This window comes from Mustelus asterias, chromosome 5 (genome assembly GCF_964213995.1).
Source record: "Mustelus asterias chromosome 5, sMusAst1.hap1.1, whole genome shotgun sequence".
In the NCBI taxonomy this organism is placed as follows: Eukaryota; Metazoa; Chordata; class Chondrichthyes; order Carcharhiniformes; family Triakidae; genus Mustelus; species Mustelus asterias.
Window position 1 is genome coordinate 43,401,101 of NC_135805.1, and position 72,089 is coordinate 43,473,189.

Sequence of the window (72,089 nt, forward strand, 5' to 3'; positions counted from 1 at the left end):
CTGCAAATACCTGGCTTATTCCTGCTGCCCTTCTCGAATAAAAATGCTACATTAGCTATCCTCCAGCCACCTGGCACTTCACCTGTGACTGGCGAAGATTTAAATATCTCCAACAAGGCCCCCACAATATCCTCCCTTGCCTCTCATAGTAGCCTGGGGTACATCTCCCACATGCCCACTAAAGCATCTAATACCGCCTCCTTATCAATCTTAACGTGCTCTAGAACTTCTCCAGCTACAATATCTTTCTCCTTAGTAAATACAGATGAAAAATATTCCTTTAAGACGTTGCCTATATCTGGTGTGTCCATGCACAGATTACCCCTTTGGTCCCTAATGGGCCCCCTTCTTTCCCTGGTCATCCTCTTACTCTTAATATACTTAGAAAATTTCTTGGGGTTTTACTTAATCTTATCTGCCAATTATATTTTGTGGCCCCTCTTTGCCCTTGTTTTAACTGAACTGTTAAAGAACCGTCACGAGCTATTATAGAAAATAATCCAAATTGTTAATGAAATGCTGGCCTTTATGTCGATAAAACAAGAATACAAGATGTAAAAGTCTTGGTTCAGTCACATGGATCCCTGGTTAGACCATGCCCGGAGTAGTGTGAGCAATTCTGGACACCACATCTGAGGAAGGATATATTGGCCTTGTATTGAAAGTGTAGGGCAGATTTATCAGAATGATTCCTGAACATCAAGTGTTAAATTATGAGGGAGATTACATTAATTCCCCCCTCATAATTTACACTAAGGTTGCATTTACTAAAACTTTAAAGTTTATGGGGTGATTTGATTAAGATTTTTAATATAGTGAAGGGAACAGATAGGATAAAAAGAGAGAGACTAGTTCTGGAAATCTAGGACGAGGGATGAAGATAGAGACAAATCTTTCAGAAGTGAAATTAGAAAACACTTCGAAACTCAAAGAAGTTTGGAACTTTTTTCCAACAACAGCAATTGATGCTTGATCAATTGCTAAATTTAAATCTGAGACTTTTGTTAACCCAAGGTACTGAGGGGTATGAAGAAAGGTCATATATAGAGTTAGGTCACATATCATCTGATTGAATGATAGGACAGGTTTGAGAGGCTGAATGGTCTATTCCTGTTATAATGTTCCCTTGTATCCCATCTCTTTTACCAATACCCTTCCCCCCTGTCCACTGCCCCATCCACAATCATACATGAATCGCAGAAAGTCGGTATGCAGGTGCAGCATGTAATAAAAAAGGCAAATGGGATGTTGGCATTTATTGCAAGAGGACTGGAGTATAAAAGTAGAGAAGTGTTGTTGCAATTGTATAGAGTGTTGGTGAGACCACATCTGGAGTACTGTGTCCAGTTTTGGTCTCCTTATTTGAGGAAGGATGTGGTGGCATTGGAGGCAGTTCAGGGGAGGTTCACCAGATTGATTCCAGCAGGAGTTGATGTATGAGGAGAGATTAAACAGTTTGGGCCTATACTCGCTGGAGTTTAGTGGGATGAGAGGGGACCTGATTAAGGTACATAAAATATTAATTGATAGAGTAAATCTAGATTATGTACGGGATTTTCCGACTGCGCTCGCCCCAAGACCGGAAAAACCTGCCCGAGGTCCACGAAGGGTCATCCAGACTCGAAACATTGGCTCTGTTCTCTCTCCACAGATTCTATCAGACCTGCTGAGATTTTCCAGCATTTTCTGTCTTCGTATCAACAGACCTTTACATGGTCCTGTCCCGTCCAGTACGATTCCCCTGGCGGGTGCGACAGGAAAATTTCGCCCCAGATGTTTCTTCTTTTGGGGCAATCTCGAACAAGTGGTCACAGGTAAAGGTTGAAAGGTGGTAGATTTAAAACTGAGATGAGGAGGAACTACTTCTCGCAGAGGGTGGTGAATTTACAGAACTCGCTGCCCCAAATTCCTCAAAAATGTAAAATTGCCGGCTCCAGTGCACCCCTCCCTGACAAGCTCAATACATTCTATGCCAGTTTTGAGCAAGAGGTCAGCGAGAGCATGCCCTCCACCCTAGAAGCCCTGGATGAAACTGTATCTGGGGTCACCATTGCAATGTCAGAGCAGCTTTCTCAAAGGCCAACCCATGGAAAGCAATTAGCCCAGATGGTGTATCTGGATGAGCACTCAGACTTGCGTGGATCAGCTGGCGGGGGTATTCACAGACATCTTCAAACTCTCTTTACAACAATCTGAGGGCCCTATCTGCTTCAAGAAGACGATCATCATCCCGGTACCGAAGAAAAACCAAGCAGCGTGCCTTAATGATTATCGGCCGGTGGCTCTGACATCCATCATTATGAAGTGCTTCGAAAGGCTAGTCATGGCACGAATCAATTCCAGCCTCCGGACTACCTGGATCCACTACAGTTTGCCTACCGCCACAACAGGTCCACAGCAGATGCCATCTCCCTGGCCCTGCACTCAACCCTGGAACACCTAGATAACAAGGACACCCATGTCAGACTCCTATTTATTGACTACAGCTCAGCCTTCAACACTATTATTCCCATGAAACTCATCTCCAAACTCCGTGGCCTGGGCCTCGGCACCTCCCTCTGCAACTGGATCCTGGACTTCCTAACTCACAGACCACAATCAGTAAGGATAGGCAACAACACCTCCTCTACGATCATCCTCAACACTGGTGCCCCACAAGGCTGTGTTCTCAGCCCCCTACTTTACTCCCTATACACCTATGACTGCGTGGCCAAATTCTCCTCCAATTCGATTTTCAAGTTTGCTGACGACACCACCATTGTAGGACAGAACTTAAACAATGACGAAACAGAGTACAGGAATGAAATAGAGAACCTGGTGAACTGGTGCAGCGACAATAATCTCCCTCAAAGTCAACAAAAAGGAGATTGTCATTGACTTCAGGAAGCGTAGAGGAGAACATGCCCCTGTCTACATCAATGGGGATGAAGTAGAAGGGGTCGAGAGCTTCAAGATTTTAGGTGTCCAGATCACCAACAACTCGTCCTGATTCCCCCCACGCCGACACTATAGTTACAAAAGCCCACCAATGCCTCTACTTTCTCAGAAGACGAAGGAAATTTGGAATGTCAGCTACAACTCTCACCAATGTTAACAGATGCACCATAGAAAGCATTCTTTCTGGTTGTATCACAGCTTGGTATGGGTCCTGCTCTGCCCAAGACCGCAAGGAACTACAAAAGGTTGTGAATGTAGCCCAATCCATCATGTAAACCAGCCTCCCATCCATTGACTCTGTCTACACTTCCCGCTGCCTCGGCAAAGCAGCCAGCATAATTAAGAACCCCACGCACCCCGGACATTCTCTCTTCCACCTTCTTCCGTCAGGAAAAAGATACAAAAGTCTGAGGTCACGTACCAACTGACTCAAGAACAGCTTCTTCCCTGCTACTGTCAGACTTTTGAATGGACTTACCCTGCATTAAGTTGATCTTTCTCTACACCCTAGCTATGACGGTAACACTACATTCTGCACTCTCTCATTTCCTTCTCTATGAATGGTAGGCTTTGTCTGTATAGCACGCAAGAAACAATATTTTTACTGGATGCGAATACATGTGACAATAATAAATCAAATCAAAATCAACCATAGAGTGGTGGAGTCTGAATCGCTGAATTGTTTCAAGAAGGAGATAGACATATTTCTAATAAAAAGGGAATGAAGGGACATGGGGAACAGGTGGGGAGGTGAATTTGAGAGCTGATTGAATGGCAGAGCAGGCTCGAAGGGCTGAATTTGCCTACTTCTGTCCCTACATTGAGGTTCCTGTCCAATGGGGCGTTTTGAACAAGTGGGCCTGGTGTGTAACAAACATTCAAAACCGTATACAACGGTTTTCTTTCCCTGCTGAAAGTTACCTTTCATCAAGTTATGACATTTCTTTGGAGTTCCCACATTTTATCTTGTTAATATTATAGTGGGAGATTTGGAGAACTCCAGTGGCATTTCAGGACAAAGCTGTTCTTATTGAGACATTCGACTGGTTGGTTGAATCTCAGGCATCCTTCTTATTTCACTGTTGTAAAGCACATTATTCATTGAGACAGAAAAGGCTGGAAGTGCACTCTGACATACCCAATCCTGCCTCCTACTTGTTTCAGTGTTGGTGCTGTGCTGCACTGTGAGCCTTTGCTTCTCATTTAGGCTCCTCGATAACACTTAAAGTCCAATTAGCATTTTAAACTAAAGGAAAGCTAAGGTTTCAGGTGGGACTCAGACTTTTTCAAAACTACACCCATTACCACTATTGATTAATCTGACTTGTAGTTGCGGAATTTTCTGACTTTGTTTTGAGTTTTCAGCATTCTTGCTTCTTAGCTCATTTTTGTGAAACTGTTCTTACGAGAGTCACGGCAGTCACTGTAACTAGACCTAACATTTAAAGGGTCACTCAAGCTTTCTGCACATTTGAGCGTTAACGTTTAATAAGTTAATTGTTAGTAGTTTAAAATAGGCTGCCACATCTGTGATTTAGGAACGTGCATAACTGTTTGTGTAAGAGGCCAGAGCTGGGATAAGAACAAAAAGCAAGACTGAGGCCAAGCAACATTGGCTCAAAAATGTACATTGCAGCCATTCCGATTTATTCCTTTTGAAATGTTAAGTGCCTCTAAGAGCATATACATTCATCTCTTGAATAGTTAATTACTTACACTTGGGTCATTTGCAAAGATTTGGTTATAGAACAACTTCCAACTTTAAGATTGTGACAATCTCTATACCGCATAATGTCTGGAGCACAACGTTGCGTTTGCTGCCTTGGTTCTGAAGTGTGATTGATTATTTACACCAAAAGACACAATATTCCTATCATGGTCTGCTTCCTTCGTGATGATGATGGACTCTTGAGGCTCTTTTAAATGCGAAGCTCGAGCCAAGTTCCGGAATGTTCTTACCTATTTTTGTGCACCTGGTCTGCAGCTGCTCTGGGCCCTTGCTGCTCTCGGAGGTGTACTGACGGTGTGTCACCACGCACCTGATTACTGACGTTAAAGGCCTGTGGCTCTATTAAATAAAAACAAATGCACTGAAGTCAAGATACTGAGGTCAAATACACTGGAGTAAAATTATGTGGGGTAGACAATGAACTAACTGGCTCTCATTTATTGTGATAGATCTGCCCACCCCTGCTATTTATAAACCACGCAATTTAGTCTCTTTCTATTCATAACAGGTTAAGGTTTGCAGTCAACCTTTGCAGTATTCACACATTTTGATTTGATTGGGGCTGCCTCATATTGTTAGACGGCAGAATAACTCTGTGTTTGCCCAGAATTTCCTCCAAAATCTGACTTTTGCTAATTTGAACCCATGTCCCTTATCCTATTTACATTTTGTTTGAAGTATTTTTCTGTGTTTACTTTTTCCATATTGACATCTACTTTGGACATAAAGCCCTCAGCCCAACTCCAGCCTTTGCCTATAACCTTCCAAGTGAAGCAGGAGCAAACCTACTTAAATTGAAAGGAGAGGAAACATCTCTGCTAAATATTCACCTCAAGTAAAATGCTGCCCTCATTTCTTAACATTGGAAGGGTACTTTGTGATGCAATAAAATTACCAGATGTGCTGGTACTGCAGACACAGCTGGAGGAAATCTGCGGCCAATTTCAGTTCATGAGAATGGTAAAGAGACAAGATAAACAGATCCGATTACACGAGATTGATACTTCTCCTCAAAAGGTGCCATGGAAATAAATCTTTAATTGATGTGAATAAAATGTAACGGCCCGATCATTGACAATATTCCATGAAGCCAATTGTCATCTAAAGACGCGCGACAGGAAAACATTAGGCCTAATCCCAATAATATTTTCTGTGTTATAAATCATCAGACCCAGACATTACCAACTGTGCAAACAAATGATCCAGTTCGCTCACAGCCCATTAACCTTTTCACTGACATAGTCATAAACTGCAACTTGAATGAAATACTTACAATGATGGCATATAACTGCACTTGAAGCACATTGAGGGTTCCCAGTGTCTCCCTTTTGCTTCCCACACACTTAGTTCTCAGTTGATTCTCACATATCTTTGGTACACTGTGAACAAAGTGCTCTTAAACTGATTGAACTTTCAAATTATTAATAGAAGCAGATACGATAATTTCCGTCTGGATTTTATGCATGAACAGACAATGGGCCAGTTATCGAGTAGTCAGGAGAAGTGGCTGCACACATTGGGATCAGTACTTTCACTAAGCCCTCAGTCTTTTGATGATAGGTTTCTGATTGAATGGACTCAACATCATTCTCTTGTGAACTTCCCCCTCAGACAAAGCAATTACCTTTGAACAATGACCCGTGGTTTGAAGTGGTGACACATTCAAAGATTACTTCATTGGAAGCCGGTGTTAGTGTGTTCTTATTACTTTCTCTAATGGACATCTCAAAGCACCAAAACTGTAGTGACTGTGAAAAAAACAGGATGATGACATTAAAAGTTCCAGAAACTGAAGACTGTTGTTAGGATTAAATTAGCCGAGCAAATGCAACACAGACACTTTGACAACTGCTGGCTGGTTTTGGTCTTTCTCTGGTTGCCAACCTTTAGTTATTTTTAATTTGTTCTGTTTTTTACTTAGAGCAGAGCAGATGAAAGGAGCAGTGTCAGAAAACTACCACAATCCTTTTCCCAATATAATTGCTTACTCTCAATTTGATGGAAGCAATGTCATACCATATTCAGACAATGTGCATACACCAACAAAGTTGTTTTTAGTTCTTTCACGGGACGTGGGCATCGCTGGCAAGGCCAGCATTTGTTGCCATCTCTAGCTGCTCTTGAGCAGATGGTGATAAACTGTTTCTTGAACTGTTGCAGTCCATGTGATGTAGGTACACACAAGGTGTCTAATGCCGTTGTATATCGTGTATTCAGTAGGTCTCATGGAGAGGCTCTAAATGGTTGAACATTAAGGAGACAATCTTATCGGCTCATCCTTCTGGTTGATTGGAGTGGCGAGCCAGTAAGATCTCTCAATGTTACCGGCTCTGTTTTGCCGGCAGAATCGGAAAAAGATCAGTGCGATTCTCTGCCGTTTTCATGCTCATTCGGCACTTATAATTATTTTGGTAAGATCGCCCCCCCAAGTGTTTATTGATAACACATTACTACGTACATATATGCAGGATATAGCCCAAACTCTGAGCTAACTCCATGCTTGCGTCCACACAGGTCTTTGTCCAGTTCACAACTGACAGTAGTCTCAGGTTGTGTGTCTCTTTACGTCACACTGTGGATGGTACTGTTTCCTAGTACCACATGAATCCTTGCCATGCCAGATACTCTTATACTACACCTCCCCAAGTCTTTCCCCACTCCCCTTTCCCCGCATCTTTGACTTTATAAATAGATTGTCTGGAGGCTTGACAATTCTTCTAGATTTTGTTCTGATCACAGGCAAAGAGAGTGGCAGGCTGAGTTGATTTGGGCAGCCTTTGATGATTTGGAGTTTGAGTAGTAGTCTGTGTTTCTGGCACTTGGTTATCTTCTTCTGATATGCTTTTTGCGCTCTTTGAAGTTGAACTTCTCTGTGTCAACTCACCATGTGGGCTGTTTGGAGACCACTGGCTTGTCCCATTCTGTCTGGAGGGAGTGTTCACTCTGCTCATTTGTGGTTCGAATCAGATTTTTCTTTATCAGTGTGGTCCACTCTGATCTTTGCGGGAGTTGAAGGTGTCACTCTCTGTTTGGATGTTCCCCATCATTGGACTCATATTGCAATTTGGCTTTTATTGCAACACTGTGTTCTTGCACGGGGCTCTGTGCCTGGTGTGTTCTGGTGAGTAGATGGTCACCAGTTCCTTGTTCCAGCATCATCTTGCAGCTTTGCATGTTGGCTGAAGGTTGCAGTGTTTGTGCCGTGGTGTTTATACATAGTGTGATAGCAACTGTTGCAGCCTCGGGTTGGGGCTCATTCTTTTGTTGCTGGCTGTTTTCCTGTCTGTCTTCCACTTGAGGTATAGTGGTACTTATCTGAAGGTTTGGCTGGTCTGACCAAAAAGGTGCTTCTGTCGCCTGCAAAGAAATTGGATAAACCGGCCGTGAACAGTGGAGACAATTCAGAGTTGAAGACCCAGTCAAGACTCTCTTTACTGGTGGGCCTCTCGGGAATGTACAGTTCTAAGTAGTTGACGATAGAGTATGTTTTGGCATCTTCTTCCATTTTAAGAAGGTGAAGGGCAACATCTTTGCTCAAAAGAGAAAAAGATTGATTTTGGATGACATCCTTTGAATATCTGCTTGTCGCCATAGCTTAGTTATTCAAGGATCATACCCATGACCTGAAGTCACATTCCATCAGGCCTGTAGAGTGATGAACGATTGTAGAGTTGTTCGTAACCAAAGGTCTCTCACCCACGGCTCCTTATCTGAGATGATCAAAGTGCTGACTCCCACATCCAATTTGAGGTGACCGTTTACTGAGATCTCCACATTCCAAAATGGGAATCCAAGATCCTTGACCTCACCCAAGAGGCATGAAATGGGTCTCTTCCTGGGGCGGTACCTCAATCTCATGGATTGTCCTGGGATCCTCTGCCTGTCTGGGTGTCTTAGCTTTGCATAGCTTTCCGAAGTGTCCCAGGGATTTGCAGTTGAAACACTGTATTTGATTTGATTTGATTTATTATTGTCACATGTATTAGTGAAAAGTATTGTTTCTTGCGCGCTATACAGACAAAGCATACCGTTCATAGAGAAGGAAAGGAGAGAGTGCAGAATGTAGTGTTACAGTCATAGCTAGGGCGTAGAGAAAGATTAACTTAATGCAAGGTAAGTCTATTCAAAAGTCTGACAGCAGCAGGGAAGAAGCTGTTCTTGAGTCGGTTGGTGCGTGACCTCAGACTTTTGTATCTTTTTCCCAAAGGAAGAAGGTGGAAGAGAGAATGTCTGGGGTGTGTGGGGTTCTTAATTATGCTGGCTGCTTTGCTGAGGCAGTGGGAAGTGTAGACAGAGGGCCTGATTTTACCAAAACTTTGCGCCCGTTTTTGGGTGCGAAATCACGGTAAAGTTGGGTGTCGGGCCTTTAATGCGATCTGCCCCCGAATCCAAGCAGATCGCGCTTTTACCGACACCCGATTCGGGCGCGGGCCAAATCCCACTTTACCGTCTTCTGGCCCGATCCGCGTCCGCGCTGTTACCGACCTCCGAAGAGCGGGGTCAGAGACTGCAACGGCTCCCTGACCCAGGCCATCCTCTGGTCGGGGCGGGAAGGGGGTGGGAGGAGGAGAGGGGGTGTGACGTCTCATCCCCTGGGGGGGCGTGGGAGGGGAGGGGGTGTGACCGATCATCCCCTGGGGGGCTGGGAGGGGAGGGGTGTGACCGTTCATCTCCTGGGGAGGAGGCGAGGGGGTGTAATGTCTCATCCTCTGGTCGGGGGGTTCCGCTGCCTTTCTGCGGCCGATCCCTCCTGGCACCATCACTGGTACACTACCAGCCACAGATGACTCTTCCCTGCAGGTGCGAGAGAGCGGGAGAGATGGCTGTGGCTGGTAGTGTAGCAGTGATGGTGCCAGGAGGGATCGGCCGCAGACAGGCAGCGGAACCCCCCGACCAGAGGATGAGACGTCACACCCCCTCTCCTCCCCTCCAGGGGATGATCGGTCACACCCCCTCCCCTCCCAACCCCCCAGGGGATGAGACGTCACGCCCCCTCCCCTCCCACCCCCCCCAGAGGATGAGACGTCACATCCCCTCTCCTCCCCACCCCCCCAGGAGATGATCGGTCACACCCCCTCCCCTCCCAACCCCACCCCTCCATCCCCGACCAGAGGATGAACGTCAGAGAGCCGCTCTCTCCGCTTTCTGCTTTTTATTTCACGCCCGGGCGCGCTGTCAGATTTTTTTCGAACTGCGTATGCGCAGTTCAGAGCTCCGATCGGTCCGGCAGTGCTAAGCCCCGCCCACAGCACGAATCGGACCGGAGCCGGCAAAACGCGTATGTGCGCGCTGGAAAGAGGATTCCAAGCGCGGATCTATTTGACGCCCAGATTCGACACTTAGACTCAAAATGGTAAATTTCCCCCCAGAGTCAATGGATGGGAGGATGGTTTGCGTGATGGATTGGGCTACATTCACGACCTTTTGTAGTTCCTTGCGGTCTTGGGCAGAGCAGGAGCCACACCAAGCTGTGATACAACCACAAAGAATGTTTTCTATGGTGCATCTGTAAAAGTTGGTGAGAGTCGCAGCTGACATTCCAAATTTCCTTCGTCTTCTGAGAAAGTGAAGAGTTTGGTGGGCTTTCCTAACTATAGTATCGGCATGGGGAGGTCAGGCCAGGTTGTTGGTGGTCTGGACACCTAAAAACTTGAAGCTCTCAATCCTTTCTATTTCGTCTCTGTTGATGTAGACAGGGGCATGTTCTCCTTTACGCTTCCTGAAGTCAATGACAATCTACTTCACTTTGTTGACATTGAGGGAGAGATTATTGTCATCGCATCAGTTCACCAGATTCTCTATCTCATTCCTGTACTCTGTCTCATCATTGTTTGAGATCCGACCCATTACGGTGGTGTCGTCAGCAAACTTGAAAATCGAGTTGGAGGGGAATTTGACCACACAGTCATAGGTGTATAAGGAGTATAGTAGGGGGCTGAGAACACAGCCTTGTGGGGCACCGATGTTGAGGATGATCGTGGAGGAGGTGTTGTTGCCTATCCTTCCTGATTGTGGTCTGAGTTAGGAAGTTCAGGATCCAGTGATAGAGGGAGGTGCTGAGGCCCAGGCCACGGAGTTTGGAGATGGGTTTTGTGGGAATAATGGTGTTGAGCTGTAGTCAATAAATAGGAATTTGACATAGGTGTCCTTGTTATCTAGGTGTTCCAGGGTTGAGTGCAGTGCCAAGGAGATGGCGTCTGCTGTGGACCTGTTGTGGTGGGAGGCAAACTGAAGTGGACCCAGGTAGTCCAGGAGGCAGGAATTGCGGGACATTGCTCTCACCTGTGAGGTCATTTGGCTCCACAGCACTGAAAAGGTTGCCCACCCTGTTATGGTCTGTTTGGGTATATCCTTCAGTTGCCTTGAGTCTCTCTGCCCCTTTGCTGTTTCACTAGCTGCTGTGCAGGTTTTTAAGATGGTGCCACAGTAAACACTTTTTCAGAATCTTCTCATGCCTGTCACATTTTTTTGGGATTCCTGAAGTGATGCTGATCACAAGAGGCGGCACGGTGTCACAGTGGTCAGTACTGCTGCCTCATGGCGCCACGGACCCCCTCTCCATGGCCATGGAGGGGTGAGAAGTAAGTCTGTTTTTATTTTTCAGATCAGGGCACCCTTTAAAACTGGCACCGTGTCTTGTCAGGGGCCACGGTTGATGGTGGAGTATTCAGGATTTTTTTTGATTATCTGTCAAAAATATGGGGGAAAAGCTGGCAGCACAGTCAGTGGGCTACACACCGCCTTTCCCGCCTGAGTTGGCATACAGTCCAAAAAAAGAGAAAATTCCACCCTGCGTCTATATTGATAACACTATGTACATATATACAAGTATAGCCTGATCTAAGAGCTAACTCCATGCTTGTTTCTACACAGGTCTCTGGCTAGTCCACAACTGAATCTTCGGGGTGAATTTTCCCGTTCCGCCCGCCAGGGGAATTGGAGCAAGTGAGCGGCAGAATATGGAAAGGTTTTTTTTTATTCGTTCATGGGACATGGGCGTCGCTGGTTGGCCAGCGGTTATTGCCCATCCCTAGTTGCCCTTGGAGGGCAGTTGAGAGTCAACCACAGGTAAGGGTGGCAGATTTCCTTCCCTAAAGGACATTAGTGAATGTCTGCAACATGTGACAAAACCTCCTGTTCCCCAAAAGCGCTCCTCACATCACAGTCCAGTGTCTTAGCCTTATAATCGCAGTAAGCTTATTTCAGCTCCCTTCAACATATATTCAAAATTCACAAATTACAGACCTGCTGACTTCATCCATCCTGAAATACATCACAATTACTCATTGTGGCGACAATTTGATTTTTCTAACTCTGCTACTCCATCTAGAAGTCCATTCCATATCGTAGACACCCCTGTGTGTGTGAAAAAATTCCTGATACTTCCTAAATCTGCCTTTTATTAACTTGAACCTCTATCTCCATGTCCTGTGTCCTATTTAGATTTACTTTGCGGTATGGTGGTGTCGTGGTAACGTCGCCAGGCTAGAAATCCAGAGGCCCAGGTTAATGGTCTGGGGGCACAGGGTCAAATCTCACTTGGTAGCTGGTGGAATTTAAACTTAATTAATAAATCTTGAACACAGTGACCATAAAACTATCATTGATTGTCATTTGGTTTGTTTATATTCTTGGAATCATCGAATCTCTCCAGTGCAGAAGGAGGCCATTCGGTTCATCAAGCCTACCCCAACTGTCTGTCAGAGCATTCATAGAACATAGAACAGTACAGCACAGAACAGGCCCTTCGGCCCACGATGTTGTGCCGAGCTTTATCTGAAACCAAGATCAAGCTATCCCACTCCCTATCATCCTGGTGTGCTCCATGTGCCTATCCAATAACCGCTTAAATGTTCCTAAAGTGTCTGACTCCACTATCACTGCAGGCAGTCCATTCCACACCCCAACCACTCTCTGCGTAAAGAACCTACCTCTGATATCCTTCCTGTATCTCCCACCACGAACCCTATAGTTATGCCCCCTTGTAATAGCTCCATCCACCCGAGGAAATAGTCTTTGAATGTTCACTCTATCTATCCCCTTCATCATTTTATAAACCTCTATTAACTCTCCCCTCAGCCTCCTCCGCTCCAGAGAGAACAGCCCTAGCTCCCGCAACCTTTCCTCATAAGACCTACCCTCCAAACCAGGCAGCATCCTGGTAAATCTCCTCTGCACTCTTTCCAGCGCTTCCACATCCTTCCTATAGTGAGGTGACCAGAACTGCACACAATACTCCAAATGTGGTCTCACCAAGGTCCTGTACAGTTGCAGCATAACCCCACGGCTCTTAAACTCCAACCCCCTGTTAATAAAAGCTAACACACTATAGGCCTTCTTCACAGCTCTATCCACTTGAGTAGCAACCTTTAGAGATCTGTGGATATGAACCCCAAGATCTCTCTGTTCCTCCACAGTCTTCAGGACCCTACCTTTGACCCTGTAATCCACATTTAAATTAGTCCTACCAAAATGAATCACCTCACATTTATCAGGGATAAACTCCATTTGCCATTTTTCAGCCCAGCTTTACATCCTATCTATGTCTCTTTGCAGCCTACAACAGCCCTCCACCTCATCCACTACTCCACCAATCTTGGTGTCATCAGCAAATTTACTGATCCACCCTTCAGCCCCCTCCTCTAAGTCATTAATAAAAATCACAAAGAGCAGAGGACCAAGCACTGATCCCTGCGGCACTCCGCTAGCAACCTGCCTCTAATCCAAAAATTTTCCATCGACCACCACCCTCTGTCTTCGATCAGACAGCCAGTTACCTATCCAATCGGCCAACTTTCCCTCTATCCTACACCTCCTCACTTTCATCATAAGCCGACCATGGGGGGCCTTATCAAACGCCTTACTAAAATCCATGTATATGACATCAACTGCCCTACCTTCATCAACACACTTAGTTACCTCCTCAAAAAATTCTATCAAATTTGTGAGGCACGACTTGCCCTTCACGAATCCATGCTGACTATCCCGGATTAATCCGCATCTTTCTAAATGGTCGTAAATCCCATCTCTAAGGACCTTTTCCATCAATTTACCAACCACCGAAGTAAGACTAACCGGTCTATAATTACCAGGGTCATTTCTATTCCCTTTCTTAAACAGAGGAACAACATTCGCCATTCTCCAGTCCTCTGGCACCATCCCCGTGGACAGCGAGGACCCAAAGATCAAAGCCAAAGGCTCTGCAATCTCATCCCTTGCCTCCCAAAGAATCCTAGGATACATTTCATCAGGCCCAGGGGACTTATCGACCTTCAGTTTATTCAAAACTGCCAGGACATCCTCCCTCCGAACATCTATTTCCTCCAGCCTATTAGCCTGTAACACCTTCTCTTCCTCAAAAACATGGCCCCTCTCCTTGGTGAACATTGAAGAAAAGTATTCATTCATCACCTCGCCTATCTCTACTGACTCCATACACAAGTTCCCACTACTGTCCTTGACCGGCCCTAACCTCACCCTGGTCATTCTTTTATTCCTCACATAAGAGTAAAAAGCCTTGGGGTTTTCCTTGATCCGACCCGCCAAGGACTTCTCGTGTCCCCTCCTAGCTCTCCTAAGCCCCTTTTTCAGCTCATTCCTTGCTAACTTGTAACCCTCAATCGAGCCATCTGAACCTTGTTTCCTCATCCCTACATAAGCTTCCCTCTTCCTTTTCACAAGACATTCCACCTCTTTCGTGAACCATGGTTCCCTCACTCGGCCATTTCCTCCCTGCCTGACAGGGACATACCTATCAAGGACATCCAGTATTTGTTCCTTGAAAAAGTTCCACTTTTCATTAGTTCCTTTCCCTGACAGTTTCTGTTCCCAACCTATGCTCCCTAATTCCTGCCTAATCGCATCATAATTACCTCTCCCCCATTCCTCCCAGGCACTACCCCTATAACCCCACGCATCCACCCTGCTAATCCCTCCCACACATCTTGGGACGCCAAGGGGCAACCTAATAATCAACCAAACCCGCACATTGGACTTTCCTTCTGGGAAGGAAATATGCCATAATTAGCTGGTCTGGCCTACATGTGAGTCCAGATTCACAGCAATGTGATTGACTCCTAACTGCCTCTGAAATGGCTTCGCTAGCCACTCAGCTCAAGGGCAATTAGCGATGGGCAATAAATGCTGGCCCAGCAACATCCGATGGAAGAAAAAGAATCGGTTTACTTTTTCCAAGTTGACATCATACAAATTTCTATTCGTCCAGCATTCGCTATTGGTTAAAAAGGATCAGATTTTCAATCTTTTCTATAAACTGAGAGATTGGGGATCAGTGTCAATGCTTTTCCTTGCACTGATTCCAGAGCCTTCTCATCTTAGCCACGCCTCAATGACATTTCTAAAATCTATTTACGGGATGTGGGTGTCGCTGGGTAAGCCAGCATTTCCTGTAATTCCCTAGTTGCCCTTGAGAAGGTGGTGGTGAGCCGCCTTCTTGAATCGCTACACTCTCTGAGGTGTAGGTACACCCACAATGCCGTTAGGGAGGAAATTCCAGGATTTTGGCCCAGCTACAGTGAAGGAACGGCGATATGTTTCCAAGTCAGGATGGTGAGTGACTTGATGGGGAACCTCCAGTGATGGTCTTCCCAAGTACTGCTTCTCTTGTCCTTCTAGATGGTAGCGGTCATGGGTTTGGAAGGTGCTGCCTAAGGAACCTTGGTGAGTTCCTGCAATGCACTTTGTAGATGGAATACACAGTTGCTACTGTGCGTTGGTGGTGGAGGGAATAAATGTTTACAGATGGGACGTCAATCGAGCGGGCTGCTTTGTCCTTGATGGTATTGAACTTCTTGAATGTTGTTGCAACGGCACTCATTCAGGCAAGTGGAGAGTATTCCATTACACTCCTGAATTGTGCCTTGTAGATGGTGAACAGGCTTTGGGGAGTCAGGAAGTGAGTTACTTTCCCCAGGATTTCTAGCCTCTGACCTGCTCTGGTAGCCACAGTATTAATATAACTAGTTCAGTTTCTGGTCAATGGTAACCCTCAGGATATTGATAGTCGGGGATTTAGCAATGGTAATGCGATTGATGTCAAGGGGCAATGGTTAGATTCTCTCTTGTTGGGGATGTTAATTGCCTGGCATGAATGTTACTTGCCACTTGACAGCCCAAGCCTTGAGATTGTCCAGGTCTTGCTGTATTCAGACATGAACTGCTTCAGTATCTGAGGAGTCACAAATGGTGCTGAACATTGTGCAATCATCGGCGAACATCCCCACTTCTGACCTTATGATGGAAGGAAGGTCATTGATGAAGCAGCTGAAGATGGTTGGGCCGAGGACTGTACCCTGGGGAACTCCTGCAGTGATGTCCTGGAGCTGAGGTGGTTGACCTCCAACAACCGCAGCCATCTTCCTTTTTGCCAGGTAGAATTTCAACCAATGGAAAATTTTCCTCTTGATTCCCATTGACTTCAGTTTTGTTCTTGCTCCTTGATGCCATACTTAGTCAAATGTTGCCTTGATGTCAAGGGCAGTCACGATAACATTACCTCTGGAATTCAGCTCTTTTGCCCATGTTTGAACCAAGGCTGTATTGAGGTCAGGAGCTGAGTGACCCTGGCAGAACCTAAACTGAGCATCAGTGAGTGGGTTATTGCTGAGTAAGTGCCGTTTGATAGTGGTATTGATGTCCCCTTCTATCACTTTACTGATGATCGAGAGTAGACTGAAGGGGCGGTAACTGGTTGGGGTGGATTTGTCTTGCTTTTGTGTACAGAACACACCTGGGCAATTGTCCACATTGCTGGGTAGATGCCAGTGTTGTAGCTGTGCTGAAACAGCTTGGCGAGGGGAGCGCCAAGTTCTGGAGCACAAGTCTTCAGGACTATTGCCAGAATATTGTCAGGGTCCATAGCCTTTGCAGTATCCAGTGCCTTTGGCGGTTTCTTGATATCACGTGGAGTGAATCGAATTGGCTGAAGACCGACATCTGTGATGCTGGAAACCTCCAGAGGATCACCCACTCAGCACTTCTGGCTGAAGATTGTTGCAAATGCTTCAGCCTCATCTTTTGCACAGATGTGCTGGGCTCCTCTATCATTGAGGATTAGGATGTTTGTGGAGCCTCTTCCTCCTGTGAATTGTTTAATTGTCCACCACAATTCACAGCTGGATGTGGCAGAACAGCAGAGCTTAGTTCTGATCCATTGGTTATAGAATACCTTAGCTCTGTCTATTATGTGCTGTTTATGCTGTTTGGCATGCAAGTAGTCCTGTGTTGTAGCTTCACTAGGTTGACACTACATTTTTATCTATGCCTGGTGCTGCTCCTGGCATGCCCTCCTGCACTCTCCATTGAACCAGGGTTGATCTCCTGGTTTGGTGGTGATGGTAGAGTGGGGGAAATGCTGGGCCATGAGGTTACAGATTATGATTGAATACAATTCTGCTGCTGCTGATGGCCCACAGTGCCTCATGGATGCCTACTCTTGAGTTGCTAGATCTGTTCAAACTCTATGCCCGTTAAGATGATGGTAATGCTGCTCAACATGACAGAGGGTATCCTCAATGTGAAGACGGGGATTTTGTCTCCACAAGCACTGTACAATGGTCACTCCTACCAAAACTGTCATGGACAGGTTCATCTGCAGCAGGCAGGTTGGTGAGGATGAGGTCAAGTATGTTTTTTGCCTCTTGTTGGTTCCTCACCATCTGCTGCAGACCCAGTCTAGCAGTTATATCCTTTACGACTTGGCCAACTTGGATTGTGGTGGTGTTACTGAGCCACTCTTGGTGTTAGACATTGAAATCCCCCACCCAGAGCACATTCTGTTTCCTTGCCACCCTCAGTGCTTCTTCCAAGTGGTGTTCAACATGGAGGAGCTGAACGGGGACAATACGTGGTAATCAGCAGGAGGTTTTCTTGCCCATTTTTGACCTGGTGCCACAGGACTTCATGGGGTCCAGAGTCAATGTTGAGGAGCCCGAGGGCAATGCCTTCCCAACTATATAGCACCGTGTTGCCACTTCTGCTGGATCTTTGATGCTGATGGGACAGGACATACACAGGAATAGTGATGGTATTAAAATAAGGGTCATACAGACTTGAGACATTAGCTCTACTCTCTCTCCACAGAGGCGTTCGCGGCTGGCCACGGGGGTGGGGGGTCGGGGCTGGCCATGGGGTCAAATGGGAGATCGGGGCTGGCCATGGGGTGGGGATCGGGGCTGGCCATGGGGTGGGGGGTCAGGGCTGGCTATAGGGTCGTGTGGGAGATCGGGGCTGGCCATGGGTGGGGGGGTCGTGACTGGCCATAGGGGGCTGGCAATTGGGGCTGCTCCAGGGGGGTGGGTCGGGTAGGCCAATGATGCGGAGGGGGACGGTTGGGAAACAATCAGGAAGCTGGCGATGGAGTGGGGTGGGGGGAAGTGTGCATGTGCCGATCTCCCCACAGACAGATCGGTGCACATGCAGTGGCTCACTCAGCACTTTGCTCCTGGTCGCTCCAGTGGAATGAGGCCCCGCCCCCTACTTGCCAGTGTGAATCTCTCTGTGGAGCACAGAGTATCAGAGATTCGTTCCACTAAGTACGCCCAAAAAACGAGTGCGAAAATCTCCCGTTTTCCTGCCTGTTGGGCATTTATAATTGAGTGGCTTGCGAGGCCATTTTAGAGACCAAGGAAATTTGGCATGTCCGCTATGACTCTTACCAACTTTTACAGATGCACCATAGAAAGCATCCTTTCTGGTTGTATCACAGTTTGGTATGGCTCCTGCTCTGTCCAGACTGCAAGGAACTACAAAAGTTTGTGAATGTAGCCCAATCCATCACGCAAACCACCCTCTTATCCATTGACTCTGCCTACACTGCCTGCTGCCTCGGCAAAGCAGCCAGCATAATTAAGGACCCCACGCACCCTGGACATTCTCTCTTCCACCTTCTTCCATAAGGAAAAAGATACAAAAGTCTGAGGTCACGTACCAACCGACTCAAGAACAGCTTCTTCCCTGCTGCCATCAGACTTTTGAATGGACCTACCTCGCATTAAGTTGATCTTTCTCTACACCCTAGCTATGACTGTAACACTACATTCTGCACTCTCTCCTTTCCTTCCCTATGTACAGTATGCTTTGTCTGCATAGCGTGCAAGAAAATACTTTCACTGTATGCTAATACATGTGACAATAATAAATTAAATCAAATCAAATCAAAGAGGGCATTGAAGAGTCAACCACATTGCTGTGGCTCTGGAGTCAAACACTTGCCTGTGTGAGGGAAGAATGCATGTCCCAGAATATTGGGTTGAGGGTGTTGAGGAGGCACTCGCATCTTACAGAAGCTTACCTTTCAATGTAAACTCCAACCTAACATCAGCAAATCATTCATCATAGTATTCAATCACTTCCCAATTCATTGGCAGGATTCACCATGAAATCTGCCGCGTGTTTCGCAGTGGCAGGAGGCAGCCTGCCATTGGCCAGTGGTGTTATCTTATGGCTCCGCCATTTTCAATGGGGTTTCCTGTTGAATGTGCCCATCGCCGGTGTGAAACCTGTGACAGGGTTGCGCCGTCGGCAGGACCGCAAGGTCCCGTGGTGTGAATGGCCAGAAATGTCCAGCTAATGTCTTTTTCCTCCGTTTTACTTACTGAATTTGATATTCTTTTATCTCTGAAAATAGTCAGAGATCTTTTTGTTCACAATGAGAAAGTTTATTTATTATTGTCACAAGTAGACGGCACGGTAGCACAGTGGTTAGCACTGCTGCTTCACAGCTCCAGGGACTTGGGTTCGATTCCCGGCTTGGGTCACTGTCTGTGTGGAGTTTGCACATTCTCCTCGTGTCTGCGTGGGTTTCCTCCAGGTGCTCCGGTTTCCTCCCACAGTCCAAAGATGTGCGGGTTAGGTTGATTGGCCATGCTAAAATTGCCCCTTAGTGTCCTGGGGTGCGTAGATTAGAGGGATTAGTGGGTAAAATATGTAGGGATATGGGGGTAGGGCCTGGGTGGGATTGTGGTCGGTGCAGACTCGATGGGCCGAATGGCCTCTTTCTGTACTATATGGTTTCTATGATTAGTCTCACATTAACACTGCAATGAAGCTACTGTGAAAATCCCCTAGTTGCCACGCTCCGGCGCCTGTTCGGGTACACTGAGGGAGAATTTAGCATGGCCAATGCACCTAACCAGCACATCTTTTGGTCTGTGGGAAGAAACCCGAGCACCAGGAGGAAACCCACCCAGACACGGGGAGAACGTGCAGACAGTGACCCAAGCCGGGAATCAAACCCGGGTCCCTGGCACTGTGAGGCAGCAGTGCTAACCACTGTGCCGCCTGAAAGAACAAAGTAGTGTAGAAACTCCTCACTTAAATTGAGAAACATCCAATTGAAGCTCATCTTCAACATGCCAATTGCTTACTTGATGCCAGACTCTTGTGCTCTTGTCCATCACTTAAGCAAGTTCCTCACAGGTGAACCAAGTTTGAAGGGGCTACACCTTATCCTTCATGAACCAGTCCTGAATTCTGTATCACTTGCAGCGAAGCCGAAGGTCAGGAGAGGTGGACAGCAGGTATATCGCTATGACACCAACAGTGGGAGAACTTGTCCACGCGCCAGCAGACGGAGTGGGTGCCAAGTGGGCATGTGCAACTGTTCATGTAAGACAGCATCAAATACAGCCTATCATTTTATATCATTTCCCAGGGCCACACACCACCCTTTCCCAAAATCATGTCAACTGATGGTTGAGATTACAAAAATTCGGATAAAAGCCCAGACTCATTTGGGAGGAAAGAATTGTGAAATTCCTCTCCAATTACCCCAGTGGCAGTGAAAACTCATCCCGGGACTTAGTTTGGCTCTGAATTCCCTCCATTTCCTGCTTCTTTTAAGCGATGATCATTGACATTGGTCCAGCCCTTGCTGAAGCAATTCTGTGAATTGGTATTAACTGCGTGAGCCAGTAACTTATTCCAGAGATTTACTATTCTCAGGAAAAAAAACACCTCCTGGATAGACAGGGACTTATTAGGGAGAGTCAACATGGCTTTGCGCGTGGTAGGTCATGTTTGACCAATCTATTAGAGTTTTTCGAGGAGGTTACCAGGAAAGTGGATGAAGGGAAGGCGGTGGATGTTGTCTACCTGGATTTCAGCAAGGCCTTTGACAAGGTCCCTCATGGGAGGTTAGTTAGGAAGGTTCAGTCGCTAGGTATACATGGGGAGGTAGTAAATTGGATTAGACACTGGCTCAATGGAAGAAGCCAGAGAGTCGTTGTGGAGGATTGCTTCTCTGAGTGGAGGCCTGTGACTAGTGGTGTGCCGCAGGGATCGATGTTGTTTGTCATCTATATCAATGATCTGGATGATAATGTGGTAAATTGGATCAGCAGGTTTGCCGATGATACAAAGATTGGAGGTGTAGTGGACAGTGAGGAAGGTTTTCAAAGCTTGCAGAGGGATTTGGACCAACTAGAAAAATGGGCTGAAAAATGGCAAATGGAATTTAACGCAGACAAGTGTGAGATATTGCACTTTGGAAGGACAAACCAAAGAAGAACGTACAGGGTAAATGATAGGACTCTGAAGAGTGCAGTTGAACAGAGGGATCTGGGAATACAGGTACAGAATTCCCTAAAAGTGACGTCACAGGTGGATAGGGTCGTAAAGAGTGCCTTTGGTACATTGGCCTTTATAAATCGGAGTATCGAGTATAAAAGTTGGAGTGTTATGGTAAGGTTATATAAGGTATTGGTGAGGCCGAATTTGGAGTATTGTGTACAGTTTTGGTCACCTAGTTACAGGAAGGATGTAAATAAGATTGAAAGAGTGCAGAGAAGGTTCACAAGGATGTTGCCGGGACTTGAGAAGCTGAGTTACAGAGAGAGATTGAATAGGTTGGGACTTTATTCCCTGGAGCGTAGAAGATTGAGGGGAGATTTGATAGAGGTGTATAAGATTTTGATGGGTATAGATAGAGTGAATGCAAGCAGGCTTTTTCCGCTGAGGCTAGGGGAGAAAAAAACCAGAGGGCATGGGTTAAGGGTGAAAGGAGAAAAGTTTAAAGGGAATATTAGGGGGGCTTCTTCACGCAGAGAGTGGTGGGAGTGTGGAATGAGCTGCCGGATAAAGTGGTAAATGCGGGGTCACTTTTAACATTTAAGAAAAACTTGGACGGGCTCATGGAAGAGAGGGGTGTGGAGGGATATGGTCCAAGTGCAGGTCAGTGGGACTAGGCAAAAAATGGTTCGGCACAGACAAGAAGGACCAAAAGGCCTGTTTCTGAGCTGTAATTTTCTATGGTTCTATCTATGGTTCTAACTAACCAACCTAATACAACTCTGACCCCTGCTCCCCGCCGGCCAAGAGAATTGGAACAAATTGTTAACTTGAACTCAATCTATCCCCTTTATCATCAATTGTTAGATTCTAATTTTAGGTTCTGCCTACAAATCTGAAGAAATTGAGCTTGCTTGACCTTGTGATTAAATATATATATTGTTTAGTAAAGAGCGTCCCAGTTTGCAGAAGGACTCCGGTCTCACGCTGAGCTTACTGACCTCAGTCTGGGCTTTCAGTGAGGGTGGCACCACTTCTGGGCCAGGGGGAACAAATAAGGGGCGGCATGGTGGCACAGTGGTTAGCACTGCTGCCTCATGGCGCCAGGGACCCGGGTTCAATTCCGGCCTCGGGTCTATGTGGAGTTTGCACGTTCTTTCCATGTCTGCATGGGTTTCCTCCGGGTGCTCCGGTTTCCTCCCATAGTCCACAGATGTGCGGATTAGATTGATTGGCCATGCTAATTTTCCCCTTAGTGTCAGGGGATTAATAGGGTAAATATGTGGGGTCATGGGAGTAGGGCCTGGTTGGGATTGTTGTCGATGCAGACTCGATGGGCCAAATGGCCTCCTTCTGCATTGTAGGGATTCTATGATTCTATGGTTCTATGATAAGCCCTGGGATTCCTGCTCCTAATCATTATCCAGTGACCATTACAGCAGAGGTCACTTGTAAGTGTGACAAGAGATCAGGAGTGGCCTCGAGGGTGCTGTTAGCTGTCAATTAATTTGCATAGCAAGTCAGTGGGACTAGTTGGAAAGCTTTTCCAAAGGGCTGGCACAGGCACGATGAACTGAACAGCCTCCCTCTGTCACATCTAACTTTATGATTCTATGATTATAAACTTCAATCAGATGCCAGAGATTTACACTTCTCTCCCAGCACTTCTTTCATCCTTGATAAATAAGATAAAACTCTGAATTTCCAAAACCTCAATATCATGTCACTCAGGTGAAGGGATCAAAACTGGACCAATGACAAAGTGAGGTCAGACCAATGTCTTGCACAGGATGAAGTAAGCCTTGCCTTTTAATCAATTGTCCTCTAAATGCTCCCCCACTAATCATTCATGTGCGGTTGCCTCACCTTTCGAGATTTATGCATTAGAATGCCCACGGGTGTGATCTTACCTGCCGGTCACGCCACGCTCCGGTTGCAGCGAGGTCGGGGAATTTGGCGGCCAGCCAAACCTCCGTTCACTGCGGCGGGATGGGAAAATCCTGCCGGAGTGAACGGTGGTAAAGATTCCAGCCCAGATCTTTCTTTTTGCATCTTTATTAACGTTGTTTCCTGAAGGATGTGCGTACATTGAGCGTTCATGCTGGTCACTTGCGTAATACTGCATTTTTCCAAAGTAAAGCTAATTCACTAGTCATGAGTTCAACATGAGCCCCCCACTGCCTAATGCAATAGCTCATCTTCCGCTGTCTCACACAGATCTCAGCATTGTCTGTACCTGTACCTGTACAGCATGAACTGAACACTAGAGGGACTGAATGGGAGTAAAAGATTCTGTGGCAATTAAACTCCAAAAGATTTTCATTCACACTGTTCTGTTGTATTGAAAGAGAATATTCCGCAGAGCCTGAAATAAAAGTATCCTTAAAATTACCCCATCAACTTGACTGTTTATCGGACTTAACAGTGATCTGGTAAATTCATCCTCTCGCCAGCGTGCCAAAGCGGATATGATTCCACATCTCATTCATTTCAGTAGCAAGCAAAACTTCTTTGGATTATATTTCCAGCTGTTTGTGACAGCTGTTTATTGCCACATGAACTCCCAGACGTTCCATTTGTTGAAACAACCCACAACCTCCTCCCTTTCACTGTGATTTATAGTCTGTGATAAAAGGTGGAAGGATTTAACAGCGTGAATTTTTTTTTTGGTTGCAAGCTCTGTAATTTGTGGCTCTGCCCGCCTCCGGGCCAGTTTACCTAGCTTGGTCCAATCGTTGGGGAAGTTGAACTATTGACTAGTCTTGCAAAGCTGAGCTGGTGTGTGGTCACTTCAGTTCAGTGGCGTTCAGAAGTAGGGGCTGTCGGTGGTGCCTCCCAAACAGTGGTGAAGACAGAAGTCTGTATTTGATGGAAGTTTGAAAGGCCCATTGGAGCCTGTCAGCTTTCTGCACTGGAGTGTGCAGTTACCACATGTTTACATAGCTGGGGTTTCTGACATGACAGATTCAGGAAACCTCTTCAATCCAATTCCAGCATTCATTCTATTCATAAATGTGGGACGGGGGCTGATTTTCAACAGGCGCACGTGACGGAGGGACAGTTGGGCAGAGCAGTCGCGCCTCCTGCCTAATCCCCGGCCGCTTGAGAGTCAAAGTGCATTAAAGTTCGATTGCACCGAGTCGCAATCGTTCGATGAGCTCGATCAGTGCCGAAGGGCAGCTCACTCATCCGGGCGGGCAGCGAATGTAGCGTCCCCACAGCAGATGTGAGCCTAGAAGAGGAGAGGTGGGAGGGGGAGATAGTCACTCCAGAGGGGAGTTTGCTCAACAAACGGGGTCGGGATATTGTCGTGGGTCCAGGAGGTCGAGCAAGAACACACGGGTTTCCCAAGCAGCAATCCTGGGATTCCTTTAAGGATCATTGTTCGGGATCATTCAACTGTTAGAAATCTCTTGCCATTCTTGTAAAGAATTTGGTTTAAATTTTAAACATTCTGATCAGGACCTCCTCAAAATGACAAACCGTTCCTCGCATGAAGTGTAACATTATTCGTGTCACCATCACCCCCCACCCCCCCCCCCCCCCCCACCGCTCCCACCATCCTCCCCTTCTCTTGAACTATTTCTTCCCTTTAATTCCTTTTTTGTTTCCGTTTTCCCGGGGAATTGGAATTCATATGAAACAAAAGGCATTGCAATGGAGTCCAATAGGAAAAAGCAAAAAGCACCGACTTTGGAGAACATGCTTAGTCCGTATCATTGCCAGCATTCCCCTGCTTTGGGACATTTTCTTTTAACAGTTCTCACACTGGGGACAGTTCACATTCCGGCAGATGTTTTGTAAGCTGCGGTGCGAAGTTTGGAAAATTCTGTTTTTGTGCTTTTTAACGTTAGTTTTCAAGGAATGTCGGCTTGGGTTCAGTGGCTAGCACACACGCCTCCTGAGTAACAGAATGTTGTGGGTTCAAGTCATGCTCCAGAGAGTTGAGGAAAGCTGACATTTAGGACAGTACGGAGGGACTCACAGATGCCTTTATCCAGATGAAATATTAAAAACTGAGGTTCGCTCAGGTGGATGTCAAAGATCTAATGGCACAATCTGAACTGGTTAGGTGTTAGGTGCATTGACCCGAATAGGCGCTGGAGTGTGGCGACTAGGGGAATTTCACAGTAACTTAATTGCTGTATTAATGTAACCCTACTTGTGACTGATAAATAAATAAAACTTTAATACTTTAAGAGGAGCAGGGGAGTTCTACCCAGTGTCCGGGCCAATATTTATTCCTCAGTCACGTCGTCATTGTCTAATTGCTGTTTGGGAGAGTTTGCTACGCGCACGCTGGCTGCCATTTCAAGCTGCACATTAACCGCGCAATTATATATCACACCTTGCAACCGTGGAAGAAAATTAACAGCATTAGCTTCACGCTGCAACAAATGGATTGAACCCATTTAAGTTCCAAAGAGTTAATTTGCCTTTTTTCAATTCGCTTTTACTATGTCATGAGAAGCTAATTAAAATACAAAAACATGAAACACATTTCTGAGCTAGTTTCAGCCGTAGCGAGGATATTTGGCAGCACTTTCCTGGGAGAGACGGAAATGTGCGTGCGTGTCTCTCTCTCTCTTTCTCTCCCTCCCTCTCTCACAAATACACACACATGTGCACACACACAGGTGCATGCGCACACACACAAACACACATGCACACATACACGCGCACACACAGATGCTCAAGCTAAGTGTTTAAATGAAATATTGGCTGTGGCACCACCGTGACTTTAGCAAACGCTGATTTAGAGGGACACCATCTCCATGAAAAGGGCCAATTTCAATCTAACTTGGAAGCAGAACTCATGGGATTGGATGGAACGCAAGTTTTACACTCGTCCAATATTACACCCATTGACATCAATGAAAACTAAAACTGCAGCATGGGATGGGGAGAGTGGGGGGGGGGGGTGGTGTTGGGGGCGGAGGGCGGGTTGGTAGGGGGGCGCTGATGCCAATGAAAGATGTTAAACGGGCAATATACTCAATACTTTCAGATTCTCAATGGGCACGTTAAATTAAAATTATCTCTAAAGAGTCTGACAATCATTTTGTATGGTTTTATGATATTCACTTTAAAATATTATCACTGGATCTATATACATCACACAAGAAAACATTGCAATGTGAATGGTGTGTAGTTCTACAGTCTTTATGCCAACCAAAGTCCCTCATTGACTTCATTATTGACTATCTTACACTCCTGGTCTCTAGTTTTGGATTCCTCCACATTAGATTTCACCCGTCATTAGTCACTTACATATTTTTCCCAAGTTATTCAGGTAATTTCTGAGTTGCTCTTCTGATCCACTCCCCCATCCAGTTTTGTATCAATTTAATCTGACCACTTCGCAGTGTGTCTCTGAATCTGGGTCATTCACGAAACACCATTAATTTTGCCTTTGTTCTATATTTCTGCTTGACCAATTCAGATGAGTTATGTCCAGGACTTCAGAGGTCAATTGCTATTGTAATGATTGTAATTCTATTTTGCTCAGCAATGTCAACCAGTAATGTAGCGTCAGAGAACATTTTCCACTCTGCTAGGCCCATTGTCTGCCTGAGAACACCATTAACATGTACTCACAACAATACAAAACCAATCATGGCACGTCACAGAAGCACTATGAAACAAGAATTCAACACCAAACCACAAATGGGGATAATAGGACAGATGGCCAATGCTTAAAATCAAAGTGAGGAGATGCCGGCATTGGACTGGAATAAGCACAGTAAGAAGTCTCACAAAACCAGGTTAAAGTCCAACAGGTTTATTTGGCAGCACTAGCTTTCGGAGCCCCAAGCTCCTTCCTCAGGTGAGTAAGGACTTGTGTTCACAAACAGGGCATATAAAGACACAAACTTAATTTATAAGATAAATTTAGCAAGAGCTCAGTTTTTCATCTAAGATTGCAAGGCAAGACATATTTCAGAAAGTCTTCTGAAAGACGCAAGTGCATGCCTTCGTTGTACCAACAAGAGACGGTTTCCCAGACCTGATCATCTAAGCTGTACCATATGGTAACTATGAGCTGGATTTGACTCAGACCATAAGACCATAAGAAATAGGAACAGGAGTAGGCCATTTGGCCCCTCGAGCCTGCTCCATCATTCAGTAGGATCATGGCTGATCCAACATTTTTCAGGTCCATTTTCCTGCCCTTTCCCCATAACCCTTGATTCGCTTAGTGATCGAAAATCTATCGACCTCAGTCTTAAATATACACAAGGACTCTGACCCCACAGTTCTCTGTGACAAGGATTTCCAAAAACTCACAACCCACTGAGAGAAGAAATTCCTCCTCATCTCGCTCTTAAATTGGTGCCCCTTTCTTCTGAGACGATGCCCCCTGGTCTTAGAGTCTCCCATGAGGGGAAACATCCTTTCAGCATTTACCCTGTCAAGCAGCTTAAGAATCCTATATGTTTAAATGAGATCACCTCTCATTCTTCTAAATCCAAATGAGTAGAGTCCCAACCTGCTTAACCTTTCCTCATAAGACAATCCCTCCATACCATAAAGTTACAAAAATGAATGAAGACAAAATACTGTGGATGCTGGAATCTGAAACAAAAACAGAAAATGTAGAAGAAACTCAGCGGGTCTGACATCATCTGTGGAGAGAGAATAGAGCCAATAGAATCGCTACAGTGCAGAAGGAGGCCATTCGGCCCATCATGTCTGCACCGACCACGATCCCACCCAGATCCTATTCCCATAACCCATCGCATTTACCCTCCGAGTCCCGAAGACACTAGGGTCAATTTAACCTGGCCAATCAACCTAACCCACGTATCTTTGGACTGTGGGAGGAAACCGGAGCACCCGGAGGAAACCCACATAGACATAGGGAGAACGTGCAAACTCCACACAGACAGTCACCCGAGGTCCCTGGTGATGTGAGGCTGCAGTGCTAACCACTGTGCCATTGTGCTGCCTCGAGTCTGGATAAGCTTTGACAAAAGGTGTGCGTACGTGTGTTTGTAACATTATAGCAAGGTTGAAGGAATAATGAATAAGCGAATCATTTTCTTGTGTTTGTATTAAGATTTTTTTCAACCTTTTTGTCTACTGTAATGCAATTTATTCTTCTTGTTTAATAAATGTTTTATTCTTTGTGTTAAAGCTTCATCAACAGACTCCTGTGAATATGTTCAGTAACATTTCTCAAAGGTTTCAAAAAATGACAGGATCCATCTAGGCAGGTTTCATTCTGGGACCTGACTTGTCCAGCTTTAACATCAGCTGGGACGATAACAAGAAGGAAGGTTGGGAAGGGCTGTGGGCTTGGGCAAGGAACTTCTGTGACGTTAGTGTGCCTTTAAGAAATGTGTTTTTTTTAAATCATGTTCTCTGCAGTTTGTAAGCAGGTTTTTTTAATAGTTGCTGAACTGTCTACTAAAACTCCTTTCATTGCTGCTTCAATGGTTTAAATGGGGTTTTGTTTATTTTTACTCTGGGCCTCAGATACTTTCTGGGATTTGTTTAGTGACCCTGCATTGTGAGGGGGAGGAATGATTGACAGGTCAGGTGACAGGAGTTCTTTCATTTTCAGTTTCGACCTGCTGTTTTAGTTTTGAAGGTGTTTCTTTCGCTCTCCCCTTGGTATTGTAAATTCTGCTGGCTAGCTGGAGGCAAGGTTTCTTGCCTTCCTGGCGTGAAAATTCTGTTGTTGGTGGTTTGTTAGTTAGTACCTGCAGTGTGTCTCTCTCCCTGGTATTTTGGGAAGCTGTTCTGACTTCAAGCTTGTCTGTGTGTGTATCAAGAGAACTGCAGCATCCAGCCAAAGGTCTAACTTCCGGCATCACGTGAGCATTCGTATTTTCTGTGTTAAACCTGAGGCAGGTGGATGTTTATAGGAAAGTTTGTTTGATTGGAATATTTCATATATTTGTCAAGGGTTACACAATGTCATTGATTTTTTTTCCTTGTTTGTAATTGGTAAAAGTTATTGCTACATGTTAACTGTATTCTTAAATAAACTTTGTTTGATAAAAGCTCCCTAGTGGGTCAGTTGTATCATACCTGAAGTGAAACATCTCCAGGCGGACTTCATAAAACACTTTGGAGTTTCTGAGCTGAATTATAGCACTTGGGAGGGCAGAAGCCCGGGAGGGGAGAAGTGAGAGAAGGCATGATGACAGGAAAGGGGGATCCAGGAGGGATAACGAAAAAAGGAAGAAAAGAGGTAGAATCAAAAGTGGAGATACATGTGATGGATTTGGGTCTGGAGCGACAGCCAAACTGAACAGGTGAGAACCATGAAAGTGTGGTGAGCTGCTGCTGACATTAGCAGGAACCTAAGCAAAATGTCCCCAATTATCCAGAGCTGCGGTAGAAGGAAAGGTAAATCCACAGAGTTGGCAGAAACACTAAAGAAAGAGTGGGAGGTGCTTTATATGCTGTGAATAGCTGAGCGAAAGCCAAATTAGCTGCAAGCTGTGATGGATACCAGAGGAGCAGGGAAAAATGTTCAATCCATATTGTTTAATTTGTTCTGGAGCAGTTTGAAGAGGAAAGCCATTAATAAAGAATTGCAGGGACCCATTGAAATGGTTTCTATTATTTCCAATTTTTTAAAGCTTAATATGAAACATTAAACAGCAGGCTTGATAATGGAAATTTTTTAAAAAAAAATTTTGACTGTGGGAGAGTCTCAGGCGTCAATCAAATGTTGTTTGAACAAACATACATGGATATGTGAGGGGGAAAACCTTCTGACAAATATTAAGATGCTGTTTGAGCAGCATCAATCGTTGAAACCTGGCAAAGTAATCAAAATATTCATCAATATGTATTACATTTACTCCAGATTAAATTACGAGTTGTTACTGCTTAAATGTTTTATTATATTCCAATAAACATTCCTTTGATTTGATTTGATTTATTATCGTCACATGTATTAGTATACAGTGAAGAGTATTGTTTCTTGTGCACTATACAGACAAAGTGTACCGTTCACAGGGAACAGTAAGAAATCTCACAACACCAGGTTAAAGTCCAACAGGTTTATTTGGTGACACGAGGTTTTGGAGCTGCTTCTTCATCAGGTGAAGGAACAGTGCTCCGAAAGCTCATGCTACCAAATAAACCTGTTGAACTTTAACCTGGTGTTGTGAGACTTCTTACTGCGCCCACCCCAGTCCAATGCTGGCATCTCCACATCATGGTTCACAGAGAAGGAAAGGAGTGAGTGCAGAATGTAGTGTTACAGTCATAGCTAGAGTGTAGAGAAAGATCAACTTAATGCGAGGTGGGCCCATTCAAAAGTCTGATGGCAGCAGGGAAGAAGCTGCTCTTGAATTGGTTGGTATGTGATCTCAGACTTTTGCATCTTTTTCCCGACTGAAGAATGTGGAAGAGAATATGTCCGGGGTGCGTGGGGTCCTTAATTATGCTGGCTACTTTTCATAATTCATGAAGTTAGTTTCATTCTAAAGGTTGCACTTTTTCTTGTAACTGTGATTCTCAATTATGTGGGAGACACTTTCAAATCTTGTCATATGCCATGAGACCCCTTGGATTATTGTCACAGGTTTGCGGACCCCTTGCAATATTTTATATACCCCTCTGCAATAGTGAGTGTGAAGGACAATTCTTTTAAATACATCCAGCAGTAATATGTGAAACATTCATTTTGCGCCATTATCTATTTCCTTACTTATCTATACAGATAGTTGTATAACATCATGGGCAAGTTTCTCTGGCCTCCCCATAGCGTTTTTCTTGCTGGTGGGAGGCAGGTGCGCCATTCGATCGCGGCGGGATTCTCCAGTCCCGCCGCTGTCAATGGGAATTCCCATAGAAGCCACCCCATGCCACCAGGAATCCTGCGGCAGGGGCTGCGCTGACAGCCTATATTAGAATTCTGGCCTATATTAGAAAAATTGTGTACATGTGGAAAAAAGGAAGTGTGAAGTGTTGGGATAAATGCTTTGTTTTGAGCTCCTCAAAGATGAACTGTACAGTGCTGCAAAGCTGACAGCCGAGTGAAATACAACAATAACTCGCATTTAATGATCTATTTGTACCAGACATTGTCTTGGGCAAACGTGAGTCAATTTGATTTCCAATGACTCCAGAAAGTAAAGAATTGGCTCCAAATTTTCAAAACATCATCTTGGATCCAACGTTTTGCAGCCTCTTAGTGCTTTGATTTATGCTAATGGAACACATCTAATTATCTTGGTGGTCTAATGCCTGTGGATCCCAGACATTTGTTTCCATGGGGATGCAAAGGGGCCCCTCAGATTTGCTAGGTAAGTGTTTCCATGGCAGGTTCCAAGGAGGCTCTTCCTGCTATTCTTGCGAAGTTTCTTTTCCCTGGAATGGGTTTTTCAGACCACCTGAATTTAGAATGGTTCCAATCCAAATAGTTCCTAACCCTCCTGTGAGGTATTTCCATACACCTTTGTCTCAGAGCAAGACGGAAGGAGTGCTGGAATGTGAAACAATGTTAACTCCATCCTAATTTAAACCCGTTTCTTTCCGAAACTAACTCCTTGAGGCAAGAGTTTTCGTCTGAACAAAGAACAAGGTAACTAATCCAAATCAGCTGTAGCACCGACACAGCTTCTATCTTTAGTCCCATTTGTGCTACTCATGCTGAGCCCTTGAGCTGTGAATTATAACCAGCACTTTATTAATATCATGTGTCACTGCTGGAATTAATAAATCACAAGCAGATAACCTCGAATAACTTTACACCATTGTAAATGGACAGAAATATCAAACTAATTTATTATCTAGGGCTTGTTTATAAATACACACACACACACACACCCTGTTTAAAGTAGTCTTCAATAGCATAGTTTTGTTAGGAAATAGCTAACTACCGATTTATTTGTTGTGCTTCGATCCCACAGCTCTCTTCCCCCACTGCTTTAACTTGTTTCTCCCCCTCTCTCTGTGCTGTTTCTCTCTCTGAAGCTGCTCTCTCTTCCCCCGCTGTTTTAAGTGGCTTCTCCACCTCCCTCCATGCTGTTTCTCTCTCCAGAATCCACCCGCCCACCTCATCAAACATCACCTGCCAAACCTGTGGTGGAGTCTGCAGCTCCAGAATTGGACTATTCAGCCCCCTCCCTGGAGTAAGTCATCCTCAATCCTGAGGGACCGCCAAAGAAGAATGTTGGTCGTGCAGAATGCTTATTCCGTTATAAAGTAGTTAGTCAGAATTATCCATCTTCACTGTGGACACAGGTAAAGAAGACTTTATACAGAGTTCTTGAGTGGGCCTTTGATTCACAGTTCAACATGCGTGACATTCTGCCCATGTCCACAAACTGCTCAAGAAGATTTGCAACTAACAAGATTCGAATGGGAGCCTTCCATCTCCCTGTAATTCCTTCCCATCTCAATGATGATGTGTGTCCATTGTTTATGTGTTGTATGATGTTTGTTTTTGGCTTCTAAATAAGTTGTATTTCATGTTTATGTTACACGTTGGGGCCAAAAATCTTGAGTTGGAAACGCATCTCCCAGTATTACATACACTTAAAGGGGAAAACCTACAACAATGTAAGTTGTTTGAATTAAGTAGTGGCTTCCAGAAATGTATCTACTATTTAAAAGGGGGCATTCCTGTACATTCGTAGATCTCTATATAAATATACAATATATTTGTATACATAAAAATATCTCCTCTCGATTCAGCATGAGTAGAACACCCAGAATCTATCAATGCAGATTTACTGCAGGAACATTCATTCCAGAATATCTCATAGTGTTTATAATTTGTTATATTATGGGAAGTTCTGCACGAATGAATATATAAAAAGACAATCATGCTACACAGCTTGTTAGAATGACTCTGACTAATGCTGATTTATTCAAGAAGATATTCCTGACAAAATCATGTGTTTCAGTCTTCCAGATTGCCTGGATCCATGACAGTTTGCCTTTTGCTGCAACAGGTCCACAGCAGACACCATCTCCCTGGCCCTACACTCAACCCTGGAACACCTGGATAACAAGGACACTTATGTCAGACTCCTATTTATTGACAACAGCTCAGTGTTCAACACCATTATTTCAACAAAACTCATCTCCAAACTCTGTCATTCCTCCCTCTGCGAGACCGCAATCAGTAAGGATAGGTAATGACACCCCCTCCACGATTATCGTCAGCACCAGTGCACCACAAGGCTGCGTTCTCAACCCCTTACTGTACTTCTTATACACCTATGACTGTGTGGCCAAATTCTGCTCCAACTCCATTTTCAAGTATGCTGATGACACCACTGTATGTTCTCAAACAATGCTGAGACAGAGTACAGGAAAGACATAGAGAATCTGGTGAAATGGTGCTACGATATAATCTTTCCTTCAATGTCAGTAAAATTAAGGAGATAATCATTGACTTCAGGAAATGTGTCTACATCAATGATGCTAAAGTGGAGATAGTCGAGAGCTTCAAGTTGCTAGGTGTTCAGATCACCAACAACCTGTCCTGGTCCCTCCACGCTGATGCTATAGTTAAGAAAGCCAACCAATGCCTCAACTTTCACAGAAAGCTAAGAAAATTTGGCATGTCCACTATGACTCTTACCAATTTTTACAGATGCATCATAGAAAGCACCTATCCGTATGTATCACAGCTTGGTATGGCTCCTGCTCTGACCAAGACCGCAGGAAACTACAAAAGATTGTGAATGTAGCCCAATCCATCGTGCAAACCAGCCTCCCATCCATTGACTCTGTCTACACTTCCCGCTACCTCGGCAAAGCAGCCAGCATAATCAAGGACCCCACTCACCCCGGACATTCTCTCTTCCACCTTCTTCATTCAGGAAAAAGATACAAAAGTCTGAGGTCACGTACCAACCGACTCAAGAGCAGTTTCTTCTCTGCAGCGATCAGACTTTTGAATGGACTTACCCTGCATAAAGTTGATCTCTCTATATAACCTTACTATGATTGTAACACTACATTCCGCACTCTCTCGTTTCCTTCTCTATGAACAGTATGCTTTGTCTGTATAGCGCACAAGAAACAATACTTTAGACTGTATGCTAATACATGCGACAATAACAAATGAAATCAAATCAAATCAAATTACTCCGTTATAAAGTAGTTAGCCAAAATTATCCATCCTCACTGTGGACACAGGTAAAGAAGACTTCATGCAGAATGCTTGAGTGGGCCTTTGATTCACAGTTCAATATGTGTGACATTCTGCCCATGTCCACAAACTGCTCAAAAAGATTTGCAACTAACAAGATTCGAATGGGAGCCTTCCATCTCCCAGTAATTCCTTCCCATCTCAACGATGATGTGTGTCCATTGTTTGTGTTGTATGATGTTTGTTTTTGGCTTCTAAATAAGGTGTATTTCATGTTTATGTTACATGTTGAGGCCAAAAATCTTGAGTTAGGGACACATCTCCCTGGTATTACATACACTTAAAGGGGAAAACCTACAACAATGTAAGTAGTTTAATTTAAGTAGTGGTTTCCAGGAATGTATCTACTACTTAAAAGGGGGCATTTCTGTAGATTCATAGACCTCTATATAAATATATAATGTATATGTATACATAAAAATGTCTCCTCTCAATTCAGCATGAGTAGAACACCCAGAATCTATCAATGCAGATTTACTGCAGGAACATTCATTCTAGAATATGTTGTATTGTTTATAATTTATTGCCCTGGAAAGGTCCATTGACCTTGGGCAGGAGTTTACTGTTTTAGGACGAGTGAGGCAGTAACATCCTGCCCAATGACTCTTTCAGAAACTAATGGCTGGGACATTATAGGCCAACAAACAAAAGCCAGATCCAGACACCACATAAACATCCTTTTATTAAGTCATTGTGGAAGAAGGAGGTCACGTGACTCCAGAGACCACTTTGAAATCTCTACATACAGCAGAGAACGCAGAAGCAGGGCAGTCTGCTGATGTATGTCCAACATTTAAAACCTCTGACAGCAGGACCCCAGGCTGACCAAGCTACCTGCAAGAAGCCTTTCTCGAAGCGTGTTTCTCTGAAATCCACTAACTACCACCTGCCAAGCACATCAGGGGCAGGATTTTAGGGCCTCGCTCGTCCCAAAACTGTAAAATCCCACCCGAAGTCAATGGACCTTCCCATGCTCCGCCCCTCGCCCACTCCGATTCCTGTGGTGGGTGGGTGGTAAAATTCCTGCCCAAGTCTTTGAAACTCAATTTGATCTCACTGAGGCACCATCATCTTAAAGGAATTCTGCACTTTTACTTTCAGCCAGGAACCCGCCTGAACTGGAATCTTTCAGGGAAGGAACAACCTCTGTGGCTCTTTTTACTGTAAGATTATTAAAACTCATCTTTCTTATCCCCTTATTATATACATAGAAACATAGAAAACTACAGCACAAAACAGGCCCTTTGGCCCCACAAGTTGTGTCGAACATATCCCTTACTTTTAGGCCTACCTATAACCCTCCATCCTATTAAGTCCCATGTACTCATCCAGGAGTCTCTTAAAAGACCCTATTGAGTTTGCCTCCACCACCACTGATGGCAGCCGATTCCATTCGCCCACCACCCTCTGAGTGAAAAACTTCCCCCTAACATCTCCCCTGTACCTACCCCCCAGCACCTTAAACCTGTGTCCTCTCGTAGCAGCCATTTCCACCCTGGGAAAAAGCCTCCGAGAGTCCACCCGATCTATGCCTCTCAACATCTTATATACCTCTATTAGGTCTCCTCTCATCCTACGTCTCTCCAAGGAGAAAAGACCGAGCTCCCTCAGCCTATCCTCATAAGGCATGCCACTCAATCCAGGCAACATCCTTGTAAATCTCCTCTGCACCCTTTCAATCTTTTCCACATCCTTCCTATAGTGAGGCGACCAGAACTGAGCACAGTACTCCAAGTGGGGTCTGACGAGGGTCTTATATAGCTGCATCATTATCCCCGGACTCCTAAACTCAATCCCTCGATTGATAAAGGCCAGCACACCATACGCCTTCTTAACCACCTCCTCCACCTGCGAGGCTGATTTTAGAGTCCTCTGGACCCGGACCCCAAGGTCCTTCTGATCCTCTACAGTACTAAGAGTCTTTCCCTTTATATTGTACTCCTTCATCCCATTTGACCTGCCAAAATGGACCACTACACATTTATCTGGGTTGAAGTCCATCTGCCACTTCTCCGCCCAGTCTTGCATCCTATCTATGTCCCTCTGTAACTTCTGACATCCCTCCAGACTATCCACAACCCCACCAACCTTCGTGTCGTCGGCAAACTTTTACCAAACCATCCCTCCACTTCCTCATCCAGGTCATTTATGAAAATGACAAACAGCAAGGGTCCTAGAACAGATCCCTGGGGCACACCACTGGTGACCGACCTCCATTTAGAAAAAGACCCATCTATACCCATTCTCTGCCTCCTTTGGGCAAGCCAGTTCTGGATTCACAGGGCAGCAGCCCCTTGGATCCCATGCCCTCTCACTTTTTCTAGAAGCCTTGCATGGGGGACCTTATCGAACGCCTTGCTAAAATCCATATAAACCACATCTACCGCTTTCCCTTCGTCAATGTGTTTAGTCACATTTTCAAAGAACTCCACCAGGCTCGTAAGGCACGATCTGCCGTTGACAAAGTCATGCTGAGTATTCTTGAGCATACTAAACCCCTCTAAATGCTCATATATCCTGTCCCTCAGGATCTTCTCCATCAGCTTACCAACCACTGAGGTTAGACTCACCGGTCGGTAATTACCTGGGCTATCCCTATTCCCCTTCTTGAAAATAGGAACCACATCCGCAATCCTCCAATCCTCCGGCACCTTCCCCGTCTCCATCGACGACGCAAAGATCATTGCCAGAGGCTCTGCAATCTCTTCCCTCGCCTCCCACAGTAACCTGGGGTACATCCCATCCGGACCCGGCGACTTATCTATCTTGATGCCATTCAAAGATTCCAGCACAACCTCTTTGTTAAAGTCCACATACTCAATCTTTTCAGTCCATCGCACGCCCGCAGTACATCCACCCAGGTCCTTCTCCTCTGTGAAAACCGAGGCAAAATACTCATTAAGCACCTCTGCCATTTCTACTGGTTCCATACAGATTCTCCTGCCTTCACCTTTTATAGGCCCTATTCCTTCATGTCTCATCCTTTTACTCTTCACATATTTATAGAACGCCTTAGGGTTTTCCTTAATCCTACCTGCCAAGGCCTTCTCATGACCCCTTCTGGCTCTCCTAATTTCCTTCTTTAGTCCCTTCCTACAAGCCGTATACTCATCTAGATCTCTATCTTTGCCAAGCTCTCTGAATCTTTTGTACGCTTTCCTTTTCTTCTCGACTAGGTCCCGCACAGCTTTCGTGCACCACGGTTCCTTTAACCGACCAACTCCTCCCTGTCTGCTCGGAACGTTGTCCTGTAGAACTCTAGACAGACATTCCTTGAAAAACTGCCACCTCTCTTCAGTACATTTGCCCGAGAATACCTCCTTCCAATTTACTCCTCTAATTTGCTGCCTTATGTCTTCATATTTCCCCTTACTCCATACATGTGTGCGTAAAGTTGTGATCAGCCCCCGGGTTTGAATCTGTGAATAAACTAAACTTGCGATTTCATCCTAAAAGAGATTGCTGTGAGTTACTTTAAAAATTGCCTACGCAAACAAAAGGATTTTTGGAATGAGCACCACAGACTAATTTTCCAACAAAAAACACCTCTGCTTAGGGACTGATGACGAGAGAATAAATGAGTTTAGTTTTGCCTCTCTCTCCTGTCTGTAACACTGTAAAGGATTAAAAGCAGGATTTACAGGATAGAGCGCTCCATCCTGAGAGTTGCCCTCTGACTCTCACAGGCCCACTATCGCTTCATGCTCAATTCAGCTGTTTGGCAGTAGGAAATCCCACTTTGGGGATCTGACAGCCAATCAAATGATTGTCCCACAGTCCCAATAGTGGGTGGAGTCCATTTAATTAATTCTTTTTATTTATTTGTTCATGGGATCTGGGTGTCACTGGCTGGGCCAGCATTTATTACCCATTTCTAATTTCCCTTGAAGGGCAGTTCAGAACCAACCATGTTGTTGTGGCTCTGGAGTCACTTGCAGGCCAGACCAGGTAAGGACGGCAGATTTCCTTCCCTAAAGGACATTAGTGAACCAGATGAGGTTTTTACGACAATCGACAATGGTTTCATGGTCATCATGAGACTTTTAATTCCAGATTTTTCTTGATTTCAAATTTCATCATCTGCAATTGTACAATTTGAATCTGGGACCCCAGACCATTACGCTGGGCCTCTGGATAACTAGTCCAGGGACAATACCATTATGCCACTGCTTCCCCTGATTTAAAGGTGCCTCCCTTAAAAACGGGATTGCATAGGCTCAACTCAGGATATAGTCCAGATTAGACTAAGAGTCAGGGTTGACTTCTGGCAGAGACTTTAACTAAGGGAGTGTTTATGCTGTGGTTGAAGCGTCTGTGTTAAATTGATCAATTACAGCAGCCAATTTGTTTCATTGCCCGAATCTGAATGTATCTTACACGGCCTTGTTGTTGTTGACTCGATCAGCGCTCCTGTATCATGGAGTCAATGCTCCTTTACAGCCGCAGACCATCCCTCGTGGGCTGCTTTCCTTGGCAGCAAGCTGTTACTAAACCATAAAGTTCACTATCAAAGGGACCATTTTATTAACGAGATTGAAACATTTATAAGATCTATAATACATTTTTGAAAAATCTGTATCAGTGGGTGAATCTACAATGTTAATGTCCGCAGTAAGTCAGAGAATTAGCTGTTTTATATGGGTGGGGGAGCTTATAACTTGTCATGTAGAATGTATTGGTGCATTGGTTAGTTTGTCACAAGTGGGGATAAAGTAAGCGTTGCTTAAAATAAATGATTGCTGGAAGCTATAATACAAGGAAGTATGAGTTAAGAAATTGGCACCACCACATCACTCCTCATGTGGGATTAATCAATTTACTTTATAGTGTAGAATCTCTTTTTAAAGTGATATCATAACATTTCTCCCCAAGTATAATCATAGATCACAAAAACTAATCAAAATGACTTCAGGCGGGGTGAGACTGGAAACCACATGGGGTAGACATTAGTCTGGTTTTTAAGTGCTGTCTGGTTGGAGTGTAAAGAGTTAAGAAGGATCATAAACTTGTAAAGAAGCCTGTCTGATTTCCTTTCTGTTAATTATTTTTAACTTATTCGTTCATGGGGAATGGGCATCACTGGCCAGATCGGCACTTATTGTTCATCCAGAATCCAGAAGGTGGTGGGGATCAAGTCGCTTTCTTGAATTGCTGTAGGTCCACCTATGGCACTGTTAGGAAGGGAATTCAACTTTATAGCAATTTGAGAGTGGCTTCCCAGGTCATTTTGGAGGACATTTAACACTCAATCACATTGCTGTGCGTCTAGAGTCACGCGTAGGTCTTGACCAGGTAAGGACGACAGATTTCCGAAAGGAACAAGGTATCTTTTTCTGGCAACTGGTTCATGGTTACCCTTACTGAGGCTAGCTCTTTATTCCAGATTGAATTTAAATTCCACTAGCTGCCGTGGTGGGTTTGAACCAATGTCCCCAGAGCAAAAATATCTGGAATTCAGAATCTACTGATGACCATGAAATCATTGTTGATTGTCGGAAAAACCTATTTGGTTCACTAATGTTCTTTAGGGAAGGAAATCTGCCGTCCTTAGCTGGCCTGGCCTACATGTGACTCCAGGACCATAACAATGTGGTTGACTCTCAACTGCCCTTGGGCAACTAGGGATGGGCAATAAATGCTGACCAGTCAGTGACGCCCATGTCCCACAAAAAAAAGGTTAAACAGGGTCCCTGGATTACCAGTCCTGTGACATTACCACTCTGTGACTACACCCTGCTATTGAAATGGGGGCAAAAGATCAGAGGTAAGATTAGTCCATGCCTGACATACCCACTGCTCATGTTTTTCTCTTTAATCTGGATTCCCCAGGCAGTATGGACTAAAAACTACTCCAATATTCCCGGTTACAACTGTAGCAGGGGAGGAGGGATAGCTTTATGAGTTAAGGACACAATTCTAGCCACAGAAAATATTTTCTTTTTTACTGATGACAGTGTGGTGAGGGAATCTGTCTCTGTTTTATTAAATATTAATAAAGATCCTATTATTATAAAGGGACCATATTATGGGGTATTCTCTAACGTTATACTTCCAGCAGGAACCTCACAGACTGGCAGTGAAAATTAGAAATTCAGGAGCATAGTGTGCAAGATTTTCCAACCATTTGGTTTCAAGGCCAGAAACTTGTATGCAGGCACACTCTCGGAATTCCAATCTGTGCTGTCGGTAGCACTGACCTCCCATCGGAATCGTAAGCTTGGAAAATTACACCACACAAAGCCAACTAATAGCAGCAAAGAATTTCAGGATGAGATCTGTAGGTTTTGTAGTTATTACAGAGCTGTAATTATGGGAATTTTATGATTTTAACAGCAGGCTGGGATCAGACAAAAGTTTGTGGTCAAAACGGGAGGGATCCTTGGAAAACATCTGAGACCAATTCCTTAATCAGTATGTTGCACATTGAACAAGGAAGGCTCCAGTCAGAATTCGGCAAATCAGCTGTGCCCTGCACAAGACTTTTCTGGCTATTCATTCACTGGCACTTAAATTTCCCATACGCACGGGTGAGAGTTCCTATTGACTATGAAAAATTAGAAAATAACTTGCTAAGGTCCAAAATACTCTGAAATTAATAGGGGCTAATCAAGGATAAGTAGGATGACCATGTATATGGAAGACGGTTAATGTTATGTTCTTCTCTTCTTCAACATAAATACACCAATCATGCACAAGAATTGGTGAAACAATAATGTGGCTTCTTTATTAAGATAAGACTATTTTTAGTTAATGTTCACAGGGAGACTGTGAGGCACATGTTGGACTTCTACCCGACTGCTTACAGACTGTCTACAAGTCATGGGTCTAATATATCACAAACTGTCGAGGGATGCAATGACTGACAGTAACTCAAGATACCTCACTTAAAGGTTCATTCATCTTATCACAATATTCCTTTTTTTGTTCTAACTAAAAGTTTACCTTTAAAGAATCAAACTAATTACATGACAGCAACACAAAATATCATTGTGTTTGAATAAACTTTAACAGAGGAAATAAATTCTCAAACACTGAAGTGTATTGGTAATTTGCTTACATATCCAGCTTTAGTTACAGTGATCTTGGCTGGAGGCTACTGTACGTTTTCACAATGCTGGTTAGGGCTGCTTTGTTTGTGTTGCAGCTTAGACCATGTCATAGTGGCAATAGGATTATTCAATGTTTCTGATTGCAATATTGTCCTGATTTGGCATTTGTTTCATCACATTGTCCATGCCATTCGATGTTTGTACTTGGTTCTGTGCATATGCTGACTGGATTTAAAGTAAAAAAAAGTTTATTTATTTGTCACAAGTAAGGCTTACATTAACATTGCAATGAAGTTACTGTGAAATTCCCCTAGTCGCCAAACTCCAGCACCTGTTCGGGTCACTGCACCTAACCAGTACCTCTTTCAGAATGTGGGAGGAAACCGGAGCACCCGGAGGAAACCCACACAGACGCGGGGAGAATGTGCAAACTCCACACAGACAGTGACCCGAGCCGGGAATCGAACCCGGGTCCCTGGCGCTGTGAGGCAGCAGTGCTAACCACTATGGATTCCAGGCATTATCAGTTGGATGTTGGATTCAAACTTGCTGTCCGATATTCCAGGTTGGGAAATCTGATACCCGCATGCTGGTCATGGGCACCTTTCATCTTCTCCTGTTTATCAAGCAATGTATCACATACTCCTGGGAGTATCAATAGGTGATGACTGGGCAAAGTTGCCCACACTTGTCTGCCAAATAGCAGTTCCGCATTGGTTGCGCAGTATGAAGATAGCAAGTTCAGAATGGGTATACATATTCGGTTTAAACAATGTCTTGTAGCCTGCTAGCTGATGATCTGTGCTGCAGAGTTGGGTAATCTTCTCCCAGTGTAAGCACAGGGTTTCCAATGGTGTTCCTTGGGCCATGGGCCTCACCATTGGCTTGATGATCCAACTGATGTTGACCAAGAACAGTCCTTGTACAGCAGTAAGCTTGCCATCACTGGACCCTTGGGGTGGGATTTTCCAGCCACGCTCACCCCAAGGCCTGAAAATCCTGCCCGAGTTCAATGCATGGTCTGCTCCCGCCCTCCTGTGGTTGGCGGGATGGGAAATTTCCACCCATGGTGTCCATAAGATCAAATATCTGGCATGATCATGGTGAGTTTTTGTAGCAACACTGGAGTACAATGGATCCCAGGGATGGAATCTCTGAGTTATTGCATGCAGTGAGTTTGGCACTGGTTGGCCATCTCGCTGGTTGCCACTTCTGTGGGCACATACATTTCAATGCATAAAATGGAAAGAAGTTTGCACCTGCAATAGTACAGTGTTGCATATAGATAATGCTGGCCCTTCATTTGTGGCCATGTAATCCAGATGGTCGCAAAGGCTCCTGTTGGTACCATTGTGTCAATACCTTTTTCACTTTGTGTGCCACTGCTGCCTCACAACGCCAGGGATCCGGGTTCAATTCCAGCCTCAGGTCACTGTCTGTGTGGAGTTTGCACATTCTTCCCGCAGCTGCATGGGTTTCCTTCGGGTGCTCCGGTTTCCTCCCACAGTCCAAAGATGTGTGGGTTAAGTTGATTGGCCATGCTCAATTGCCCCTTAGTGTCAGTGGGATTAGCAGGGCAAATATGTGGGGTTATGGGGATAGGGCTTGTTGTTGGTGCAGGCTCGATGGGTTGAATGGCCTCCTTCTGCTCTATAGGGATTCTACGATTCAATGGTTCATCATCTGACCGTGTATCTTGGCTAGACATTTTTGCATCTTGTCCTGACGCTGTTTGGTACACGCTCTTGGTTGGTTGGAATGCCGTACCTATTTGGCTGGTTGTGGCTTCTCATGATGTGGCATCACCTGTTTTGGCCTTTGTTTTCTTCATTGGTGCATCCGATGTCCTCTGGTTGCACATGCTTCGTACACAACATTAAAAACTGAGCAATTTCCATGTGCATGTAAGAGACCGCACTGCCTGTAGTGCTTACTGGGTTTGCCTGTATTGGTAGATGAGTTACACGAGCTGTATATCCTGCCTACCCATTAGTATGGTTTCATACCTCTGTCTGCTCTGTAGCTGTGCTTCCATGGTTGGGTTGGTCCAAGATGTCTTTTTGAAATGCTTCCACTGAGTTAGATGTTATCAGGAGTTTGATTTATTCTGTCAGCCAGCTCAACTGCTGTGCGATCACAATTACACCCCTTAATTCTGCTCCTACGTATGAATTGAATTGAACACATGAGAGACCTGTAAGATAATGAAGGGGCTGGATAGGGTAGAGGTGGAGAGATTCTTTCCACTTAGAAAGGAAACTAGAACTAGAGGGCACAGCCTCAAAATAAAGGGGGGTCAGTTTAGGACAGAGTTGAGGAGGAACTTCTTCTCTCAGAGGGTGGTGAATCTCTGGAATTCTCTGCCCACTGAAGTGGTGGAGGCTACCTCGTTGAATATGTTTAAATCACGGATAGATGGATTCCTGATCGGTAAGGGAATTAGGGGTTATAGGGCAGCACGGTAGAGCAGTGGTTAGCACTGCTGCTTCACAGCTCCAGGGTCCCGGGTTCGATTCCCGGCTCGGGTCACTGTCTGTGTGGAGTTTGCACATTCTCCTCGTGTCTGCGTGGGTTTCCTCCGGGTGCTCCGGTTTCCTCCCACAGTCCAAAGATGTGCGGGTTAGGTTGATTGGCCAGGTTAAAAATTGCCCCTTAGAATCCTAAGATGTGTAGGTTAGAGGGATTAGCGGGTAAATATGTGGGGGTAGGGCCTGGGTGGGATTGTGGTCGGTGCAGACTCGATGGGCCGAATGGCCTCCTTCTGCACTGTAGGGTTTCTATGATTCTATGAGGGATCAGGCGGGTAAGTGGAACTGATCCACTTCGGATCAGCCATGATCTTATTGAATGGCGGGGCAGGCTCGAGGGGCTAGATGGCCTACTCCTGCTCCTATTTCTTATGTTCTTATGAATGGCAGAGCAGACTCGATGGGCCAAGTGGCCTAATTCTGCTCCTCTGTCTTATGGTCTTATAATTGGCCAGTGGTCTCTGCTTGGTTGAATTCCAGACGTATTCTGAAGTTGAGCTTCACTCGGAATTAATCTTTAAGCAGCGACTATATTTTTTCTGGATTTTTCAGATGACCATTGGACAGAATTAAAGTTTATTAGTCACAAGTAAGGCTTACATCAACACTGCAATGAAGTTACTGTGAAATTCCCCGAGTCGCCACACTCCAGCACCTATTCGTGCCAATGCACCTAACTGACATGTTCAGTCTATGGAGGCCTTCACTGTCTATCGAAATTTACATTGCTGTGGCTTATTTATCTAGTTTGCAAACCTTGAGGTCCAGAAAACGCAGTTCAGCGTGTTATTGGAAAAAAGTAAACTCGTACCGGAAATCCCTTGCCTTCCTATTCAGTGTTAGAAATTTGGGGTTATGTTTTAGCTTCCCGGACCTGTCTTCAGTACCTAGTTTCAGCAGCTATGGATTCTCCTGTCTGTGGACTCTGACATTTAATTTCTCTTCCAGTTTAAACTTCAAAGCAGATAGCCCTTTACTATTCAAACACACCCAAATTCAAACAAATTTACTGGGACCTGATGTCTGCTAGCTACAGCAAGGTGCAATCCCAGGATGAAGGTAGATGTGTAGAATTCACACAAAGCAGAGTCAAGTACACAGGGTGAGTCATAGAATTATAGAATCATAGAATCCTTACAGTGCAGAAGGAGGCCATTCAGCCAATTGAGCCTGCACCAACAACAATCACACCCAGACCCCATCCCCTTAATCCCACCTATTTATCCCACTAACCCCCCTGACACTAAGGGTAATTTAGCATGGCCAATCCACCTAACCGTCCAATCTTTGGACAGTGGGAAGGAACCAGTTCAAAGTCTTCATAGTTGTTCCACTTCAACACCAGCTCTTTACTTCCACTGCATGTATACATTCTGAAGTTAAATCTTCAAAAACCATACAGCAACCTGCTGGAAAGTAACCATGTTACTTTCTATTTCTCTTTGACATAAACATAGTAACCATACACAAGGATTGCTGAAGCAATAATATGGGTTCCTTATTTGAAGATAAGACTATAGAATCTCTACAGTGCAGAAGGAGGCCATTTGGCCCATCAAGCCTGCACCGACAACGAACCCACCCAGGTCCTATCCTGATGTCTTTCCCATGCTAATCCCCCTGACACTAAGGGGCAATTTAGCACGGCCAATCAACCTAACCCACACAGTCTATATACAGATAATGTTTACTGGGAGACTCTGGGGCACATGCCTGACTTCTACCCTACTGCTTACAGACTGTCTACAAGTCATGGGACTGACACATCACATCCCATCAAGGTCATAGAGTCATAGAGGTTTACAGCATGGAAACAGGCCCTTCGGCCCAACCTGTCCATGCCGTCCTTTTTTTAAAAACCCCTAAACTTATCCCAATTGCCCGCATTTGGCCCATATCCCTCTATACCCATCTTACCCATGTAACTATCTAAATGCTTTTTAAAAGACAAAATTGTACCCGTCTCTACTACTACCTCTGGCAGCTTGTTCCAGACACTCACCCCGCTCTGTGTGAAAAAATTGCCACTCTGGACACTTTTGTATCTCTCCCCTCTCACCTTAAACCTATGCCCTCTAGTTTTAAACTCCCCTACCTTTGGGAAAAGATATTGACTATGTGGCTGATCTGTGCCCCTCATTATTTTATAGACCTCTATAAGGTCACCCCCCAGCCTCCTACGCTCCAGAGAAAAAAGTCCCAGTCTATCCAGCCTCTCCTTATAACTCGAACCATCAAGTCCCAGTATGTAATCATTAACATTTTTTAAGATATGCTACTTAAAGTTGCATGCAAACCATTCCACAACAATTACGAACTGAATTGGCAATCGGCCAAGGGAACACGGTGGATACCGGGGCCAGGACTTTCTGCTTCCATTTGCGGTGGGTGTCATGGCGGGCAGGAGAGATAAATTTAAGGAGAAGGTCAAGGATCAGTTTTAAGTTGTTGTAAAACCTTATCATGATTGTGTACTCCAGCTGTCAAAGCAGGCTGTGTTTCCCACCCCCGCACGTCAGGAACATCATTTCAATACATTTGCATCTCATTATAATGCTTGCTTGCTGGAATCTTGCCCCCCCCACGTTGGATCATCTGAGCGCGTTGGCGTGCAATTAGAACAACATGTTTTGCAATGGTACATAAGTGACGTGCGCTGGCAACCGGCACTTGGTTCCTCATTTCGGTGTTAGTTTGCCTATATTGCATTGTGTATTGCTCGCGGGAATCAGCACCAGGCTTCACAGACCGCACCACATTGCTTTCAGGGGATTGGCAAAGGCAAGCAGCTACCTACCAGCCAGCAGTAAGGACCCGAGGGCTTTCCATGGACTATGGGGTTAGGCCTTCACTGGAGAAGGGGGTAACATTCCTAAAGCAGGGGAAAGGGCTGCAATGTGGGGGGGGAGGGGGTGTACGAGCAGGGAAGATTACATTCAGACACATAACTGGATGGAGAGTGAAGGTTGTTAGCATCCTTGGCACCAGGATGGGGAGGGAGTTGGTGAATGATTGACATAAGACACTTGGGACTAGAATGGGAGGAGCGCTGAATGAGGAACCACTTCAATTTACATTGTTGAGCTTGCAAAAACTGTCCTTGCGTCGCCAGTCCAGGGAGGGAGGGGATGGGAGCATATCAGTCCAGTCTCAGTCGTGTCCAGCATGCTGTGAGTAGTTCCTGGTCATAACATTATGTGCCTTTCTTCTTGGAGTACCTGCAATCATAATGAGCCTCATCTGACACATTCAGTTAAGGGCGGCATCGGCAGCCTACAGATGTGGTATAGGCATCGTGAGGGCATCCCAGGGTGCGGGAAAGGTATATGTTTAACTGTGCAAGTGGGCTCAAGATAGGGAGGGTTGAGGTCCAAATGAGGCATAGGCATATCCAGTACAAGATGTTTACTGGCTAACAAACAGGTATGCACCACGAACATGGTGTGGACAGATTAGAGGATGGCTGCGTGCATGTGGGGAGGGGCGGGGGGCATGATTCTCGGGGCAGCCAACTGAACTGTGCCTTCCCAAATGAGGAGAGAGACACAGCTAAGACACAGTTAAGAGCTTTTCAATAACACTGCATGGAATCAGGAAAATGAATCAATGATGAACATTCTTGTGCGACTAATCCTGCAGGATGGCACTGATTGACGTCTCTGTTTCAATCCCTTGCTCACAGCATGAAAATTCTCCAGATTCATAGAACATAGGCTTGTTGCTTATGGTCCATACAAGGCGGCCATTTTGACCTTGTGTTCAGAGATTGGCCATCCCCCGTAACCCCCAGAAAAATGTCATTCAAATCCCAATTACACAATCTTTTCCCATTAAAGTGTTCCCCCCCTCTGTTAAAAATAAATAATGGCAAAGTGAACCAATCCTCTCAAAGTCTCTAAGGCTTAGGGTCCATACAAGGCGGCCATTTTGACCTTTAGCGTTCAGAGATTGGCTATCCTTCCCCCCCTCCATATAAAACAGGAAGTCATAATGAACTCAGAGCAATTGGGGACTGGGTAAGCTTCAGAAGCCTATTGGAAATTTGGTGTTGCATGGTTCACTGGAGAGAAGCTTCAGTTTCAGTACTCAATTAATCTAATTTCCTAACTAAGCATTTGCCCTTGTGTTATTGTTTATTCAAAGAGTGTAGTTTACGAGTGCCTGGATCCCCAAGCCTGGGCTGGAAGCAGCCAGGGGATAGCACTGGCCAGACGGGGCAGGCAGGCAGGCATGAGGCTCTCCTTGTCACTAGATTCCACCAGGAGGATGGAGAATTGTAGTGAGTACCCTCTTGGACCAGAGCCCTCCATCTTGGGCCCACATGAACACCAGTGCTGATATTCCTTTCATTTCACCCATGCACTGCAGTATGAGAGTGAATTGCTATACATCAGACTCACATTGTCCTGATCCTCGGAAGAATAAGGAAGCCTCAGGAATGTGTGTCCTTGCTGAGATGTGGTGTGAACTGGAAGAGAGTGTCCTAGCATCAAAAGGTGCTGTCACTTCAAGTATCTCTCCAGCATCTCTCCAGTTGCAATGGCATCCGTACAAAAGCCAGGAGCTGTTATACGATCCTCAGTGGGCTCCGAGCCTTCAATCTGACAAGGTTCCTCAAGGAGATCTCTCTGAAACAATGGAGCAATGCACTCTGTGTAACATTGACGGTGAATCAGAAACGTCACACTTGGGACAAGGCAGCTGATGACATTCCGTTGCTGTGAATTCATTGAGAGATGATTCAGTCGGCTGTGGTGTATTCTTTCGAATCACACTGACATCCGGAATTCTCAGCTAGGGATCCTGGGCTGCATTGATACTCATCTTAATAAGACTGGGATAAATTCAGAATTCAGCAAAGGAGGGCTAAAAAGGAGGGCGGCACGGTAGCATAGTGGTTAGCACTGCTGTTTCACAGCTCCAGAGACCTGGGTTCGATTCCCGGTTTGGGTCACTGTCTGTGTGGAGTTTGCACATTCTCCCCGTGTCTGCGTGGGTTTCCTCTGGGTGCTCTGGTTTCCTCCCACAGTCCAAAGATGTGCAGGTTAGGTTGATTGGCCATGCTAAAATTGCCCTTAGTGTCCTGAGATGCGTAGGTTAGAGGGATTAGTGGGTAAATATGTGGGGATTTGGGGGTAGGGCCTGGGTGGGATTGTGGTCAGTGCAGACTCGATGGGCCGAATGACCTCTTTCTGTGCTGTAGGGTTTCTATGATTCTATGAAAATAAACTGAGGGCAAACTAGTGAGGAATAGAAATGTATGGTCCATTAATTGCCTTTTCTAGATACAAGGCTCAGATTGATATCTAGCGCTTATTGTTGTCAGTGCACCTACACTATGTTTTTTTCTAAAATTTGTCTGTCCTCTGCAATATGGCCGTAGGTTCCCAGGTTTTCCAATTTACCAGTAATCATGAGGCATGTGGTTGTCGCCTTGGAGGAGGCACCTGTTGAACTCCATTCCTCCCCTTCCATAATGATTTAAATTGACACTCACAGGAGCTGATCATTAATTAAATCTCTGGTTCCCACCATGAACAGTTGGGTCATAGAATCCCTACAGTGCAGAATGAGGCCACTCGGCCCATCGAGCCTGCACCGACCACAATCCCACCCAGGCCCTATTCCTGTAACCCCACATATTTACCCTCTTAATCCCCTGACACTAGGGTCAATTCAGCATGGCCAATCAACCTAACCCGCACATCTTTGGAAACGCATGCAGACACGGGGAGTACATGCAAACTCCACACAGTGAGGCCGGAATTGAACCTGGGTCCCTGGCACTGTGAGGCAGTCCTGAAAAACCAGCTTCCATCATTATTCAGAACTAAAGACTTTTTAAAATAGGAGAAATTTCTACCCATTTATGAGAATCCTTTTCTTTTTATGTTCCAGAGAACCTCATTATAGGGTCAACCATACTTGCTTTGCAATATCAGCATTTTCTGTTTATGTCACACTGAAGTGTAAAGTGTTTGCTTCAGTTTTCTGGCTGAACATTGTCAACTCAGCTCTTTTGCCCCCCACACAACCACACGATGAATTTCTGTATTGCACAAAGTCCCACTTTTATCAATTTTCAGTTGTAAAACATACAAACACATTAATAAACTCATGTTGGCAGAAGAGACATCCCTGTAATAACCTACACATGTTTAAAATGCACACATCAGCTCCAATGTGGTCGATTGCAGGGCTAAAAGGGGACATGAGAAGACTTTGGCGGATAGGGTTAAAGAGAATCCTAAGGCGTTCTATAGGTATGTCAAGAACAGAAGGTTGGTTAGGGCAAGTTTAGGGCCAGTTATAGATGGCAGAGGGAAGTTATGTGTGGAACCGGAGGAGATTGGTGAAGCATTGAACCAATATTTCTCTTCGGTGTTCACGCAAGGGGACATGAATATAGCTGAGGAGGACACTGGGTTGCAAGGGAGTAGAATAGACAGTATTACAGTTGATAAGGAGGATGTGCAGGATATTCTGGAGGGTCTGAAAATAGATAAATCCCCTGGTCCGGATGGGATTTATCCAAGGATTCTCTGGGAGGCAAGAGAAGTGATTGCAGAGCCTCTGGCTCTGATCTTCAGGTCGTCGTTGGCCTCTGGTATAGTACCAGAAGATTGGAGGTTAGCGAATGTTGTCCCATTGTTTAAGAAGGGGAACAGAGACTTCCCCGGGAATTATAGACCGGTGAGTCTCACTTCTGTTGTCGGCAAGATGTTGGAAAAAATTATAAGGGATAGGATTTATAGTTATTTGGAGAGTAATGAATTGATAGGTGATAGTCAGCATGGTTTTGTGGCAGGTAGGTCGTGCCTTACTAACCTTATTGAGTTTTTTGAGAAAGTGACCAAGGAGGTGGATGGGGGCAGGGCAGTGGACGTGGTATATATGGATTTTAGTAAGGCGTTTGATAAGGTTCACCATGGTAGGCTTCTGCAGAAAATGCAGATGTATGGGATTGGGGGTGATCTAGGAAATTGGATCAGGAATTGGCTAGCGGATAGGAAACAGAGGGTGGTGGTTGATAGTAAATATTCATCATGGAGTGCGGTTACAAGTGGTGTACCTCAGGGATCTGTTTTGGGGCCACTGCTGTTTGTAATATTTATTAATGATCTGGATGAGGGTATAGTTGGGTGGATTAGCAAATTTGCTGATGACACCAAAGTCGGTGGTGTGGTAGACAGTGAGGAAGGGTGTCGTAGTTTGCAGGAAGACTTAGACAGGTTGCAAAGTTGGGCCGAGAGGTGGCGGATGGAGTTTAATGCGGAGAAGTGTGAGGTAATTCACTTTGGTAGGAATAACAGATGTGTTGAGTATAGGGCTAACGGGAGGACTTTGAATAGTGTGGAGGAGCAGAGGGATCTAGGTATATGTGTGCATAGATCCCTGAAAGTTGGGAATCAAGTAGATAAGGTTGTTAAGAAGGCATATGGTGTCTTGGCGTTTATTGGTAGGGGGATTGAATTTAGGAGTCGTAGCGTTATGTTGCAACTGTACATAACTCTGGTGCGGCCGCACTTGGAGTACTGTGTGCAGTTCTGGTCCCCACATTACAGGAAGGATGTGGAGGCTTTGGAGAGGGTGCAGAGGAGGTTTACCAGGATGTTGCCTGGTATGGAGGGGAGATCCTATGAGGAGAGGCTGAGGGATTTGGGATTGTTTTCGCTGGAAAGGCGGCGGCTAAGAGGGGATCTTATTGAAACATATAAGATGATTAGAGGTTTAGATAGGGTGGATAGTGATAGCCTTTTTCCTCTGATGGAGAAATCCAGCACGAGGGGGCATGGCTTTAAATTGAGGGGGGGTAGTTATAGAACCGATGTCAGGGGTAGGTTCTTTACCCAGAGGGTGGTGAGGGATTGGAATGCCCTGCCAGCATCAGTAGTAAATGCGCCTAGTTTGGGGGCGTTTAAGAGATCCGTAGATAGGTTCATGGACGAAAAGAAATTGGTTTAGGTTGGAGGGTCACAGTTTTTTTTTTTTTAACTGGTCGGTGCAACATCGTGGGCCGAAGGGCCTGTTCTGCGCTGTAATGTTCTATGTTCTAATGTAGATTTTGCTATATGATTCACACAACAAAATACATTACACAAAATTAAAAGAAAAACCATTTTAATAAACTGCACCAAAGCAATGATAGTTGGGCATTTTTTTCATCAATTTTACTCACAGAGTCCCAAGCTCAGATGGAGGCCATTCCTCCCTTTCTACCTGTGCTTCTCATGGAAGGGAGGGTATAAAAAGGGCAGTTGGCGCAGACACATCCATTTCCCATCCTGCAGGTTAGATAGAAACTTATGGCCGCATGATCAGAGTACCTATTTATCTGTCTCTGGATTAGTTCTTGGTGCATACACTGTTAGTGTGCCTCTTCTGGAAGATGCTTGCATTATATTTTAAGTAGTGTATATTTGTGCAGTCTTCCTATCACCTTTTAACCTATAATTATCTCCACCCCTTGCCATTTATAGTTTGCAGGAGTTCCTTTGGTCTGTACCTGTTTGTCAATTGGTCTAAGCATTCTGTGCTTTTGCCTTCCCCTCACCAACTTTTGCCTGTGGTCTATTAGGATCATTCCAAATTGCACCATTTGAAGTCAATCTATCACGCAAACCAGCCTCCCATCCATTGACACTGTCTACACTTCCCATTGCCTCAGAAAGGCAGCCAGCATAATTAAGGACCCCACACACCTCGGATATTCTCTCTTCCAACTTCTTCCGTCGGGAAAAAGATACCAAAGTCTGAGGTCACGTACCAATTGACTGAAGAACAGCTTCTTCCCTGAAACCATCAGACTTTTGAATGGACATATCTTGCATTAAGTTGATCTTTCTCTACACCCTAGCTATGACTGTAATATTACATTTTGCATCCTCTCCTTTCCTTCTCTATGAACGGTATGCTTTGTCTGTATAGCATGCAAGAAACAATACTTTTCACTGTATGTTAATACGTGACGATAATAAATCAAACCCAAAATCAGATCAGCAGTGATTGCTTATGAGCTTTTATAAACATCTAGATAGAACTCCATAGCTCCTGTGATGAAGGCAATTTCACAGGAATAATACCATTACAGTACAGTATCACTGGCAAACAAATCAGTTCAAGTAGCGATTGGAGAGCACCTCTAGGTAATACCATAAGCATGATTCCAAATTCCTTGAATAAAAATGAATTCAGTCAAAACTTAGGATGAAAATTCACTCAGATCGATAATTTAGTTAATTCAATGTTTGGGTATTCTTTTCGCAAATATACATTTGGGCCGTTGTTCTGGAGTTACCAAGGCAATTGATGCGTTGCAGTGTAAGGAAGTATATTTTTCATGGTGGCTTTCAGTAGTTAACATTAAGTAAGTCAGTTAGATAGAACGCAGTTATATGTGGAGTGCAGATCAAATCTGATCTCTTTAGTGTATGTTTGACATCTTTTACAGCAGGAAAGGGAATTTAAAGATGCAAGCTTTCCAATCGCAATCTTAAGCTTAATAAGTTAAGCTTAAGAAAAACAATCTGCTGGGGGGTAGGTACAGAGGAGATGTCAGGGGTAAGTTTTTCACTCAGAGGGTGGTGGGTGAGTGGAATCGGCTGACGTCGGTGGTGGTGGAGGCAAACTCGTTGGGGTCTTTTAAGAGACTCCTGGATGAGTACATGGGATTTAATGGGATTGAGGGCTATAGATAGGCCTAGAGGTGGGGATGTGATCGGCGCAACTTGTGGGCCGAAGGGCCTGTTTGTGCTGTGGCTTTCTATGTTCTATGTTCTATTATCGAATACTGAATGAGAAAGCCTTGCTTTTGGATCTGGCCTTGCTGAATCTGGTTTGTTCAGACTTCCATCCTGGATATGCACTCATCCTTAGATTTAAAGCCAGGGCTATTAAATTCTGAAAAACATGTAAATGGTTTGCCAAGGAATGTTATACTTGGATAAGGGTTTCTAAAAGCTTCATATAAAAATAATCAATTTACGATACTTGCAACTCAGCATTTTCCAAAATTCATTTCTCAGCTGCTATATAAATGAATCGGGTCTTTTAAAAAAAATCTGTCTGCAAATTCCAATTTTGAAAAAGGCAAATCTCTGCATACATTGAAAACCCAATTTTTAACACCGTGTTCATAGGATGTGGACGCCGCTGTCAAGGCCAACCATTATTGACCACCCCTAATTGCTCTGGAGAAGGTGGTGGTGAGCTGCCTTCTTGAGCTGTCACTTTATTTGTGGCACAGATATAACCACAGTGCAGTTAAGGGAGCAATTCCAGGATTTTTACCCATTGACCCATGAAGATTAATTGGAGCAGATCCTGATGCTTTCAGCAGTGTTCAGTGGGAGCATGCCCACTGCAACGACGGAGGTCGAGGAGTGACCTGATAGAAATTTACAAGATCATGAGTGGGTTGGACAGAGTGGATAGTCAGATGCTTTTTCCTCGGGTAGAAAAGTCAAGTACTGAGGGACATAGGTTTAAGGTGTGTGGGGAAATCATGGTATGAAGGTGCCGGTGTTGGACAGGGGTGGGCACAATAAGAAGCCTCACAGCACCAGGTTAAAGTCCAACAGGTTTATCTGATATCACAAGCTTTTGGAGCGCTGCTCCTTCATCGGGTGGGGAAAATTTTAGAGGAGATGTACGAGGCAAGTTTTTTACACAGAGGGTGGTGAATGGCTGGAACGTGCTGCCTGGGGAGGTGGTGGGAGCAAGTATGACAGTAGCATTTAAGGGGCATCTAGATGAATACGTGAATAGGATGGGAATGGATATGGACTCCATAAGTGCATAGGGTTTTAGTTTCGACAGGCATCATGATCGATGCAGGTTTGGAGAGCTGGAGGGCCTGTTCCTGTGCTGTACTATTCTTTGTTCATATCGAGTCAGAGGTTTGTGGGTTTATGTCCCACTCCAGTATATAAGCCAGGCTAATACTTCAGCACTGAGAGAACATTGCACTCATAACGATATTGATTTCAGATGTGGAAAAACTAAAGCTATCCAATGGCACTTTTTCCAAGAATAGGATTGAGGTCCTGACCAATATTTACCCTGAAATCAACAGCACTGAACCCGATTATCTGTCATTATCTCATTACTCTCTGAAGGAACTTGCAGTGTGCAATTTGGCTGCTCTGCTTCTTACATCACATTAAAATATTACATTTAAAAACTGTACTTAATTGGCTGGCAAATCACTTTGGCATTTCTGGAGATCATAGAATCATAGAATCATTCAGCACAGAAGAGGCCTTTTGGCCCATCGATTCCGCACCAACACATTAGAAACACCTGAACTCCCACCTAATCCCATCTGCCAGCACTTGGCCCATAGCCCTGAATGATGTGCCAAGTGCTCATCCAGATACTTTTTAAAGGATGTGAGGCAACCTGCCTCCACCACCCTCCCAGGCAGCGCATTCCAGACCGTCACCACTCTCTGGGTAAAAAGGTTTTTCCTCGTATCCCCCCTAAATCTCCTGCCCCCCACCTTGAATCTATGTCCTCTCATGACTGATCCTTCAATTAAGGGGAATAGCTGCTTGTTATCCACTCTGTCCATGTCCCTCATAATCTTGTATACCTCGATCAGGTCGCCCCTCAGTCTTCTCTGCTTCAATGAAAACAACCCAAGCCTATCCAACCTCTCTTCATAACTTAAATGTTCCATCCAGACAACATCCTGGTGAATCTCCTCTGCACCCCCGCCAGTGCAATCACATTCTTCCTATAATGTGGCGACCAGAACTGCACACGGTACTCTAACTGTGGTCTCACCAAAGTTCTATACAACTCCAACATGACTTGCCTGCTTTTGTAATCTATGCCTTGACTGATAAAGGCTCGAAGGGCCGAATGGCCTACTCATGCTTCTATTTTCTATGTTTCTATGTTTCCCATAAGTTTGGAATACTTACACTTTAGGCTCCAAGTGTTGGAGCTTCAGCTAGTATATTCCTTGCCTTTCTCCAGGTGATGATGTGGAGATGCCAGAGTTGGACTGGGGTAATGATTGGGGTAATGGGCTAGTGGCGTTTGCTACCAAATAAAGCTGTTGGACTTTAACCTGGTGTTGTTAGACTTCTTACTGTGTTTCTCCATGTGGCCAGGAGACTGATAAGACTGATACGTTATTACCTGGCAGTAAATGTGGTACCAGGGGATACATGTTCACATAACAGTTAGTTTCTAGCTCTTTATGAATAATATAATATCTCTCTGTCTTTAAAAATTGTACAACACCTTCATATCAATATAACTGTTGCAATCATTAACTTTTATGAAACTAAAGAAGATTAACAATGGACTTTGATAAATAAACTGACTGCTTTAATAATCTTTTATATTTTGTTTTCTATTCTCAGAAAAACATTGTTAAAGATATGAATTAGAGTTAGGGTTAGGGATGTTTGTGTGCCACTCCTTGATGTTACTGATGTTTTGTCACTTGATGCTTTGTCAGTCTATACTGACTCTCTCTGATAGAGCATTTTACCAAGACCCAATCCCTGTAAGCCCATATATTTACCCCCACTAATACCCCTAACCTACACATCTTGGGACACTAAGGGGCAATTTAGCATGGCCATCCACCTAACGAGTACATCTTTGTACTGTGGGAGGAAACCATAGCACCCGGAGGGAACCCACGTAGACATGGGGAGAATATGTAAGCACTACACAGTCATCCGAGGCTGGAATCGAACGTGTGTTCCTGGCTCTGTGAGGCAGCAGTGCTAACCACTTGTCAGCGTGCCACCCATCAGAGAGATGGATAAACCAGAGCGACTCATTGGATGGTCAGTAACAAACCACAACCTAAAGAGTATTACTTCGAGTCACTGCCTTCTGTCCAGTTTATTTAGTACAGCACAATGAGTGTTGTTTTTCTTTAATTAACTTGGTGGGAGGAGAACAATAGTGAAGCCTTGACTAATAAAGGCCTGCAGTGCATCCTTGCTGCTGTTACTTTGCTGATTAGTAAATCACTTTAATAGTTTGTGGCCTTAAGCCGCAGGCTCATGATGTGCCTGTTCTACAATTGTGAGGAAGGTCATGAGGGCTGAAGTGACAAAAACAATTGAGTGAAATACAGTAACAATTCCTTGGGCTTGTTACATATTGTCTGAAGGCTGGGCAGGTAAAGGGAACTTTAGAATCTTTCAACGTATTTATGCACTTGAGGTACCATAAACTACAGGCCTTTGGATCAAGACCTGGAAGATGGGGGTAACATTGCTCCCGTGCTAGTTGGAAAAGAGTTATTACACTGTGCTGACAGCTCTAATTCTATCTTTGTTTCTATCTCTTATTAGTCACAAGTAAGGCTTACATTAACACTGTAATGGAGTTACTGTGAAATTCCCTTAGTCGCCACACTCCAGCACCTGTTCGGGTCAATGCACCTAACAAGCACGTCTTTCAGACTGTGGGAGGAAACCGGAGCACCCGGAGGAAATCCACGCAGACACAGGGAGAACATGCAGACTCCACACAGTCTGTGGCACAGTGGTTAGCACTGCTGCCTCACAGCTCCAGGGACCCAAGTTCAATCCAGCCTTGGGTGACTGTATGGAGTTTGCATGTTCTCCCCATGTGTGTATGGGTTCCTCCCACAGTCCAAAGATGTGCAGGTTAGGTGAATTGGCCATGCTAAATTATCTCTTAATATCCCAAGAAATGTGGGTTAGATAATTAGCCATGGTAAATGTATAGGTTTACAGGGACAGGGATAGGGCGGGGGAGAGGGCCTGGGTAAGATGCTCTGGCAGTGGGTTGGTGCAGACTCGATGGGCCGAACGCAGAGATTCAAGATCTCTGGGACTGTCTGAAATGTTAAGACAAAAAAAATCCAGGATAAAAATCAATAAGTGTAACACTGAATATTGGGGCGGCATGGTGGCACAGTGGCTAGCACTGTTGCTTCAAAGTGCTAGGGACCCAGATTCAATTCTGGCCTTGGGTGACTGTGTGGAGTTTGCACGTTCTCCCCATGTCTGCGTAGGTTTCTTCTGGGAATTCCGGTTTCCTCCCACACTCCAAAGATGTGCAGGTTAGGAGGAGTGGCCATGCTAAATTGCCCCTTAGTGCCCCAAGATGTGTAAGTTAGGGGGAATTAGCAGGGCAAATAAGAGGGGTTACGGGGATAGGGCCTGGCTAAGATGCTCTGTCGGAGAGTCAGTGCAGACCCAATGGGCTGAATAGCTTCCTTCTGCACTGTCGGGATTCTATGATTCTATGATCTGACCAATTAGAGGATGGCCAGTGCTGATGGTGACTAAAAGATGGAAACATTTCCATCATTGGTATGTCTAACTCCAAGAAAAGTATAATTTACTAGAAATTATTTCTAACCTTTCCCTCTTCCTCCCACACAGCATGAAAAATAAAAGCGGACTTTTGCCCTAAATGATCAAAACATATAGTATTTGGAAGCAGTGCTTGCCCTTAGTTTTTAACTTCAAATGCAATTCGTGATGTTGCACTCTCAAGGTCAAATTCACTTTTGACAGTGTGTGGCATAATTTGATTCAGCCGATAGATTGTAGCCTGATGACATGCTGCTAAATATCTGAAATCTAAAGTTTCACAAGATAGAGCCGTTTCAGGTCAGCCTCTGGCAAATAATTCATCTCATAAAGCTTTTACTGTAATGCCGTTCAGGATATACCAGTCTGTGAAATATTGGACAGTTAACATGCATTAATGTCTTAATGTGGAATTAGGCAACAGACTCTTGGACTGTTAGTTGAAAATATGATTTGCATGATTTAAACTTCAAATACACCGGAGATGCCTAGAACAAGCAGCATAGTGGGAAGGGACAAAAAGTAATCTGGCACATTATAAAATGAAAGTTCATGATGCATCATGCCAAAAATATTACAAATATTTATAAATAACAAACCCTCATTGTAACAGTTACAAATAAAGCAATATGCTTTATACGATAATCTCACGAAGAGGGCAGCCGCTTCAAGCACCTATTTTACAACAGGGCCAAATAAATTTTATTCGGCATTAGTACCCTCTCTGGGTTATCACATATCAATATATTATTCAGAAAATGATTTTGGTTCCAATTCAATCAGAAGGTACGACTATTATTTGCTACCAAGGAATTGATTCCTGGTATAATATTTTCATGCGTTTCAAGGTTCAATTTCAAACAACTCGCCCGTCAGACATCTGGGCTCCTTCAATTCTGGCCTCTTGCGCATCTCTGATTTTTAACACTGTACCATTGATGACTGTGCCTTTAGCTGCTATGGTCTTCAGTTCAGGAATTCCCTCAAAATCTCTCCACACCTTTAATTTAAATGTCTTTACCTATCTCTCTTCCTTTAAGATGTTCCTTATCAGCCACCTCTTTTACCAAGCGTTTTGGTCACTTGATCGCCTCTCCTACTGTCACTTTTTGTAGCTCAGTGACAAATTCTGGCTTCATGCTCCTGTGAAGATTTTTTATTTCATTAAAAGTGTTACCTAAATGTAAGTCGCTGTTGTACTTGCGACATTGGCTTGGCACCCAGCTTGTTTCGAATTTACCCCCGATATTCCAGCCCACTGAATTATGTTCCCATTACCCTTCTGAGATGGCTGTTTTTGCACATCTCAGAGCACTTCGTAAATTACCTTTGAAGACCGGTCACTGTTTGCACATTAAGCACACCAGCAGCAGCCAAGCTGAGCATAGCAGACACACAAATGATCAAAAGAGCTGTTTTTTCTGTTAGTCGTGTTGATTGAGAAAGGAATGTTGGCAAAAAAAAACCATCAAGAGAACTTGCTGTAATATTGCAGGTTTCTATTACATTAATTCAGTCGGATGGATGCAGGAAGGATACTCCTGTTGATGGGGGTGTCCAGAACTGTGGGCTACAGTCCAATGATATGGGGTAAACCATTTCAGATTGAAATGAGGAGACATTTCTTCATCCAGAGAGTGGTGAGCCTGTGGAATTTGCTACCACAGGGCAAAACATTTTGGGTGGGATTTTATAGCTTCGCTCATCCCAAAACTGTAAAATCCTGCCCAAGGTCAACAGATCTTCCCATTGTCCGCCCCTCACCCGCTCTGATTCCTGTGGCAGGTGGATGGTAAAATTCCAGCCTTTACGTTTTTAAGAAGCAGTTAGATATATCTCTTGGGGCTAAAGGGATCAAAGGATATAGGGGGAAAGCAGGAACAGGTTACTGAGTTGGATGATAAGCCGTTATCACAATGAATGGCGGAGCAGGCTCAATGGGCCAAATGGCCTACTCCTACTCCTATTTTCTATGATTCTATGTTTTGATGTAATTAGGAAGGTAAGGTCTCAGTTTAATGTTTAATGGAAAGTTGTTCCTTCAAGAATGCACCATTTGCTCATTAAAGCAATGGAGCATCAGTGTGGGTGATTTGTAAAATTGTACTATTGTTCAAAAAGCAAGAAAGAGACAGTCCAGCTGATTAAAGGTTGGTCAGCGTACTCTCTGTCGTGAGAAAATTACTGGAAATACTCTGAGGGTCAGTCTGAATTGTCATTTGGAAAGGCAGGGATTGATGTCGGACTGTCAGCATGAATATATTAAGAGAATGGTCATGTCTGACTCATTTATTTTTTGAGGAGGTTCAATGAGAGTCGTGCATTTGATGTACTCTACATGGATTTTAGCAAGGCTTTTGACAGGGGCTACCCTGGCAGACTGGTCAGATCAAGGACAGGGAGCAAGTTGGATCTACCATTAGCTCAGTGGCAGGAAGCAAAAGGAAATGGTTGGTGAGTATTTTTGTGACTGTAAAGCTGTTTCCAGCAGGGTTAAACACGGCTCAGTACTTGGTTCTTTATTTTTCGTGGTATGTGTATATATATCTCAGTGATATAGACATGAATGTAGGGGGCATTATTAATAAGTTTGGAAATGATGCAAAAATTGTTTGTTTGATTAGTAGTGAGGTAGAATGCTGAAGACTGAAGGAAGATATGAATGGGTTGGTCAGGTGGACAGAAATAGAAACATGGAAACATAGAAAATAGGAGCAGGAGTTGGACATTCGGCCCTTCGAGCCTGCTCCACCATTCATTTGATTGTGGCTGATCATCAAATTCAATAACCTGATCCTGCCTTCCCCCCATGTCCCTTGCTCCCAAGAGCTATATCTAATTGCTTCTTGAAATCACACAATGTTTTGGCCTCAACTACTTTCTGTGGTAGTGAATCCCATACATTCACCAACCTCTGGGTGAAGAAATTTCTCCTCACCTCAGTTCTAAAAGGTTATCCTCAAACTATGACCCCTAGTTCTGCACTCCCCCACCTTCGGGAACATTCTTCTTGAATCTACTCTCTGAACCAGGAATTTTATAGATTTCTATGAGATATAGCTGATATAGTTGATAGAATTCATTCCAGAGATATAATGCATTTGGGAAAGGCAAGCAAGGTAAAAAAAAACCAAAAAATGTAGAGGAACAGAAAAATAGACCTACCTGCTCCTGGGGATCTATGGGTCTGCCTCCTCCTCCTGCAGTCCCAGCTATGTCCACTGACATTCTCTTGGCGCTGCTGGGACTGATGGAGCTGCTGGCCAATAGGATTGGCTGCAGCTGCAGTGCGAGATGGAAGTCTCACTTGGCCCTTGGGAGTATTGTGAAATGTGAGGCGGATAGTGACAGATTTCGAGATGTTATAGACTGGCTGGCGGAATGGGTGGACACTTGGCAGATGAGCATTAATCCAGAGAAGTATGAGGGCGGCATGGCAGCACAGTTGTTAGCACAGCAGCACAGTGGTTAGCACTGCTGCCTCACAACGCCAGGGATCCGGGTTCAATTCCTGGCCTGGGTCACTGTATGTGCGGAGTCTGCACGTTCTCCCCATGTCTGTGTGGGTTTCCCCCAGGGGCTCCGGTTTCCTCCCACAGTCTGAAAGACGTGCTGATTAGGTGCATTGGCCATGCTAAATTCTCCCTCAGTGTACCCGAACAGGCACTAGAGTGTGGCGACAAGGGGATTTTCACAGTAACTTCATTGCAGTGTTAATGTAAGCCAACTTGTGACACTAATAAATAAACTTTAAAAGTGATGCATTAGTAGGAAGAATGAGCAGTGGCAATAATGCAATTCTGAAGTGGGTGCCATGATGTGGAGATGCTGGTGTTGGACTGGGGTGAGCACAGAAAGAAGCCTCACAACACCTGGTTAAAGTCCTAACGAAGGAGCAGTGCTCTGAAAGCTCGTGATTCCAAGTAAACCTGTTGGACTCTAACCTGGTGTTGTGAGACTTCTTAGAGTGGGTGCAGCAGCCAGAAGGACTTGGGATATATTTGCACAAATCAATGAAGGTGGTAGGGCAGGTTAAAAAAGTAAAATGGCTTTTCAGATTTTGGGCTTTATAGATAGGGACATGGGATACAAAAACAAGGCAAGTTATGGCAAGCCTTTGTAGTTCTGGAGTATTTGTTTTCATTCATTTACAGGATATGGGCATCGCTGGCTGGCTAGCATTTATTGCCCATCCCTAATTGCCCTTGAGAGGGCATTTAAGAGTCAGCGACGTTATTGTGAGTCTGGAGTCGCATGTAGGCCAGACCAGATAAGGATGTCAGATTTCCTTCCCGAGAGGTCATTAGTGAACCAGATGGGTTTTTACAACACTAACCACGGTTTCATGGTCTTCATGAGACATTTAATTCCAAATTTTTATTAGATTCAAATGCCACCATCTGCTGTGGTGGGACTTGAACCCAGGTCCTTGGAGCATTTCCCTGGGTCTCTGGATTACTAGTTCAGTGACAATACCACTATGCCACAGCCTCAATTCCATCCAACATGTTTCAGGGAGGATATGAAGGCATTGGAAAAAGTACAGCAAAGATTTACGGGAATGTTTCTGGGGATGAGGGACTTCAGTTAAGACACTTTATTGGCAAAGTTCTGTTCTCTTCAGAGAAAGGAAGATTGAGGGGAAATTTATGGAAGTCTTCAAAATCAGGAGGAACCTGCACACCAATTTAAGGTGAACGGCAAAAACAAGAACAGGCAACAGGAGGAGAGAAGTATTTTTACAGTGATTGGTTAGGATCAGGAATGCACTGCCTCCAAGTGTGGTGGAGGCAGATTCAATGGTGGCTTTCAAAAGTGAATTGGTTAATTATCTAAAGAGAAAGTACTTTTTCGTGGGGTGGTGGTGGCCTAAGTGGAATTATCGCTAGGCTATTAATCCAGAAACTCAGCAAATGTTCTGGGGACCTGGGTTCGAATCCCCCCCACGGCAGATGGTGGAATTTGAATTCAATAAAAATAACTGGAATTAAGAATCTACTGATGACCCTGAAACCATTGTTGATTGTCAGAAGAACCCATTTGGTTCATTAATGCCCTTCAGGGAAGGAAATCTGCCATCCTTACCTGATCTGGCCTACATGTGACTCCAGAGCCACAGCAATGTGCTTGACTCTCAAATGCCTTCGGGCAACTAGGGATGGGCAATAAATGATGGCCAGCCAGCGATGCCCATGTCCCACGAATGAATAAAAAACAAAAAAATCTGCAGGCTACGGGAAAAAGACAGGGGGCGGGATTTTCTGGCCGTGCTCGCCCCAAGGCCGGAACTTCCTACCTGAGGTCAACAGACCTTTGCATGGTCTGCCCCCGCCCGCTACAATGCCTGTGGCAGGTGGGGCAGGAATGTTCCTCTGGGGAACTTGGAACTTGTGATGTTCCCATGTGTCTGCTGCCTTTGTCCTTCTGAGTAGCAGAGATGTCAAGTTTGGGAGATGCTATCAAAAAAAGCCTTGGTCAGTTGCTGCAGTTCTTCTTGCACACTGCAGCCATTGTGTAGGGATGGCCGAGTGAGTGAATGTTGACGGTGGTGGATGAAGCGACAACCAGCAGACTACTGAGTGTTGCTAGATGTGCACTCATCCAGGCAAGTTTTCTCAATTTAGTTGTTCACAGGATGTGGGCATCATTAACTAGGTCAGCATTTATTGCCCGTCCTAATTGCGCCTGAGAAGCTGGTGATGATCTGCCTTCTTGAACTGCTGAAGCGCATGTGATATAAATATACCCGCAGTGTTGTTAGGAAGAGAGTTCTGGGATTTTGACCCAGCAATGGTAAAGGAACAGCGATATAGTTCCAAATCAGGATGGTGTGTGGCTTGGAGGGAAACTTACAGGTAGTGGTGTTCCCATGCATCTGTTGCCCTCGTCCTTCTACATGAGAACATAAGAATAGAAGAACTAGGAGCAGGAGTAGACAACTCAGCCCCTCGAGCCTGCTCTGCCATTCAATACGATTATGGCTGATCTCATGCCGGCCTCATCTCCACTTTCTACCCATTCACCACAACCCTTCATCCGGCTACTAATTAAAAATCTGTCTATCTCCTTAAATTTGTTTAGTGTTCTAGCGTCCACTGCATTCTGGGATAGAGAGTTCCACAGATTCCACCCTTTGAATGAAATAATTCCTCCTCATTTGTGTTTTAAATCTGCCACCCCTTAGCCTAAAACTATGGCCTCTCATTCTAGAATATCCAACAAGGGGAAACATCCACTCTACGTCTACCCTGCCAATCCCCTTTAACATCTTATATACCTCAATTAGATCTCCTCTCATTTTTCTAAACTCCAGTGAGTATATGCCTAAATTGATCAATCTTTCTTCATAAGACAAACCCTTCATCTCTGGAATCAATCTAATGAACCTTCTCTGAACTTCCTCTAATGCATTTGCATCCTTCCTCAAATAAGGAAACCAGAACTGTGCGCAGTACTCCAGATGCGGTCTTACCAACCTCTATACGGTCTCAACAGCACTTTCCTACTTTTATATTCTATTCCATTTGCAATGATGCCAAAATTCCATTTGTCTTCCTTATTACCTGCTGCACCTGCACACTAACTTACTGCGATTCCTGCGCAAGGACACCCAGATCCCTCTGCACCAAAGCATTTCAAAGTTTCTCTCAATTTAGATAATAAGTTGCCCTTTTAGTCCTCTGACCAAAATGGTTAACTTCACACTTTAAGTTCCACGTTAAGTTCCATCTTCCAAATTTTGTCCCACTCACCTAACCTATCCATATCCATTTGTACATTTCTTATTTCATTATCGCAAATTGCTTTCCCACCTATTTTAGTGTCGTTCTCAAATTTGGTTATAATACATTCTGTCCTTGCATCCAAGTCATTAATATAGATTGTTCATAGTAAATAGTGGTCTATTCTAAGTGATGGAGGTCAATGGTTTGGAAAGTGCTGTTGAAGTAGCCATGGCGATTTACTGCAGTGCATTTTATAGACGGCCTATTGTTGCCATTGTACATCGATGGTGGAGGAACTCAATGTTTAAAGTGGTGGATGGGGTGCTAATCAAATGGGCTGCATTATCTTGATGGTGTTGACCTTTTGAGTTTGTTGGAGCTGCATTCAATCAGGCAAGCGGAGAGTATTCCATCACACTCCTGACTTGTGCCTTATAGATGATGGACAGGCTTTGTGAAGTCAGAAGGTGAGTTACTCACCGCAGAATTACTAGCCTCTGATCTGCTCTTGTAGCCAGTTACATATGAACATACGTAATAGGAACAGAAGTAGTTCACTTTCTGATCAGTGGTTTTTGGCCCAGGATGTTGATAGTGGGGGATTGAGCAATGGTAATACCATTTAATGTCAAGGGAAATGATGAGATTTTCTCGTTGGAAATGGTCATTGTCTGGCACTTATGTGTGGCAAATGTTACTTGCTACTTATCACCCCAAACCTGAATGTTGTCCAGGTCTTGCTGCATATGGATATGAACTACTTCAGTATCTGTATCACAAATGATGCTGATCATTGTGCAATCATCAATGAACATCCCACTTCTGACCTTATGATGGAGGGAAGGTCATTGATGAAGCAGCCAATGTTGGTTGCACCTAGGAAGCTATCCTGAAGAATTCTTGCAGCAATGTCCTGGAACTGAGAAGATTGACTTCCAACAACCACAATCATCTTCCTCTGTGCCACACATGACTCCAACCAGTGGAGAATATTCCCTCTGATCATATTGCTGTCCCTTCACTGTCGCTGGGTCAAAATCTTGGAACTCTCTCCCTAACAGCACTACATGTACTGCAGCGGTTCAAGAAGACAGCTCACCACCACCTTCTCAAGGGCAATTAGGGATGGGCAATTAATGCATACATAGACATACGTAAATGACTTTCCGGATTCTTGGGTAGCTGGCAGTGTTGTAATTGTACTGGAATAGCTTGGCTATTCATGCAGCTAGTTCTGGAGCATATGTCATGAGTACTATTGTCAGAATGTTGTTGGGGCCCTTTGGGAGCCTTTTCAGTATCCAGTGGACTCAGCCATTTCTTGATTTCTGTGGAATGAATTGAATTTACCGAAGGCAATTTGTGATGGAGGGGATGGATTGAGGTGGAATATTCACTCAGCACTTCTGGTTGTACATGCGCTGTCTTTGTCTTTTGCACTGATGTGCTCCCCCGTCATTGAGGATGGGGATATTTGTGGAGCCTCCTCCTTCCTTTAATTGTTTAATTGTTCACCATCATTTATGACTGGATGTGGCAGAACTACAGAGCTTTGATCTGATGCATTTGTCAAGGAATTGCTAAGATTTGGCTATTGTATACAGCTTCCACTGTTCAGCATGCATCCAATTCTGTGCTGTAGCTTCACCTGGTTGACACTCCATTTATGTTTAGTTCTACTCCTGGCGTGCTGTCCTGCACTTCTTATTGAATCAACATTGATCCCCTGGTTTGACAGTAATGATAGTGCGAAGGATATGATGATGGCCGATAGTGCCTCATGGATGCCCAGTTTTGAACTGCTGTATTTATTCTAAGTCCATCCCATTTAGCACAGTGGTAGTGCCACACAACACAATGGGGAGAGACGTCAGTGTGAAAATGAGCTCTGTCTCCACAAGGATTGTGCAATGGTCACTCCTACCAACATTGTCATGGAGAGATGCATCTGTGACAGGTAGATTAGTGAGGACCGGGTTGTTCCCCTGTTCCCTCTGTATTTGATCTTATATCATTTCTCTTCACACTGATCAGATTTATTGTTGAGGACACCTTCTGACCACATACCAGTGTGTAGCCACCCCTTTTGGGTCTGTCCTGCCAGTGGGAAGGACTAAACCAGGGCTGATGAAGGGGGGACTTTAGGGCATTGGTTGCTAGGTATGATTCGTTGTGCATGAGTATGTCAGGTTTTTGCTTGACTAAACTGTGGGATAGATCTCCGGGGCGGCACGGTAGCACAGTGGTTAGCACTGCTGCTTCACAGCTCCAGGATCCCGGGTTCGATTCCCGGCTCGGGTCACTGTCTGTGTGGAGTTTGCACATTCTCCTCGTGTTTGCGTGGGTTTCCTCCGGGTGCTCCGGTTTCCTCCCACAGTCCAAAGATGTGCGGGTTAGGTTGATTGGCCAGGTTAAAATTGCCCCTGAGATGCGTAGGTTAGAGGGATTAGCGGGTAAAATATGTGGGGGGTAGGGCCTGGGTGGGATTGTGGTCGATGCAGGCTCGATGGGCCGAATGGCCTCCTTCTGCACTGTAGGGTTTCTATGATTCTATGATTCTATGATATTGACACAAGTCCCCAGATATTACTGAGGAGGATTTCGCAGTGTTGATGGGGCATGGTGTGCTTTTGTTTTTGTATTTGAATCTGGTGCCTGCATCTATGCTGGGTAATCTGTCCAATTTAATTCTCATTAAATATTTTTCATAACAGTTATGTACAACTCTATGCTTTGCTCACCTATTTCAGAGGCCGATTAAGAGTCAACCACATTACTGAGGGCACAGAGTCACATGTAAGCCAGACTTGGTAAGGATGGCAGATTTCCTTCCCTAAATATTTTAACAACAATTTGGTAGTTTCATTGTTATCACTTCTAGTAGTAGCTTTTTATTTTAGATTTACTTAATCCCTATGCAGGTTTATTATAGTTCATAGAATTACAGAATTGTTTCAATGAAGAAGGAGGCCATTTGGCCCATCACTGGCTCTCCAAATGAGCATGACTTAGTGCCATTCCCCTGCCTTTTCCCTGTAAATCTGCACATTGCTTCTATTCAAACAATCTCATGCTCCCTTGAATGCCTCGATTGAATCTGCCTCCACCACACTTCCAGGCAGTGCATTCCAGACCCGAACCACTCATGTAAAAAAGAATTTTCTCATATGATGTGCTTCTTTTGCATATCATTTTAAATCTGTGCTCTCTCATCCTTGATCACTATATGAGTGCGAACTGTTTCTCCATATCTACACCTTCATAGCTTGCCCACTCATGATCTTAGCCCCTCTTAGCCTTTTTCTCTCCAAAGAGAACTGTCCCAGCTTCTCCAATCTATCGTCATAATTGAAGTTTCTCATCCCTGGAACCATTCTTGTAAATCTCTCAACACTCTCACCAATGCTTTCACATCCTCTCTCTAGTGGGGTGCCCAGAAATGTACACAATACTTCAGCTGAGGTCTAACTAGTGTCTTGTATAAGTTCAGCAAAACCTCCTTGCTCGTAAACTCTATGCTCCTATTAATAAAGCCCAAGATATTGTCTTCTTTATTAACTGCTCTCTTCACTTGTCCTGTGACATTCAATGATCTATGCACACATATACCCAGGTCCTTCTGCTCCTGAAACCCTTTAGAATTGTACCCTTTAATTTATATTATCTCTCCATGCACCAAAATGCATCACCTCACACTTCTCTGCATTGAACTTTATCTGCCACCTATCTGTCCATTCCAGCAATGTGTCCATACGCTTTTGAAGTTCCACACTATCCTCTTCACAGTTTACAATACTTCCAAGTTTTGTATCATCTTCAAACTTTGAAACTGTCTCCTGCGCATCAAGATTTAGATCATTAATATATATCGGGCAAAGGCACAATGGTTAGCACTGCTGCCTCACAGCGCCAGGGACCTGAGTTCGATTCCCGGCTTGGGTCACTGCTTGTGCAGAGTCTGCACATTCTCCCCGTGTCTGTGTAGGGTTTCCTCCTGGTGCTCCGGTTTCCTCCCACAGTCCAAAGATGTGCTGGCTAGGTGTACTGGCCGTGCTAAACTCTCCCTCAGTGTACCTGAACGGGTGCTGGAGCGTAGCGACTAGGGGATTTTCACAGTGACTTCATTGCAGTGTTAATGTAAGCCTACTTGTGACACTAATAAATAAACTAAAAAAAACTAAACAATACTGACCCCTGGGGAACACCACTACAAACCTTCCTCCAGCCTGAAAAATATCCATTGACCATTACATTCTGCTTCCTATTACTCATCCAATTTTGTACCATTGCTACTATCCCTGTTATTCCATGAGCTTTAACTTCTCTCACAAGTTTGTCGTGTGGCACTATGTCAAATGCCTTTCAAAAGTCCATATACACCACATCAAAGGCATTACCTTCATCAACCCTTTTTGTTACCTCTTAAAAAAACTGTAGCAAATTTATCAAACACAATTCTTCCTTTAAAACCCCATGCTGGCTCTTCTTCATCAACCCACATTTTTCCATGTGATTACTAATTTTATCCCGAACCTTGTGCACTGACGTGAAACTGACAGGTCTGTAATTGTTCAGTTTACCCTTACATTTGTTTTTGAATAAAGGCATAACATTTACATTTCTCCAGTCCTCTGGGACCTCTCCTGACTCCAGAGAAGACTGGAAGACTATGGCCAGCACCCCTGAAATTTCCATTTTCCCTTCCTTCAATATCCCTGGATGTATCACCTCCAGTCCCGGTGCCTTGTTAACCTTAAGTACCTTATTAAGTTTAAACCCTCCTAAGGCCAGAGTTCCCTTATCTGTCACCATGACCTGGGTACCTCCTCGGTAAAGATGGATGCAAAGTATTCATTTAATACCTCAGCCATGTTCCCAGCTTCTATGTGTAAATTCCCCTTTAGGTCCTTAATCAGCACTACTCCTCATTTTACCACCCTTTTATATGTCTGTAGAAGACTTTGGGATTCTCCTTTATGTTGGCTGTCAGTCTTCTCTTATAATCCCTCTTTGTTTCTCTAACGTGTTTTCCCACCTACCCTCTGAACCTTCTGTATTCATCTTGCTTCTCAACTGTGCTTTCGACCTGACACCTGTCTTAAGCACACTTTTTCTTCCTTATCTTAAGTTCTATCTCTTTAGTTGCAGAAGAAAAGAGCATCGAAAAGACATTCTGCACAAATATTACTATTTGAAAAGACTTTGTTACTTTCTGCACAATGCGGTTAGGCAATTAGGAAAATTAAATTTCATTGAATTAGTTGATGAAAATTAACTTAATCAAGACACTATTTGACTCTGTCCTAATAATTTACTGACAGTTCAATTTTGGCAATTTCAAATTGAATAATGTTCTCAATTAGTTTTAAAGTTGCAAATGAATTTCTTAAAAAAGTGACCCTGCAGTTATTAATTTAAATCCCCTGCCTTTTATGCTATTCTTTCATTAACCCCCACTTAAACTTTTGTTCTATTTAAAATAAGAGAACATTGTGCCTCTTAAGAATATGGGTAAATTTTCCTGCCTAAATAATCTCTATGATGTTGTGATTTTTTAAAAATGCATTAATTATTATGGATTATTGTATTAAGTACTGTAGCACTGTAACACAGTGACAGCAATATGAGATAGTAATCTATTTAAAAGAGTATTAAAGGAACTTTATTAAGTTTAATTAGTCGCTAATATTACTTCGTACTACACCATCCTCTTTAACTGGGTTTATAAAAGTTAATGTGAATCACCTACGAAGATTGAGACTGCCTGAAAGAATTTCTGACAGATATGAACTTTGTTCGTGGGAGGCAGCAGTGCTAACCACTGTGCCATCGCGTCGCCTCGAGTGAATATCTGAATCACAGACAAGTGGGGAATTCACACCTTTAAAAGAAGCCACCCAATTTTTCTTCATCCATATAAAGTAAAAGGAAATGAGGCAGGGTCCTTTGCAGCCATGGGATATCTTTAGAAACATTGGCTGTTTTGATAAACTCAGTACTAAATTATTTGGCTCTTGTTTCTCTCTCGTGCATGCATATGATATTTCAGATCATGCAATCTGCAATGTTGTGTGGCTTAAATTTCAGAAGTATGGAAGGCAGCCAGCATTGTTAATGGCCTGGGCCACTCTGGCATCGACTTACCAAGGAGCTACGAGCAGAGATTTTCCTGGGAGCATAACAAAGTGTTCTGGATCTCCTGGGCACAGTCAATGCCTGGGTTATAGCCCATGGCTGCAAAGGACCCTGCCTCATTTTCTTTCTCTCTAAATGAATGGAGAAAAATTGGGTGGCTTCTTTTAAAGGTGTAAATTCCCCACCCTGTCCGAGATTCAGGCATTCACTCTAGCCTTTTAATTCTGGGAATAGGCCCATGAAAATCCCCCTTACAATTTACTATCACTTGGAAGACAATACTGAGCAGATTCAGAAAACCACGTAATAAATGTTCTGCTCTGGGATTTAATCGCGTGTTAGATGTTTCTAACATCTGCTTGCCCTGATTTTGCGGGGGTCAGATTCACTTATATAACCTGGGCAAACCTCCAGCCTATATCAATCATCATATTAGGGGGACTTGTCAGTGGGTGTTGAAAGGGTGGATAGTGGAATTTCATGACATCTTCCATCCGTAAAGGCTGTTAATGCTTCTAATGTGCATGAAAGGTTGTTCAAATAACAAACGCACCCTCCACTTGGAAGACTTTTTTTGATTCATTCATAGGACATGGTTGGCTGGCCAGCATTTATTGCCCATCCCTAGTTGCCTGAGGGCAGTTATGAGTCAACAAAGAACAACAAAGAACAAAGAACAATACAGCACAGGAACAGGCCCTTCGGCCCTCCAAGCCCGCGCCGCTCCCCGGTCCAGGATTGAATCCTGAATCCAGGATCCCCGCCCAATTTTCCAGCCTATCTACATCCTAATATCCTATCCACCGAGCTGTCCCTCACAGCTACGATGCTTTGTTCATTACAACCTATTAACTCACCCCCACCCCCCCCATTCCAGACCATGTGATCTCCAGGGAGAGGCGAAAACCCAGAGTGAAAAACCCCAGGGCCAATATGGGGAAAAAAAATCTGGGAAATTCCTCTCCGACCCCCTGAGGCGATCGAAACGAGTCCAGGAGATCACAATGGC